The 64,622-nt window shown below is 47.1% G+C and overlaps 1 protein-coding gene across 2 annotated transcripts; it reads right to left on the reverse strand.

The window, feature by feature from the left end:
- Positions 1 to 47,842: 47,842 nt before the first annotated feature.
- On the reverse strand, positions 47,843 to 53,518 carry LOC147185642 (N-myc proto-oncogene protein-like). Of its 2 annotated transcripts, none has more exons than XM_086104449.1 (3): positions 53,359 to 53,518; positions 52,417 to 53,104; positions 47,843 to 51,085 (listed from the first exon to the last, which is right to left on the reverse strand). In XM_086104449.1, the coding sequence occupies exons 2-3, from the start codon at positions 53,081 to 53,083 to the stop codon at positions 50,373 to 50,375; spliced, it is 1,380 nt and encodes a 459-aa protein (XP_085960575.1). In that variant the 5' UTR covers positions 53,084 to 53,104; positions 53,359 to 53,518; the 3' UTR covers positions 47,843 to 50,372. The 2 variants fall into 2 exon arrangements, with proteins under 2 accessions (XP_085960575.1, XP_085960574.1); XM_086104448.1 differs by having other exon boundaries at positions 47,843 to 51,088.
- Between the last annotated feature and the right edge of the window lie 11,104 nt (positions 53,519 to 64,622).

Below are 64,622 nucleotides of genomic sequence, written 5' to 3' on the forward strand. Positions count from 1 at the left end.
ACTCCTTCCCGTCTGCTATTACAGCAGGCGCGCGTTTATCCCCCCCCCCCGAGAGTGTCATTGACGGCCGGTTAGAGCTTTTGTCGATTTTGACCTGAAATCAATACGGGCGGGGCCTGAGCTGATGCTGCAAAACGGCAGCCAGACAACAATCAATGAGTCTGTTGATGGGATCAGAACCACGGCAGTTGCCAGAACCCCTTCAAGGTTACAACTCTCACGTCGGGGTTATGGAAGTCGTATTCGGGACAAAAAAAACCAAACGACGCATGCTTACGATCGTAGTGATTGTCATGGGAGGACCATGCTCGCGAGAAAACACTTCCGTTGGAATCTGTTGTTTGGTTTGATTGTGCAACTTTTTGACTCATCCGTGAATTGTTTTGTTGTCCAATTTATTTTTTTGGTCCTGCTTGATGTGTGAACATTTTGATGTGTATACTGGATAAGCTCTCTGAACAGTTCTGGTCAAGTGTGAGTAATTGTTGTCAGCCAATGAGTTTGTTGCGACAGTTTATTCTAAATATGTTAATCGTTTGCAATTTGGCTGTTATTTTTCTTTGTTGCCGCGTAAAACGGACTGTTGTTGTTAAAAAGGCTTTAAAATTTAATGTGTTGACTGATATAAAATGTTGGAAACGTGAAACGGAAGGTAACGATCACATAAAATTGCGACCTGGGAAAGGGTTTTAAACAGAGAAGTGATTATTCCTGATCATCAAGCTGATGACTTTGATCCCGATGGCACCGCGAACATTCGGGGGTTGACTGCATCCCTTTATTTAGCTCCGATGCCTTCGGTTCTGGCGCAACACTTGATCCGACTCGTGAGAGAGACAAGACTTGAGTGAAGGAATTTGGGGTGAACAAGAGAGGGAAAGCTGCGGAAAAACTGAAGGCATCCGTGTGGGCGTTTTTTATTGGTGTCATGAGAGGAGAAATCAATAAAAGGTGAAAAAAGGCTCCCAGGTTTAAAAGCTGCATCGCGGAGGCAATTAAAGAGGCCTTGAAAGAGTCCGCCTAATCAGCGGTTGAATAAAGATAGGAGCAGGCGGGGCTTTGGATGGCCCCGCTCCTGTAATCTAACACCTACCGCCCTGTACTCAGTGGCCCCTTGAACCCGATGTGCGTCGACATACACACGCGTGTGTGTTTATGTGTGCTTTCTCCTCTTCCACACATGTGGGTGTACAGAGAGCCCGGACGTGTTTCTGACAGCTTGTATGTGGTTAACGGGCCCTTAGAACGCAGATTAACCCGTTAAAGCGTCCACTCCTTCCCTGTCAATCTGGCGTGTCTGACCTCTGTCCAAGTCATGCGGAGACAAAGCAGACACGTAGGCTCACTTTATATATTGCACTCCTACTGGGACAGTCTCTGTATCCGTGACCCTTCCGTTTACCTGCCGTCTTATCTGCGGCTCCATAGACTCATTCGTCATCTGTGTAGGTTCTCACCGTGATAAGGGCGCCTGCCGTTGAGTCAATACTCCCTAACATTTGGTCTTTCTTCGCTTGCCTCTCCCTGCTTAAAGAGGCACCGTGTGGACATAGCAGATTCCAGCCGAAGCAATGAGTTTGCTTTGGGCAACATAAGAGAGCAAGTTAGACAGGTGGCGGGGGTGGGGGTGGAGGTGGGGGGGGGAGGCTCTCTTACACAGTGACATCACATGTCAGTCTGCAGTGTTCAAGTCGACAGGCCTCGATTCTGGCGTTCATATCAGACATCAGCTCAAGTCTCATTTGATTGCCGCAATAGGGAAAGATGTGACGCTGTCGTTTTAAATCATTCTAGAGATGACAGGTAAGCAAACAGAGAAGCCACAATATTCCGCTTCTGTTTGAAGCTCACTTGTCTTTGGCGGCCAATCAAAAGTTGCCCAAATCAGTGGTGAGTCAAAACAAGGTTTGCATTCATCACTCAGTGCGAACCTAATTAATTGGCCGTGTCATCATCGCTGCGTGAAATTGCCTCATAGTTGAAAATGCGTACGTTTGTTGCTGCGGTTGCCAACTGGTGGAATCAAACAGTGAATAGAAGGTCAGGACTCGTGATAATTTAAACAAAGGACAAGTGCATGTTTTTTCCTGTAAATGGTGATTTTGTTTTTTTTTCTTTGCGATCTTTGAATGAGTGAAGACATTCGGGGCCCGAAAGTTTGGCCATAGTAGTCTGTTGTAATTGTGTCAATCTAGACCTCTGTCTTTCACAGATTGATCAGTATCATATTCTGTTTGCGTGCGTTATATTTTTAGATCAGCATTGCCTTGCTGCTTTCTGCTGGCTCCGTTCCACCATATTGTCACAACATAGCATTTGAAAGTGGATGTAATACTCTTGACACGAGCACTCCCGTGCTGACCGTTGAAAAAAGATTACAGGTTGGAAGGCGCTTCCACCTCGGCTTCGCTTTTCGGAGCCAGGGGGCGTCAGCCATGTCTTGCCTGCAATCATGTGGATGGTCGGCCAATTCCTTGGCCCTCCTTCCCATTAACCCCTGTCACCTCGGGCCTCCCGGCACGTCCCTTTGCTTAAGCCGGCATTATCAGTGGGGCTCATTAGGATAGCATTAGTGTCAGAGATGGACATACTGATATGGCTCCGCTGCTCGATCAAGGAAGTCAGTGAAGACACCCCGAGCCTTTTTTTAAAATCTTCTCTAGCTTCAGCTACTCTTCACGCTATTGTTCAGGGAGGCCTCGGTTCTGACACGTAGGGTCAGAGGTCGCCCGTCCACCGGAGCCATCCCGCTTCTTCATCCCCAGCGCACTGTCACTACAATTCGCCGGTCACGCTGGTCCCTGTCGGCGGGTCCCGACACAGCTGTCACTTCCCCTCGCATGCACATGAATGTGCTTACATATGCTTTGCTGGCAGAGCCGTATGACTACTGGCAGCCCCCTCAACGACTTAAAAACCATAGCGCCACGAAGGACAAAGAGACGCTTTTCTTTCATCGTGACCCAGTGTTATTGGAGGCAGCTCGGGAACACGCTGGGACAGGCTCAGAACATTTATTTAATTTGGGCTTCTGATGTCATTACATCCCTCATCTCGACTGAACGCTTTGGGCAGATTTTGACATATCCGGAAAAATAGGCCTGCGAGCTCACAAAATAGGAGTTTGAACCATGTCACGCATCTGTGACGTGACACGCTGTTGCGTTAACTGGAGACTGTTCCGCATGGTTAGCATAGGTAAGTGATAGACTATGGCGCCGTCCGACTTAAGTACAGATTCGGGTTACGTTGCAGCCGCCGGAGAGGAACGACATCGATGATCCCTTTTATATTGTTTGTATGTTTTACAGTTTCCAGGCAGTCTATAGAAGCCCACCATGTCATGTAGGGAAAGTTGAACTACATTCATACAGACTTGCGCGATATCACATTTTGTCCGGGTTGCATTATTCTCCTCAATGTCATTCGAAATCCAAACAGGAGTTGAGATTAAAGCTTCAAACCCAGAACCTTTCAACTGTGAGGCCGACATGCTAAACCGCTCGATCGCCATATAATTAGCAGCTTAACATTCCAAGGGGTTAAAATATCCATTGTTTTGTGCCATTCCGGTTTGTCAAAACGGGATCAAAGTGCTGGGCCCACGGACGAGTTCGCATCTTTTCCACGTGAAGCGGCGCTGAGCGAAGGAGCCAGCTGATAGCAACCCGGTAGCCTTGGCCCCGTGACCCAGATAGCGCCACTTAGGAAACCACTGCCCACATTCCCATCGCTTGCAAATGGCCCCCTTCTTCTAATCATTAACACACAAATGCACCATTTTCCGACGCGTATGTGTGTACGCCGTGCACAAAGTTGGGAAAAACATTGAGGGGCAGGGGGGGCAAAAAGGCACTTGTTGTATTTGTAAATTTAGCAACCTTCACATCTTTACCTCCGTGTTCAGTATGTGATGGAATTCTTACTTCGTGCGTGTTAGAATCGGTGTGATCGTCTCTTAAAAACAAAGTGGTGGATGTTGGGTAACCTTTCAAGCAGTTAAGGTACTTTATGATACCATAAGGTGTGTTTGATGTATGCGGCGTGTCCACGTGTGCATTTCCACGAGGTCACGACAGCCCGGCTCCCTTTCCATGTGTTTATATCTCATGAAAGGACACACACAGGCTGTCCAAAAAAAAAATCTGCCTGTGATTTTTCTGGGGGGCCGCTCGAGGCTACTCATTTAACAACCGAAAAAGAATGCGCGAAATAAAAAGAGCGAAGAGATGAAACGCTAGCAAAGCCATGACTCAATAGTATCGAGTGTTCAGGTGTGCATACGCCGAGATCAGAGGTGAGAGGGGGCGTGCGTGCGTGTGTGTGTGTGTGTCTGTGTATTTGTGTGAGCATCAGAGGGTCTCCTTCCTGCATCAGTGGGGTGGGGGTGGGGGTAGTGATTGGCTTCACGGCTGTCAAGTGACTAGTGTCCTAAGCAAGTAGCCACCTCGGGGAAGCCACCCGATAGGCTGCATCGGCCCCACTAAGACAGATGGAGGTCAAAGAACCCAGCTAGGAGGCAGAGGGGTCCTGTTGGTTGAAGCAAATTTTTTTTTTATATACTCTGCTCTATTACGTTGAACTTTTCCCCACATCTCAAAAAGGGAGAAGCAGGAAGCCGTGCTCGAATATAATGAATGAATACCTTTCACACTGTGTGTGTGTGTGTGTGTGTGTGTGTGTGTGTGTGTGTGTGTTTGTTTTCTCTGTTGTGTTTTATCGGGATCAAACAGCAGCGCGGGTATGAGCAACGGAGGACTCTGCTCCTTTTTGGCGCTTGCACGGAGAAACAATTGTGTTCATGCAGAAAGCCGGCGCGTTCAAAGGAAAACCGCTAAAGCCAAGGAAGATTTGGCGGGATTGGAATTCACCCACGCAAAACTCATACAAATCACTTCAAGGCAAGTCGCTTCGTTGCTGTGAGGGTACCACCACCACCGCCACCCACACTTTTTGTTCCTGTGCTGATCTGTAGGTGAGCAGTTGACCTGCGTCGTCTCGGTAGCTCAGGGCGCCAGTGCTTGGCTCGGGCGCCACTGAGTGGACTCTCGAGAGCCGTGATGGCTAACTGGCGGAATGCGGCCGGCACCCGCACATGGGGTGGCTCTCGGTGAATTTTGACAAATGTGTACAATAGCTGAGCGGTGTGAAGTTGTAATAACAGTGTTCACCACCAGATGGCAGATATCGCTCACCGGCATTTTTGCTCATTTGCTGCCTGGCAGTTTTGGTCCATCTTTAAATGGGGGGGGGGCAAGGGGGGTGTCACATTAAGTGGTTCTATTTTTATCCACTTCAAACCCTTTATTTACTTTGATTGGAGTCAGCCAATCCTCCATTTCGCGTCTCCAGTTGGTCCAGAATGCTGCTGCTCGCCTCTTATGTTCGGTGACGCACTCAACCTGAACCCTTCTGAAGTCATCAAAAAAATAAAATAAAATAAAAACTCCAAACATGATAATTACATGGAGTGCCTCTTCACGTATGAATATCGCAATAAATCATTCTCCCCAAACACACCTTTTATCGATGCTCAACCGACCTTCATGGAACTTTAGCTCGCCAGGAAGACGGCGACAGCGCCGCGGATGTGGTTTCCGGCCCCCGACGCGAGCGTCCCGTGTTACGTTGCGTTCGTCGCCGCAGACGATTCATCGCTTACCGAGCGTAGAGTTCCTGTAGCGTCTGCGATTCACCCGGCCGGCTTTGCGAGATTGGATCAGTCTGGGGGCAGGAAATACCCCCTAACAAGCCGAGTCAAAATGTGATTAGGCTTCATTTTTTCCTGATGTCTGTCGGTTTTATGTGCGCCGGGTCCTGTTCTGGTGACTCACATCGCTCAGGTAATGACACACTATCCCTCAACACACACACAGTAAAGCCCCCGCTACTTTATAGCCATGATCAAAAGCAGTAGTCGTGTTGTTTCATCACTCTTATCCACAAAATGAGGCCAATCATTGCGTTTTATGACAAGTCGCCAACTTGCTTTCATGCTTTTAGCCCTCTGCCATGTTGGGTCCAGGCCTACAAGTTAAACCTTTATTTCCTAATCGTGCCTTTATGACTAATTGTCCCAGTAGGTCTGTTTACGATGAACTCCCAACCTTGGGCCGGCCACGTTGCCTTAACGAGGGTTCCGCCAGTTTGGTTTGACGCTAGAGTCTCTTCCCCCTGTTCGGACACTAACGAGTCGCTGCACGCTGACCTCTCCAGCGGTTCAAATTAGATGTAAATTGTGCCTGATTTTTACGGGAGTCCCTAACGTGATCCAGACCCCCCCCCCCCCCCCCCCTCCTTCTCCACCACCGCCGGCATCCCTGCCAGCGGGTCAACGCCGTGAGAACGTCTCGCTCCCCAACGACATTTGGAGTGGTCGATGAGAGGGGTCGCGGGTAATGGTGACCTCGCTGGCCTACACTTCACTTCCTTCTAATTAGAGCGCCGGGCCAGATCAAAGGAGCCAAGCGTTTCGCAGCAGGAGGGCTACCGAAGAAGGAGGCAGGCTAGTAAAGACCAAGGGGAGGCAGGGAGGAAGACGAAAAGGCGGGAGCAGGCTTTTCTATAAGTGATAGCGTACGGATGGGGGAGATTTTTTTTTTTTTTTGTAAGTTTTTTTTCATTAGTTCTTGAGGTCAAGGGAGCACTCAACCTGTGGGCTGTTTGGATGGAACCTCTTTCTTCTGACATCCGGAGTCCTTTTTAAAGGCCAAGCGGGGGAGAAGGGTCGGAATCAAGCGATCGACGCCTCACACGTGTTAGCAAAAAACTGCGGCCCAACACCGGACGAAGCCAGACGGGCAGGAAGTGAAGCTGGCAGCGCTTCCTCGACCGGCCCAAAACGCGCGTCCGGTAAAAACGTCACACAAAAAGAGTCTCTGAAATTCATTTGGTTCCCCCTGGTCGCTAAAAAAGAGCGCAAGCAGATTATAGGAGAGTGTGAATATGTAATTGAAACCTCTCGACCGTACTTTAAATTGGATGATTAAGGACTCGGGTTGCGTCGATAACTGATGCTAGCGATGCTGCCGGTCATGTGTTCTAACGACAAGCCCGACTTGAAGCGCTCGTCGAGATAAAACCGTGTCATCCCTGTCACTCACCTGGATTTATCAGCAGGAAATCTGGGAATGCCGCGACATTCCAGCATGGGGACAAAGAGGGCCACAGTGGAACAGATGAGATGGGATTTTTTTGGCACGCTTGTCAAAATCCATCATCTGTCAATATCGGTTTGGATTATTTGTTAACTTCACCGTGGAGGGAAAGGGCGATTTTTGGCTCACCTAAACCCCCTCTTAAATCACAGCGATTAAAAACTTGTTTGTAAAAGTCAAGAAGCAGACCCTCTCCAGTCAGCCATGTCAATGCCCCCCCCATCCTCGCCGCCCACCTCCCTGGGGGCGAACCAGTGCACTATACAACCCCCAACTATTGATGTTGACATGTTCACTGACCTAGTCTATCAACACACACACGCACGCACACACAATCGGTCTAGCCCTTCCGTGCGAACAGTCTCTGATATCATTTGTGTCGTCTGATCGACTCTGATCCGACCTCGGCCTGCGTGCATGCGCGCGCACGTGCTCGTGATGTCCTCGCTTGTGAATACACAACAAAGGAATAAATAACAAACACTTCTGAGATGGTCTAGTCTCTTACATTTTACTGACATCTGATCGTTCGCTCAACGAAATGCCAAAATAAATTCTGTAGGGAGGCTACGGAATTTATTTTGTGATTTCCTCGCTTGATTTTCTGTTTTGATGCATTATTTACGTTTTTCGGAGGCGGTCATGAACGGCTCTCGAGTCGAACGGAACGAGCGTAGCTCCATCTAGTGGATGCATTGTAGATTTTTGTTTCGTTTTGTGTCGTTTTATAATCCGGTGCGTCCAATATATGAAAAAAAATTACAAACTAGGCCATTCATTGAAGGTGCGCCTCATAATCCGGTGCGCCTTTTAGTGCGGAAAATACGGTCCGTAAAATTTAACATGTGATGTGCGTTCCGTGTCGGAAAAACAATTTTAGTCCGTGAAAGTACACCATTCAGTTTTGATTCATACGATTGGAAAAGTAATTTTTTAGCAATGTTGATTCTTGTGAATGAAGATTAACGACCCGAAAAGTTGGATTATGAATGCAGATATTGTCTCGTCATGTCTCAGCCAATAAATCCACTTCAGTGTATGGATGAAAGTCGTTCCCGTCCATTCAGCTTTTTAGTCTGTTTAATTAAAGATGGGAGCCCTTCGAACAAGTCTTTTTTATTTTTTTTTCTCTGGCCCCAAAAATAAGTTAGCCTGACTGACTGACAGCTCTCCACACCAACTCGTTATGGTAACAATTACCTTGGAATCAGTCGGTCAAATTTTCGTCCCGGTGACTGAGGCCTTATTGTGCCACGGCGAACTCTTCTCATCTCCCCTCCCGACGCATCATTTTGGGCTTGACCCCCTCAGGCCCCCTTCAACCTCTCCGCTCGCTTCCTCGTTCCTAATACCTTCCTGTCTCCATTATTGCTTCTCCGAGGAGGTCACGCTGTCTAAAGGCCAGCGTTTAGGGGTCACGGCGTCACCCGGCCTGGATGCCAAAAATAGCTAACGTGTTTTTTTTTGTTGTTTTTTTTTCTAAACCCGACAGAAATAGCTGCGGGCTATCTGCTTCAGCCGTGCCTGCTTGTGATTGACGACATTCTGTCATTCATCCGATGTCGGCACACTTTGGAGAAAGTTCTACTGTATGTAGAGCTCAACAAGTGAATACCAGTTGAGTGACCCACATACCGAGGTCGTTCGTAACCGGAAGGCAAGTGGGGCTTTAAAGCAGGAATGCGGTGGTAATAGCTGTAAGGCGTGGTGGCCAGTGGTGAGAAGTAACGCAGTAAAGTCCAAATACATTTTTTTTTCCCCCCTCTCGACTTAGATTTTTTTTTTTTTCCAGGTGTCCTGTGCAGTGCCTGTCATTTGTGACATCACGCACCATTCAGTTTTTAAAAACGGCATTTTGATGCGAATGCATTCAATGAGGATTTCGACTTGGAGCAAAGTGAAGTCATAGGTGACTTATTTATATTTAAGGACCTGCGTGTCTATTTCAGCACCGCGTGTGAGGCCTGCACTCAACCTGCCGTTACAAGCATCGGCCGGGGCGCCGCAATGTAAATCAACACCGACGCACAGCCCGCGGGAGCTGAATGCGCCTGCATCGGCGGCCTGCATTCCCCGTAGCGGCGGCTCACCTGCGCCGCGGCGGCGCGGTGACTGTAAACGACTCATCGGGGCTCTTCCTCCTCACCTTCCCCTTGTTGCTGTTAACGCTCAGCCAAGCAGCTGCAACATGAGAGCACTTCTTAAGGCGCCGGTGAATGGGGCCGGGTCAGCGTACCTGCTTCGCCGACACGCAAAAGTGACAAATGGGTACCGCGCGCTGCGAACCGGCGTACGGGTATCTACAATTACACCGGAGAGCCGAGAGGAAATAGTTGACGTTCAAAGTTAATGCGTACTGAAGATTGACCTGCGTCGGGAGTGTGTTTAGAAGTCGTTATCGGCATCGGGGCAGAGCGCACCTGAGTGCAAAGGGCGTTGGGAGGAAACACGAGATGGGAAAATGTTGGCTCGACCGCAGACGTGTTGGTTTTTTTTTGTTGTCTCGCAGGTTTATGTAAACATGTCTCATCCATCCATATTTGGTATTGCATGGCGATTTATGTTAGCGTCTGTGTTGCCCGTAACGACTTACTAAGCAACGCGTGACTTCATCACGGCTGCCATTTTGAGTGAATCACAGTTCTAAAAAGTACTTTCATTAAAAAACAACAAAAACAAAAAAAAAGTACTTCATGATGTTGTTCTTTCTGGCAAGTAGGCCTACCTCAGTTCCTCTGAATGATACAAGTTATTAAATGAGAAATGAGCGTTTCGGATCTTTCATCAGGAAATTATTCACCGTTTGACTTTCTCCCTCTGGAGAGGAGGAAGTGATAATAAATCCCACCTGTGCAAGCGCATCTTCCTCCACCGGAGGATGTGAAGTTTCCGAGGCGCTCGTCTGCGCCGCTATAAAGACTCCCACCTCCTGACCCAGAGGGGCCCAACCTGTAATAAGAACCCCCCCCCGGAATGGCGTGATTGATCGCGCAGCTGAGAAGGTGACAAGCTGGATGGGCCGCTGCTTGCCAGCGCTGCGCATGGTATGTCAAGCGTGCGCGTGTGTGCGTGCGTGCGTTTTAAAAGGAGCCTTCAACGTACAAGCTTTTGGTCACTCATTGGGAACTTAATTCAAAAGAGAATAATGAACACAATTTCACGTGTTGTCGTCATTGAAATGTGCAAGGGTAATTTAGTTAACTTCAAATTAAGAAAATAACTGCAATTAAAATAAAGATCCGCGCATGTGTGGGAGTCGTCGCTCCTTGAGCTGTGTCGCCGAGACGCGAGGCGACACCCGTTTTTTTTTTTTTTTTTGTGGCTTGCGGGTTTGGAATGAGTGTCGCGCTCAGGTTGGTACGCCACCCGAGAGGTAACATGCTGTGTCATTTTTTACTTCATCTATGACAACTATACATGGATACAGAACGTATAGTACGCTGTACAACCAGGATTAATATTTCTCAAGAGGAATTGAAGCCACAGAGCCACTTTAGTTGTTGGCAACTTGGCTCACAAGGGATGGAAAGTGAGAGCCTCCATGTTGAGACGTTCGGGTTATGACGTATCGAACGTTAGAAGCAGTTTATTGTAATTCAAAGTCTGTGGACTGTTGTGCAGTACCTGTATTAGACGTGGTGATGGTTTTTAAAATGTAATTTTGTTGAATTTTTAACACATAATTTAATGGGATTTTTTTTTTTGCCTTGCCCACAATAAATCGACAAAATATTTTGTTGAATTTTTAACACACATTACTGACCGGGATTTTTTGTTTTCCTTGCCCACAATAAATCGACAAAATATTTTGTTGAATTTTTAACACACATTACTTACCGGGATTTTTTTGTTTTCCTTGCCCAAGCAAGAAAAAATAAAATAAATAAACTAAGAAAATTAAAATAAACTACAAAAAAAAAAGACAGGAAGCATTTTCGAAAACACTATCCCGAGTTCAAAACTAACAAATCCGCTCTGAAAAAAGAATTAAAATTACACACACACAAAAAAAAAAGCTGTGATGAATAATTCCCAAACTATTCTGAGCGGAAGACGTTGGGGAGCGATGGGCGCCAGGGTAAATCACACTGATAGCTGACATTCCCCTGCAAAAGTACTTTGTTTGTTCCTGAAAGCGGCCGATTAGCCAGTTGTTTCTCAACACCTTTGTCTCGCACTGTTTCAAACCTCAGCCAAGTGACATGTGTTTGATAAATGCCCCGCGAGCACAAAGAGGTGCGGAGGCGGGGGAGGGCGGGAGGCAAGGGAAGACTTGAGCAATTGTTTATGTCCCGTTTTTGCATACCTGATGTCATCTTGAAGTGAAGCACCTCTGCGTTCTCACGGCCCTTCCAGGCAAGTTGCGTCTTCGTCGCTGTTACGTCTTTTGCATTCTTGTGACGCTCCCGTACTGACGTCGAAGTACAGATTCTTTCGGAAAAAGACCTTACGAGTTCAGTGGTGTCGAGTCAAGGTGTGAGATGGCTTATTGTGTCGGGACACGCAAGTGAAAATACGCGACCCTTATCCCCCCCGCCCCACAAAAAAAGTAGACGTGATTCACCGGTGTCACTGGGCCCTCTAATCCGATTTAGTCTCATCCCCAAACCCTCTCCTCCTGCGGGCGATGAGGGACGAGGAGGGTGCACGCAACGTTTTCCGGGCCGTGACTCAGTCACACCTGCAGCCGCGAACTTCCGGGCGTCACACTCCACTGATCGGAAGTCTGATTCCTGATAAAGATTGTGCAGATTGCAGATCGGCGCTAGAGAGTGCAAAGATGATTGACAGTGAAACTGAATGAATGTGTTTCTCGGTGGGGTGAAGAGGGGGGGAGGTGCTCGGATGGGACGAGTGACAGAAAAATGATGGAGGGCGGATCACAGCCCGAAGCTGTTTCTTTTGACTTTTTTTTCCTTTTTTTCTTTTTTTTTTTTTTTGAAGATTTGAAGAGTTGATTGATTATTGGTTTCAACCCCCCGGAGGGAAAACATTGCTTGAACTTCCTTTGCCGCTTGTGGGTGTTGTCTCAAACCATCTGATGTTCACACTCTTAAAAAATGCACACTCGGGAAAACGGGGGCAAAAACAATCCCATTTGGAAATTTTTTTTTTAAATTATTTTTCTAATATGCAATTGTGGAAAAAAGATGGATTCATATGCCATGCTGGAGAATAAATTTGAAAGATTTCGGATAACATTGAAGTAGATGGAATCATGTGGAATGTTATTGAATGATGTTGCAGTGTTGAAAATAGAATTTCAGTATTTTGGTTGAAAATGCGCCTTGTTGTTGTTGTCAAATTTGGCAAAACGTCGGAAACGTTGACAGCGACTTGAACATTCTTAGTTGTCTGAGCTGTGTTCATGTTGAAACATACAATTAATATCGTTGTGTACACTTAAAAGATGGTGACGATGCGGTGTAATTGTCTTGTCACTTGTCACCCAGAAAAAAGGAGTCTAATCATAAACTGGGAAAACCGAACAAAACCGTACCTTTTGACTAGCGTGCTTTGGCTACTTCCTTCCGTAAATAGTTCTTCCGATTGTAGTCTTAACACCACCACCACCACCACCACTTTTTTGGGGTGGTGGAGGGGGGGGGGGGGTAATTTAACACATCTCAATTGAGTGGTCACTTGCACCTTTAGTGTCGAGTTGTTTCCTTTCGGACGCTCAGGCGTCAACAAAGGTGCATTGTGCACTTTACTCTCCGAAATTAAAAAAAAACAAAACAAAAAAAAAACAAATGAAAAGGAACAATAGAGCGTTTGTGGATGCCGCGCAAAGCGGCAAGAAGGGAGGAGGCGGAGAGCTTTCCACGAGTTGTGCACGCTTTAGAGGAATCGAATATTTTGGAGAAGACGTTAGGTAGAGAAGCTGGCAGAACATTCTCTTGCAATTTTGGCTGTGAAACGTCGCAGTGAGCGCCAAGCCGTGTTCCTCTGGTGGGGGCCAGTACTGCAACAGAACAGAATATACACCTACACACACACACGCGCGTGAGCACACACACACACACTGCCTCCGGCGCTGTTAACAGGCTGCGTTCCGAGAGATTGCCCGGAGAAAAAAGAGTCAAGTGTGAAATTGCCTTGTGACTGGCAAGATTATACAACAGTTGCACAAGGCTTGTTGACAACTCAGCCTCGCCCTCCTGGATGGCATTGGAGAATTTGGAGATGCATTACTCGCGCTGGGTGTCAATACGGAGCTTTCGGCTTGTGTGCAGCGAGAAATGTATTTAGTGATTGATTGAACCCCCAAAATATGGGTCATGTTATTGACCCACAAAACAACCCAATTTTGGATTTTTTTTGGTGGAGTTGAGGGGGCGGTACCAAAAATCCACGTGAGTGTATAGCACACAATGACTCAGTGAATGGAGGCGATTGAATGTACATCGCATAGTAAAAAAATAAAATCAATAAAATGAAGTGCATTCAGCTCTAATTATTGAACATTGTGCATATTAAAAAACAAGAACATGTTGTGCCAGTATCTGTGAACTTGAGGTGGCCCAATACGGTTACGTGGTTGCCCGGGCCATCGGCCCACCAGGAATGTCGCACCTTTCTTGAACCAAGTGTTCAATGTATAATCGCATATGAGAGTGCAGACCTTCACCAAAGCTGAACTAAACGGTGCACCTTCGTAAGCACTTGAAAATAATGACAAATCAGGTTTCCATCGCGCTTTTCCTCATACCCGATGGCACAAAAAAAAACGGCTCAAACACACGAATCGCACATTGATTTTATTTTCCGCAAAGAAAGAAATGATTCAGCAAAAATATTTCTAACGTTAAAAACTCTCGCAGAGACCACCATGTTGGCAAAAACTCACCAAAGACCATTGGAGCCTCTGCGACACAGAATGTCCCGACGCAGCCCTTTTTTTTTTTATTTTTTTTTCTCTTTTACATTTCGCCTGCGTCACACAGAGTGAGCGCACAGGCTGACTCTCGCATGGTGACATGTAGGCTCGGCAAATCTGCTGACATGCCCGCTTTGAACAGGCGACGCTGAAGCCAGTAGCAATGGTTGACGCCCCCCCTACCCCCCCTAATGACAATATTCATCCAAGGGTGACCGAAAGAGGGAATCCAGGTTACAAGCTGTGCTTTAATTGACACACGAGCAATGGATTTGTTTGCGCTCAAACCACCGCCACTGAAAGTACTTCAACAGGACATGCCTTTAGGAAGGAGAGCGTCACTTACCGATATGGAGCTTAATATCGTCGTCCAAAACTGTGCCGGGGAGTCCAAAAAAAACCCTGAATACATAAACGTTACCCTGAAAGCTTCTAGACTGGAAAACAGACATTAGCCTTTTTTTTTTTATTGCTGTGGAATTGTTTGGGCTGAGGAGGGGGAAAGTGGGTCAGTGTCAAACACCCCAGGGAAGAACTAGCATAGCAAAAAGGGGTACTGGCTCATGTTTGCGTGTCCAGGGCTGGGGGGGCGGGGCGGGGGGGTGAGCAGTGAGTGGATGGTGAGATGGGATGAGAGTCAAGTGCATGGAGAATGCTGTTTTGCTGCTCATGCAGAAATATTAAACCTTTGAACCTTTGCGGTCGTGCCCCAAAAAAACACGGTAATGGTTTGTTTGGCGAGGTAGCATGCGTGCTCTTTTCATCGTGTTTCTTTATAGGGGGGAAATGATAGAAGCCCGAGACAGTTAAACAGATATGAACTTTGAAGAAAATTGTATCAGGAATTCTTTTTTTATGTTAACCAATATCGGCTAACCGGCCGGTGCTGTTGATGCTCCAAAAAAAGGAAACCTGGAAGGCAACAATTGATCTGGTCGACTGGTCAACAACCCTTGCGAACCAGAAAACAGTTTTTTAAAAATATATAATTTTATTGACATGACTTTATCTCACCTCGTTTTGAAAATAGGTCTTTCTTAAGGTCACGTTCATGATTTGAGCAGGGGTGTGTACACTTTTTATACCCACCGTAGTTGGCCACAGAAGTCTTGGTTTGTGCTTGGGGGGGGGAGATGGTGACATTTAGAAAGAGCCTTTGAATTGAGCCAGCCCTCAAGTGCTGTTGTGAGCTCAAAGACGTTCAGAGACATGACGTTTGGATAACAAACATCACGTACATTTTATCGAGTCCCATATCTGCCGTTGGATGTTCAAAAGGGAAACCATGAAATCTGCTGCTACTTCCAATGAAATAAGGCGATACAAATATAACCCAAAAAAGTATTTGGCTTCAACGCACTGAAACCACGATGTAACTTTGACCCCGGTGTCAAACCCGAGGGCAAACCTTGACTTGACCTTGAGCAACGCTGACTAAACAGAAGGTGCGAGAACTCAGCCAGGGCAGCCAAAAACAGGGCAGGGATGAAATAGTCATGAGAGGCGATGGGGCTCGCCATCTCCATCTTCGCTCTCGCCCCCCCCCGGCCGTAATAATGCCCCTTCTCGTTTTCACCCCCCGCCTCGCTTGCACGACTTCCTCCTCGCATCTCCTCGCCCGCGTCCTTCGACAGCAGGGGGGAGAAGCGAAGCAGAAGGGGTGAGAGACGCCGACGTGTGAGGCGAAGGAACACTTTCTTCCACTCGCTCGTATAAAGCCGTCACTACCCCCCCCCCCCCCTTTAAGTCCCTCCGCCGTCTGTCCTCCTCGCCCGCCGCCTGCTTGTCAAAGTGTTTATTCAGCCTGGCATTGTTTCTTCGCTCCTCGTTTTCGCAGAAAAAAAGACTCCGAGGGTGTGATTCACTGCATTCACTTGAGGACAGTAGGGGAAATGAAAAGGCATTTTGGGAGGGGGGGGGCGTAAAGACCCCGCCGCCGCCGCCTCATGCGCGCCAGTCAGTGGGAGGCAGCGGAGGCGTCCGTCCGTGCCAGTGAGCGGCGGCGCTAAGGTGGTTGCAGCGATGGAGAAAAGGGGGCTTCTTTGGTCCGTGCCCCCGCTGATTGAGATGTACCTCACACAGACTAAAACCCACTTTGAGGTGGCACCGTGGCGCAAAAGGCCCCCTTTTAGCCTCCGGGGCGCGCCAATTCCAGTCAAGAGCCTGCTGGGAAGCAGCTTGTGGGGTGGGGGCGGTGGGTGAGGGGGGGGCTGCTGGACGGGGCCTGTGGATGGGGAGGGGGAGCCACAGGAAAGGGGTACTGCTCGGTGCCAGGGTTGCCCGGGTTACGGGCACAATGAAGAGGCATGATTCTCTCTCTCTCTCTCTCGCTCTTCGTGTATTATTTTTGTTTTGGAGCGTGTTGTTTTGTGTGCTATCTGGTTGTGTGCCGCCCCACCGCTGTGGGGATGCGCCGATCCCCGCCGCTCCGGTGTCTTGGATGCTGCCCTTTGATGACACACAGACACACACACACACACAGACTGTCCCGCACCGCTTTGGCGTCTGTGCCGCTTTCCTTTGAAGCTAGACGTAATATAAATTGGACCTCACAGTAGTGTCGGAGAATTGGTCCTGTTCACTGGCTTTTATGACGACCTAATCACAATAGTCGGGGAAATTACCGCTGAGCCCACAGATTGTATGTGCAGTGACGTTTGTGTGTGTGTGTGTGTGTGATTAGAGGAGTCTGGCTCGTGTTATGGCTCTGTGCAGGGATATAAAGCACTTACTGTGCGGACTGTGAGCCACTAGAAGGTGTTCTGGTATCCATTTGGACCAATCGCATTGATGACTCGGTGTGTGTGTGGCGGGGAGGGGGGGGGGGGGGCTGCCCCCAGATAACTACTGCTCTTCCCTGATCAAACAAACCGCAAAGAGAGCCCTCGGTCATGGTCTCGCTCACTCTAATATCCATATTTTCCTTCCTTCCTTCCTTTTACCACTACCGACTTTCTCTCAGCTGACTCGAGTTTTTCGCCCCCCCCCCCCCCTCGCCTCTCACAATCCACATCATCCACAAAAAAGAGCCGCGTGAGGAATGATGACGAGCGGGCGAACGATTTCGCCGTTCATCAGCCGAAGCCGAAGACAGGAAGCATTCTGGCTCAAAACAGCGATTCAAGTGGAAATGTTATACCTGACGTGAATGAGCGATGCGTGGAAGGGTGGCGGGGATGAAAGAAAAGGGAGGTCTGCGCCCAGAAGAGGCCAGACAGTCGTCACCCTTTAAAAAAAAAAAAAAAAAAAAGATAATTGGCCTCTCCCAACTTGGTAATGGAGCCGTCGAATGGCTCTTCTTTCACGGGACAATGGCATTTGTGTGCGGGTGCTCGTGTCTGTGTGGGCGTGAGCACATCCTACATGTAATGCGAAGGCTTTTAACCTGATGACTGGAGGCCTATTTCTTGGCCCTCGGCGGGGTGGGTGGGTGGGACAGCGAGAGTGCCGTGTACTATATCGCCCTACAAGTGCACATTATAAATCAAGACTAGATTGGCTCATTATCAATTGGGATTGTGTTCTTTCGATCTTTACAGTCCGGTCGGTTCAATCGATTGAAAATCGACCTGTTGTTCTTGAACCATGCGAGTCCCGAACTCGACAAAGACTTTCCTCAGTTTCCAGTTGCTTGTGGACTTTGTCCATGTCATCTCTGCGATGAGTTCCTGCCTTCCTCTATGTCTCTTTTCATCTTTCTGGGTTTAGGCTAAAGCGACAACTGTCGCTTTTCGGGCTAGTACCTGACTTGCCCTCATGGGAACGACCAACGCGGATCACACATGCATTTTTTTTTCTGTCACTCTTGATCTCTTTATATGTATAAGTCGATCCACTGATTTGAAGTGAAAGGTGGGCTACACTCGGGAATGGTCGCTAGCCACTAGTCGTAGTTGTTGACATTCACACTTGAGGCAATCTGGACAATTCATGTGAGGAAGTGTGTGGGCAAACTCGATTACCTGGGGAGGGGGGAAAAAAAAACACGCAAGTACAGGAAAAAAAATTAGAGATTCAAAGAGACACTAAATGTAAAAGCTGCGGTAGCGACATGGTAACTGCGATACGACAGTGCTGCCCCAAATGGAGCTTTTCCCATCAGCTGAAAGCGGGCAATTCCAGATCAATCGACGACGACGTATCGAGCTCCACTCCCAACCGAAGCGAACCGTTGCAAAATCCGACGTAAGGCACTGAAAATACCGATGTCAAGAATTGGCTTCAGCATCTATTAATTGACCATGAATTAATTCCACCCCCCCTTTCAAGTATCAAGTATAACTTTATTGTCAAATGTGCAGCACAGATGAAATTTCCTCTGTCTTAAACAGACAACAAGAGGAGCCGCTGCGGGTGCCCGTTTCCTAGCATAAACACCTTTTAAAAACATATGATTAGCATACGGTAAGAAATTTGCTAAAGGTTGATAAAAGATGATAAAGAAGCAAAAAAAAAAAAGAACAAGGAGACAGAGGTAATAGCCTCCCTATTACCTCTGTCTCCTTGTTCTTTTTTTTTTGATGGTCCTAATCCCTCCTTGGTGGCCTGGCTTCCCTTCAACACAACAGGTCCTATAATTACCCCCGCTCTGCTGGCAGCTCACACTCAAAACTCTAGCAGCGGGGAGCGGGCTAATACCCTTCATCCTCATTGCGCACATGCGCTCAACGGCATTGGATCTGTCTAGAAAACTCTGCGAGGAAGCAAAAAATAAATAAAATAAGACGGACACGGGACGGTGCGGCCACTCGCTGTGACCCCCTTGGCCAAAGTCTGCCAGGAAGTCACTTGGCTGGCAGAAGGTGTCGTCGAGTGACTGCCGCTCTCCGCCTGTCTGTCGGCCTCTCGCCGCCTGTTTGCAGCTCACCTAATTAACACGCGCCCGTTGCCAAGAGAGTTTTCTGCGCTAAAGAGCCTCCCAGTGTGTGAAGCAGAACGTGTACCGGAGCGGCGGCGTTTTTGTCCCAATTCTGTCTCATGAATGTGTTACATCATCGACCAAATGTGCTTATTTTGAACAGCTAGTAAGTTGTTCTCTCCCTTAACCAATGTCCATTATTTTTTAAAATAATTTTCTTCCAATGCAGACAACAATCACATCATTCGTGTTTCAGGATAAAAACATTTAAATTGTTCAGAGCGGGATCATTGACTCATTCAGTACGAGCCAATTCTAGACCAGGTCTGAAAAGACGTTTAAAAACGTCTTTGGGAGTGAATGAGTTCACAAAGATCGAGTTCAAATGCATCTGTCTGGCCTCTTCTTGCTCGGTGGAATTTCAAAGACCATCCACTGCCCCACATACCAAAGAAAGGACGGGGAGGGTCGGCTAGAAACGGGAAGTCAGTATTTTGCCGTTCCTGCCGATATCCAACAACTCTGCATCGCCAGTGTTTGCGTCTACAGTATGTGAGAAAATCGATGTACGGATCAAAAAATCTTGAAAATTGTTTCGTACAGTATATGGTCTCTCAATTTTTCGGCCGGGTGTGGAATGAAATTACCACGGTGAACTGGATCACCGAAACGGATTTCAAATTACATCCAAAGTGTTTTTGTCCAAACACGCACCGACTCACGATAGGAAAATACAACGGCATTTGCTATGCGCACGGATGTTGAACCTCACCGAGAGATCTCGTGCTGAATGAAGCAACCGTAATGGACCGCCGAGAACATCAATAATAGATTAGCGAAATAGCTTCCGATGATGACATATTCCGGATCGATAAAAAGGACACTTTACATTTGCCACGGGGTTCCGCCTCAGGAATTGAAACATCTTTCAGTGCTCCGGATTGATTTTGTCAACGGGGAGAACTTTGTGGTAAATTCGAGCAGTTCACCTCTTCAGCGCAATACTCCATTCTAACCGACACGCCTTACATCGATGTCGGCATTTGTTTGTAAATTTAATAACCCTTCCACTCAGTATCGAAGCAGAGATGCAACGATAGATGTTTTTGAACGGTTGTCGTTTTCGCAGTATCCCTGGCTGGTTCGTTCGTTCTGTTCTTTCGTAGTTGGAGTGGCCGCACGGCCATTGACGCCATTGTTATGTAACATCTCATTTGCATATCCAGATAAATAAAGTGACATTTTTGGCTGGTGTGAAGCAAACCAGATCAAATTCATCTCCCTGCTGAAGTCTCGGGTCGAGGTGATTGTGTGTGTGTGTGTGTGTGTGTGTGTGTGTGTGTGTGTGTGTGTGTGTGTGTGTGTGTGTGTGTGTGTAGCCGTGCGTCCCTCACATGCTGCTTCTTTTTAAACACATCTTGTGATATTATCGCAAAATAGGATGTATGGAAACATACAGTCACGGACGGGCTCCTCCAATGATGCTCCTTGTCGCTCTCATTCTGCAACTCTGTAACTTCTGAAAAAGATAACCATCCTGGGTTCATCACCCCCCCTACTCCTTCACCCATCCCACCTCAGCCAACCATGACCCCCACCCCACCCGACCCCCCACCCCCACCTCATGGGGGTCATACAATGACTGTCATGCATATCATTATTGACAGGGGCCCTCCTTCCCCTCTGGGGGTCCGCTCATTGACCTCCCAACAAAAGGATGAAAGTGTCCCGTCCAGGGGAGGGGGCCGGCCGGGCCGAGGTTGGGGTGAAGAGGCCTGCGTCCTCCTCCGGGTCGGGATAAGACTCAGCGGGGTTTTCTTCACGCTAATAGGCACGACCTCTGAACTCCACACAAAGAGCATCACTTCAGGAGCCATGGGCACTCGGTGTGTGAGAGCAAGTGGGAACCAATGGGAGTGAGATGGGGGCACTAGGTGCCTTTGACAGAATCGGACCACTGACTTTACAGAGGTCTGGGGAGGTGCGGCAGGAGGGGGGGGGGGACGGTAGATAAGGGGAAGCTTCGGTTTTTGTTTTTTTGCCGGGTGAGGACTTGTTGTCGAGGTTTCAAAGGGCTTTTCCTTCAGTGGCACTTCTCTAGTGTGTTAATGGCCAAAGTGGGAGGGGACTATTGTGCTTTTTACATTCTGTTTAATTACTTGTTGCCGGTGTGGGTTTTGAATGTTACAACAGTGTCTGACACGCGTGTCCAATCTATTATTTGAGCCGGCTTTTGGGATACAGTCGGTAGGATTGCAGAACGGTAGCCAAGAACATGTTTTGAGGGGGGGGGGGGGTCCACCAAATGCATCCATTTTCTAGACTCGGGACATAGCTGAGTTGGCGCTAATCCCGGTTGACTTCAGGTGAGAGACGGGATACTCTCTGAGCTGGTCGCCAGCCAATCGCAAACCACAAATTGGAATTTGCGTATGAAAGGGTGAATTGGTTTATCAATAAGCTGTGATGAAATTCGTAAGAGCGGAATCGGAGGTCACAGGCCACGCGTGATGATGCGATATTTTGAGAGCGTGTTTGCAGTACAGTCTGCTCTTTTAAGGTTTTGGGAGTTTTCTAATGTGGGAACCAGAGGCCCCTCCTGGCCTTCTCGTTTCAGCTCCGTTGATCAGAGGGGAGGGAGTGAGAGGGGTGGGCTGGTGGCAGCGGCGGTGGGGGGTGGCGGGGTTGGATACTGTACCTGCAGGGAAGCTCTAGTGTGAGGCAACGAGAGGGGTCCACTTTTGGTTCTGCTATAATCCATCCACAATGGCTCTCCTCCCTCCACCCTCCTCCGCTCCCGCTTCACCTTCACCCTGCAGCGCAACATGCCCCCCCCAACCCCCCATATAAAACTCTCAGCGTCTTCCCTCATCCTCGTGCGATGCGCAAGCAGAGGAGAATGTTGGAAAGTGAGAATTCCACTTGAAGCCATTCTATTTTAAAGCCATCAAGAGCTGTCAAATGGTTATTTTGGCGACTATTGGTTTTGTTTCCAGCGGCTTAGGGATGTCATTTTTTTTACGGGGGAGTTGGGGGGGAGGGGGGGGGCTGCTAGCTGCAGCAGAATATGACACTTGTGACAAGGCGTCCTCCCACAAATAATAAACCCTTGTGGGCTTGCAGCCAAACACTTCAAGAAAGAATGTAACCCACACACAACACACACAAGAACCCCCCACCACCACCACCACCAGCATTACAAGTGTAGTATAGGTCATCACAATGTTTTGTTTTTGTTTATTCTTTCCTGCAGTGAAGTGTCTTAACAGCTCCAAATAAAGTGGAATCATTTTGACCTGCATTGTCATTAATGAGACCCCGATGACACCTCTGAAATTTGGGCAGAGGTCATCAGTACTTTCTTGTTCTATTCTCGGTTCTGTGGTTAGCATCACATTTGTACTTCATCACTGATATTCACATTTCTTGAATGACTCCTTTATATCAGAGATGGGCAATTCGCGGCCCAAAGACCACAACTTGAGTGCCCCCCCCCCCAAAAGTCCACCAAGCGATGCTGAAAATCATGGCAACCTTTGTGAATGTGTTTTTTGTTGAATAATTTGGTGAGATTATGAATCGTACGACTGCTACAGGTTCCAGTGTGTAATGTAACGCTCATGTCATTTCAGCTCTAAAACTGAAATGATATTTAAACTTGGTAAGAATGTCAAGTTACACACTATAACAGGCATCATTTGAACATAAAGTGATGTGATACAGAACACACACACACACACACACACACACACACGGCCTGGAAGAGTGTTATGTCAAGTACCTCCCATCAAGCTTTGTTCCTGTGTACTGAAGTGAGTGAAGCGAATGGCAATTCTTCATTCTCACCCTCAGAGCTCACCCCAACTTTTATCCTCCCCCCTCCCTCCTTTTTCCTCCTCACCGCCGCCGTCCCCACCGGGTTTCCCCTAATCCGTATTGAGGAACAGCGCCCCACCTCAACTGTACCCCTACTCTTTTCCTTCCTCTTCACCCTAGCAGCCTCCCCCTTTTTCTATTCCTTTTTTTCTTTTTTCCAAAAATTGTTTGAGTTTACGTCCGTTTTCACTGTCGTCCACTCTCCCAATTCAGCTCCTTATCTCCACGTTTCAAATGCCGACAATACGCTTTTCTCAGCGTGATTGACAGGTCGGCACTCCCGCGCCCCCCCCCCCACCCCTCCTTCCCCGAGTCCATTTTTGACCCCTCATCTCTTAAAGCCACTGTACGATCCGTCAAGCTCCCATTTTTTTACATTCCATCACTCTCGCATCCCATCGCGGTCCTGAGACAAAGCAGACCCTCGATGTACGCCTCCCCACCATCGACAACCCACCCATCCAACTATCCTTCAGTTTCCGACTAGGCTCGGCCCGGTTAATCTTCCCGAGTCGTTCAGTGTCGAAGCGCCCCACCCCACCACCTCCCCACCCCGCACCAATGCCATCAGACAAAGAGAGGGCTCCCTAATTCTCCCTTTCTCTCTTCCCTCCCCACTGCCCACCCACACCCACCTACATTCTCCATCCATTGGGCCTTAGAACCAGCGGAAAGGCTTTGAAGAGACAGAACCCCCCCCCCCCCACCCCCTCTGAGCTTCTGCCTTCCATCCTTCTAGTACCCCCCCCCCCCTTTCCAAAAAGAAAATGCACCGCCGTGGCTGAACTGTCAGGGTGGCCCTTCTTCCTATATGGTAGCCCCCCCACCCCCCCCATCCCCTCACCCATCCCCAGCAAGTCTCCACTCATGACGGATGGACATGCTGGAGAATGCTTTTTTTTTTTTTCCCCCTCATTGAGTGTGTGATTGGTGACGTTGACAGCCCTGGGGGCGAGGCGGCCATTTTTAATTGGACGTTAATTTATTGCCGCGCAACCGCGCGGGTGTGATGTTTTGTCCGCCGGATGAGTAGGGTGTTGTACTTTCTTTTTTTTTTTCCTGATTTGGTCAAGGCGTGTGGCTAACATTGATAGCGTGTAGGGGGCGCTCAGCTCTTGCCCTAGCATTTAAAAAAAAGAAAAGACAACCACGTGATGCAGTGCGAGCTCCAAACTTTTTGACATTGTCAGGAAATTGAGCACAGAAGCATTGATTTGCTGTGAGATTTTGGGACAGACAGACGTAATTTGGTTAGAGAGAAAGCAAACTAAATTAGGAAGGATGTGATTGCTTAGATTAGAGCACAAGACAGACTGATTAACTTTGTGCTCTGCTCTAGATAAAGGCCCATGAGCATCGACTCAAAGCTTACACTGTCGTGATTGACTTTTTGGTTCGTGAGAACGACGCACAGGTCTGCCGTGGTCTTCAATTGTCAAGTCTTCAAAAACATTGAAATCAAGTAATGATTAAAAAACTCAAAGTAGGGATCCAGGTGTCTTTATCGAGCCGATACAGATTTTCTTTTAAGGTATCGTTATTCCTGGTGGCTGTCGATACCAAGCTACTGATACTGATACAAAAAATATCTGACAGTCTTTTGCTTACCGCGAACATATAATCTCAGAATTACCCATTTAATGCCAGCTAGAGTTAAATTTTAAGATTTTGTGCATTTTAGTGTTTTTTTTTGTCAGTTTTTTTAACGTCACATTTCAAATGGTATCATCTCATATGGGGCGATGGATACTTTCTTCTCTCCCATTGCCCTGAAAGGTCAACCAGGAATCTTCCCACTGCAAGGAATTCAGTCAGCCTCACCGCACAATGACGGCTTTAATATTATTTTCACAAAATCCGCCTATATTTATCCACCCTGGTAATCATTTTCAAAAGAAGTGTTTTGAGCGGTGAAATAGAAAGCCGAAAAGTCAAGGGAATAACAAAGTAGTTGTTATAAAAAACTGTGTGGGTGTGCGCGCGTGTGTTTAGTGGCGGGGAGGGGGCTAATAATGGCTCAAATATGGGGATAATAGTGCACACTCGCAACCTTTTGCGGGGTGACATTTATCGTTTTGGACAAAGCTGACTTGTGGAACTGTGAGAGAGCACATTTGCTGCCGCTTTCGTTCTCACCTCTGAGTGTGTGCGTGAGCTCTGATGCGTGTGTGAACGAGCCCGGGCAGAGTGGGGAGTGGAGGGGGGGGGGGGGTAGTATTCGCCTGAGCTCATTGGAAGCTTATTCAAATTTAGGCTACGTCGACATGTAGTCACAATGTGCGTTTTAGCGCTTCTTTGCATTTTCAGAGTCTAACGTCAGACGAGAAAGCACCCAAAGTTGCAAAAACGACTCCGGGGAAAATAAGTAGTTACAATACACGTCGATGGAAGTAATACTGCAAACGGGGGCACTATGCTAGTTTGCGCATTCCAGTTCGCGCAACACTTTTTTTTCCCTCATTTGTTTGATATTTCTGGTGTAGAATTGTTTTTCGTATTAATATTTACTGTAAAAATGAGTTTGTTGTGTCGCTTCAGGTTTACAACTTGTGTTTGGGACATGTCGTCGCATTAAAAACGGAAGTCTCCCTTGTCAACTGAGATGATTTTTCTTTTCGTTTTTTCCCCCCCTGTTTTTAACTGAGGGCCTGCGTGATAAATGTTCCAACTTAAACAAGAAGTGTGATTGTGCTTGTCATAAAAGTGTACGTTGCCCGGGTCGGTAACTTCCGACGCACATATGACATAAGTCTCGGCAGGACAAGCAGTCGGTGCGTCTATCCAATTATTTTATTTTACTTTGTTTTAGATGGAATTCAAATGACATGGAGCAATAACTTTGCAGTGGGAAGTGATCATGGTTCCAGAATTTAGGAGCAGTTGGAACATAATCTAGAGTGGGTTTACGTTTTCATCGGGCTTTTCCTGAGAAAACGATTTGCTTATCTTCTATCCGCTTCACAAACTTGTGAGTCAGGATTATCAAGCCCTTGCGTCGGATAGATGATCTGTATGGATGAATACCAGGCACCTGATACGGGCTCTCATTCTTCTGGATTTACTGTAAACTGGCAAAGTAGAAATCCGAGATGGAAGCGTGACCAAACAATCGGTGCCGGTTTTGGTCAAGACCGAGAGCTTTGTTTTCCCGAAGTCCGTTTCTCTTTTGAAAAGTGACGGTCCTTCCCCGCTTTGTGGTGCGCGTCCTTCTTTCTTCAATGTTTGTGGCGAATCTTTTCAGGTCCACTCTTCTGCAGCATTCCAAAATCGGTTAGCGCTCAAAGTAGAGGCTCGGAGTTCTAGGGTGGGGGTAGTGCTTGTTTCCGTGGGCGGATACCTGCTCGAATGGCATGTGCGCGGCTGGAAAAAATGATCCTACTTCAAACAAGCATCGGAATCAGACGTATCACTAACACCACCCACTTCAAAAGCAATAAAACAAGTGCAGGGTGGGGTTTGCCGCGCGCTCGCTCCAATGCGCGCCTTATGAGAAGTGAAAGGAACGCTGCACGGAACACATTGGTTGGCGGAAAAATTAGCCGAACATGAACGAGACGCCCGGCAGTGGTTTCCTGAAAAAAAAAAAATATATATATATATATATATATAAATGATAAAAATGGTGTCAAATTTCTTAACTAGAAAATTTTGTAAGTAGAGACGTGTTTTCCATGTAAATGCCCTAATCCGTTCCAAGCCCCCTCGCCCCCAAAATAAATTCAGAGATAAATGTTTTCTAAAGCTTACAAAATGCATCAAAATACAAATAAATGTGACAATTAGATGATTGCACAATACATGAGAGTTGTGTCTAATGTAAAAAAAAAACAAAGAATGAAGAATAAAATGATGAAATAAAAACGGTCATTTCACTTTTAACTGCATCCTCCTTTTTTTTGCCCTCTTTAGTTCACGTTTTCTCTCAAACTCGGAGCTGCGAGTATCCGCCCATGTAGTGATTTTAACTTTCGTATCTTCAGATTTCTTTCGTAACAAGATGCAATATTTTCCTGTTGAGGCGTTTTGTAACTTGAAAATTTTGTATAAGAGGTACCAATGTAGAAGGTGCTGCGTCCAGCCGCACCTTATTAGATAAATAATCCGACAACGGTTCAACACGCCGCCGGCTTTTCTTTTGTTCTGCCGTTATCTTATTGCAGGACAGGAAGCACCGTCATAACTTTTTTTTATTGTTTCGGCCCATAAAGAATGGGAATGGGAATAGCGTGGGAGTACATACATGTGGTGTAAGATAATGTTGGATCTTGACCGTTGAAATACAAAGAACTGTTAAGTGATAACCGACTCAGTGTTTGAGTGCATTTCTGGTAAATGCTTAATCGGCGTTCATGTGAAAGTTAAAGTGAAAGTGTCGAGTGCCGGAAACAAGTCGTCCGACTTGACGCAGATTTCATCGGCTGCTATGTATATTTTGCGTTTCAAAGAAAAAAATGTTATGGGCCGTTTTTACACCACGTGCTAATGCTAACGTGAAAGGTGTCCTGGTTCGTCCACTTACCTCATAGATTTGTCAAGTTAACCGATATGAGGGAAACATCTCGGAATCCTTTTAAACTCAATTTACGCTTGCAGCTTTATACGTCCGGCTGCTTTCAATGAAAATAGCCGTTTTGTCCGGCTCGCAACAAAATCTCGCGCGCTCGTTTCAATCGGCCGTGGCACCGCACATAAACCACCGAGCGAGCCGTTAAATTGAGCAGCACATCTTTTTTAACGCAGTGAAAAGCCACATATATTATTTTTACATTGGCCTTGACGGCGGTACTATGCACTCGACAGAGAGTGCCCCTTTTTGTTGTGCGACGTTACGACTCCGCTGGCCTCCCTCCCGCCGCACGCACACAAACATACAAATACTTGGCTCGCTGATGGACGGCAAACTCGTAAAAGTGTCACACGGACCCATTTACCTCAAAAGAAGTCATATGCCATTGTGGCCCGGCTCTGTTGAAATCTGTTCCGCTGAACTTGAATGAGGGTCTCTGCTCTCTCTCCTCCTCGAGCCTTGTAATTACACAGAATCCCTTTTATTTCTTGTTTATTGTCCTTTTAGGTTTTTTTTTTCTACATTTGTCACAGGCCCTTGAAGGCATTTTATTGGTGAAAAGGCCGTCGTGATGGCAAATCTCCGTCAAAAGTTGCGCTCAACTCGAGCTTCCATGTGTGGCCTAGTTGTTTGCAAAGCGAAGATTGTTTTTTTTTTTTTTTTAAAAGAACACGGCTTGAAAGTCAAGCTGAACCGGAGGCATGTTCCCACAGCGGATGGACATAAATTACGTGAAAGGTTATTTGTCCAAAATGCGCATTGAGCAGCTCCCTGCGCTTTTTGTCTAGCCCATAACTGATTGTGTGGATGTACGACCACCTAGGATACAACCCGGAATAGGCTTTGGTTTGGTTGGTTCTCAATAGTGATCATAATAAAAGTACAGATTGCCACGGTAGATAGCTGAGAGATGAGAATCGCTTGATAAAAAAAAAAATAAAAAAAAAGATTTTTAGTGGTTGATTCATTTAAAATTTTCTCAATCTTGTCCAAAGTGCGAAAACATCGAAACTCACTGATGCTAAAACATCGAAGCGCACTGAAATTAAAAGTCTGCGTGAAAGCATGTCATGATGCTAGCCACTTGCTTTTATGACTCATAAATATCTAAAGCACTGTCGATCCCCCCCCCAAATGGCGATTGATTGAATTAATGTGTCATCGCGGAGGTCTGCGTGGCTGGAGCTCAAATTTCAAGAGTTGATGTCATTAACACTGGCGTGTTGTGCTTTCTGTTTATCCTCTATTGCTTGAAGACATAATCAGCAATCAGTTCCACACAAACACTCCATTTTTAACGATGGATTAACCAATTACTACGCCCATCCCGATTAAAGACCACAGAGAATCACATCAGTGTTCATCTATTCCACAGTGCTAAAACACTGAGAAAGTTGTAAATTTCAGACATCAGATGAGGAAAAGCGGAACAAAATGACAAGAACACCGTGACCAATACAATTGGAATGTTGGTTGAGTGTACAGTACTTAACGATGAGCTTTGTATCTTAACAGAATAATGCAGCGTCAAACAGCATACAACGTGACTACTTCTTATCAGCCGAGCTATTACTTTTGGCAATTCGACTCGAATTGAACTTTACGTCGCTGAAGTGCTACTCTTTGGAAGCGGGGTGTATTCACATCGTATTTGCGAGTGGCTACGAGCACTCACGGTGAGTTTCTCTCTAAGATAGCTAGCGAGCTAGCTAGCTAGCTAGTTCTCAAATATTAGCATCCACACAGCAATGAGTTAAGTACTAAATTATATATATATATGTATATATATGTGTGTGTATGGAATCTTAAATAAGAAAATATAAGAGTAGTTATCAATTCCATCAGTCCACAAAAGCATTTCCATGTAAAGGCCACTCTTCAAAGCACCATCCTCGACCCAAATATAATAATCAGGCTTGTCAGAGCACATTTTCCATTGCCTTGAAAAGAGCAAATTATCATTTCTATTGTCAATTTTTTGTGTGGGGGGGGGGGCATACCGTCAATCTCTAATTTCATCATTTCTCTTTTCAATGCTCCTCCGCTATTCGTTGTGCACATTCATCCCCCCTCCTGAGGCATATTGGATGCTCATCAAACACGATTAAGACTCATATAAGCCTTTTATGTACACAAAATCATTTTACATACATTTAATGGCTGCCCACATCTGCACTCTTGGCTTTGCCTTTGAAAAGTGGAATAATTTCAAGGCTTTGAGGATGATCAAGAGTGATGGAGGGCACTGTATGGAGAGGCAAAGCATGCTTTTCCCATATCAATCAAGGCCTATGGATGGCGAGGCTAGTTAGCGGCTCGGGATTGTATTGAGGCCCACGGCTGGGCTTCCAGCGTGTTCCCGAGGTCGGTCCCTTTTGCTTGGCCCAGTGGGGGGGACGAGGTGGCGCCTCTCCGGCCCCAAATCCAGCCCACGTTCATGCGTCCGTTCGGATCCATCATTGCGGGGCAAGGGCCGGCCTTTGTCCGGCGCCGCATTCTTTGGCCCATTGTAGGCCGACCGCAACCATTTAGGGATTTTAAAGGCTCGTTTGCACAATTCCTTTTGTCGGCGACCCTCGGCACAGAAAAGCGGCTGAGGTGGAGGGGGGGGGGGGCAGCGGTTTTTCAAGTGAAAGGTGGAAAAGATTTCAAACTAAATGGGAAGTGAGGAATTCAGTTTGTTGGAGATGTTAATTTTTAATTAGTGGAACCTCTAAGGATGAACACAATCGGTTCCGGTGTGTCATTAGATCTCTGCTTTGTTTGGATTTGACCAATTTTCCCCATCGGAAATAATGGAAATTAATAGTCTCTTCAGGGGTCAAAATGAAAGTTAAAAAAAAATCGTTAGTGACCAAGTGAGTTATTTTCTTATTGCTGTGGTGAGTTTAGTACCTGGGCTTTCAGTGGCGACCTCCTAAATTTTGTTCTGATTAACCAATCAGAGAACAGGAAAATGTTGACGTTATCGTGAGCCAGCTCGTTGGCCCTGTGAGGCAAATCTAATTAAAGAAACAGTCCGATTGCAAACTTCAAATTGCAGTCAGCAAGCACGAGTGATTTTGAAGGCCCTGGGCAGATTAAATTGACACGGCAACACATGGAGGCTGAACTCTGATTGGACAAACAAATCCACTGAAACAAAACAATCAAGCACTCTACTGTAACTTTACAAGCAAGTGCCGTCGTGAAGGATGACCTTTACTGGGCTCTGCTTTTGGAACGAGTGTGCAAGAAAAGCCAAGGAATAAGCAAAACGCACACGCGGCTAATCCTTGAACTGAGCCGACTAGCCGCGCGTTACACAAAAGCGCTTCTGTTCATCCTTGGCCGAAAGGCAGCCATGTTTTTCTCATGCCAAGCAAGGCCCATGTCGTAATGGGATGTACCGATAACGACTCAGACGTGTTGCATTTTCTCAAGAGTCAAACAAATGCCGAGCGCAACAAAAGCTATCGCCAGCCCCTCCCGGCAGCCTGTATGAAAACAACTCGTTATCAGTGGGGGGGGGGGGGGGGTATTTTTGCTGTTTTCTGCATTCCTGGCCTGCGCTGTGAGGGACCTTGGTGCGAGTTATTTTGACTGTGATAAATGTTGTGTGTGTGCATGTGTGTGTGTGTGTGAGTTGCATCACCCATCACCCATCACCCTCATCCTGCATACTTAATGACATCATCATCATCCCGAAGCAGGATGCCGTATAGATGTCAGATGATTTAAAGGATGTCGTTAAAGGTACTTATTGATATTCAACTGCTGGAGCGGACCACCCTTGCGCCGCCTTAGTGCGAAGATCCACGCTAGTATTGTCATGCGTTGTTTCCCATTGTAAGAAATTGGCATTCCTATGAATCTCAGTCTAATATGGCGTCTCTGTCTTGTTCATTTCGAAATATCGGGATAATGTGGTGCCTGGTATACAAGGTTGGCTGCTTGCAGAGTTGAGTAAATGTATCCCCCTTCCCCCCCCTCCTGGGCAAGTAGAGAGGGGAGAGGTGAGCAGTTACGCACCGAGGAGGGAGGCAGCAAGTTGAACAAGACATTGCGCAATCACAGATGCCATTGTGCATCGGCTTAAAAAGAAAATCGATAAAAATCGTTCCAGCGAATACTCATTAGCCCCAAGGAGAACCTGAAGAGCCCACAGGTCTGTTCTAAAAATAGCTCACCCGTGATGGGACACTGTGACTTAAGAAGGATGAAAACCGAATAAGCCACGTCACGTTTTATTTATTTCACCTTCACACGGTACACGGTTCTTCCGTACCAAACGTTATGTTTTCTGTTGAAAACGAAAATAGATTGTGTTGATGTCAAAATGGTCAATTTAGAGCGTTGAGGAGTGTTTTAATACATTCATGCAAATGTGATTGTTTCACTGATTGGTACTCAGATCGCTGATAAAGCGGCTGCATATGCGTACGAGCAGGCGAGTGATGTGACGGGGGGGGGGGGGGGGGGGGTATTCTTGTGTTGGCCGAACACTGAGCGTGAATGGTCCGCCACCTGGAAGGGGGGTGGGGGGCGGGGCGCTTGGTGGTAGCAGGCTAATCTGATGCTATGTAGGATACTTAAAGAGTCTTACGGCCCTATAATCCTGATTGGGTTTTGCACTCAAGCAGAAACCAATGCATTCCTTCCTATTGTGTTTCATTCAGCGGAAAAGCTTGAGGGAAACAAAAGAGACCGCGCATCTCAATCTGGGCCTATTGTTCCTTATACAGTGGCAAGCAGAGTCTGTGGGGAACTTTTACTGACTTAACACTTGACTGTGAGGAGGAATCTCTTGAATCGTTTGCGTTTTATTTTTATTTAACGGGGGCTTCTTTCGGCTGCAGTCTGAGCCTCTTCGGGAGGGGAAAGGGGTTGGGATCGGGGGGGGGGGTGTTAATGAATGAATGAATGAATGAATGAGGGAGGGTCAGGGCTTGTGGCTGAAGAGGTCACAAATGTAATGACATGCAAGGTGGTGATCAACCCAAAGCCAAAAAAACAAAAGGTTGCTATGGAAAAGCAGACGGCATTTGAGCAGTAGACGGCTTTTGAGAAACGCTTTATTAGGTAGATTGTGGTGCATCCTTGGTGATTTGTTGATGACAAGTCCTGGCGAATATAAACGTGTGTGTTCTGTTCCTTTGCCGAGGATGGTATGCCATTGATCGGTGCGGAAGAAGCCGTTTTGATGAGTGGACGGATGGTTGGATCGTTCATCTTGCTTAATGCGGCGCAATCATGAATTATTTCCAACTCATTGTTGGAACTGTGTTGTGATTTTCTGTTTTCAACGCACGTTGCCGACATCGACGGGGGACTGGAATGGAAACGTATAGACTGCAATCCATTGTGCCGTCCGTGGCCACGTTCAGAAATGAACAAAAGCAGAGCGCGTACGAAAATGACGAAGCGTCCGTTCAATAATCACGTTCGTTTTTTTCTTTTTAGTTCAAAATGACTTACCCTAACCAGAAACCTGTGCTGCATTGTAGCTAACGGCCCCATCCTGGTGGGTAAATATTTATCTGGGTAGAAAATGAAAGCAAGTTCTATTCTTCTTTTTTTTTGGGCATATCACGCATCTCGTCAACTCTGCCTAGCGCAGCAGGTTTGCGTCAAAGCTTGCGAAAGAGAGAGCGCGCGTTGACGGATTTCATCTTTGAATCATCAGGATTCAGACGTGCAGACGAGCGGTGGGTCAACTGCGTCTACTTGCTGACTCATGTTTGAGGAACACCAAAGATTTTAAAGTTCTCGTCCTTCTTTTAAGCTTCTCATTTTTTTTTTTTTTTTGCACAGAGCTGCACCTTGCAACAGCAACTCACAGGAAGTCATTCACTTCCTAATTATCTGCACATCAAACGGAGGCCGCCGCAGAGACGCAGACCATAAATTTCAGCCACCCCCCCCCGCCCCGCCCTTTGTCCTCTTCAATGCTGCGGTCCGATAGGAAGGCAACAGCTGCCTCTAATTGGGGCTGTATGGTTCAAACTGCAAACATATGACTTTCCTCCCAATCCACTAATGCCAGGGCCGCCACTCGCGGATCAGGTCGCCCCGCACCGTGAAGGGATGAGGTTACAGATAAAGAGACGCGGAGAGAAATAAACCCCCCCATCGATGGCACACGGGGGGGGAAGCGCGGTGCGGTTTGGCGTCTCTGAAGTGGTCTGGTGCGGCCCACTCCTGCTGCACGAAGGCCCCGCCGGGGTCAACGGGAGCTTGCCCAGATTGACAATGAGTAAGAGCGGGATGGAAAGAAAGAGAGAGAGAGAGAGTGTGACAGGCTGTGATAACAAAGGCAACCACAGTGCGGTTTGGTGATGGCTCAACGGGTGAACGCTGACGAGTTGTTAGATCCGGCCCGGCCCAGATGTTGCAACCCCTGGAGATGTCTGCTACACTTGCACTCATTTGCCCTGATTGAAACCTCATGCCGCAGCGCTATCATCTACCTTGCTGTGCACGAGTCCAGCCACCGGCTTTATTTTATTATTGTTTTTAATTGATCTTTTTCACAGCAGTCATTTCTTCTTGTCCAAATGCGAGCACAACGACAAAAATCACTTTCAACTTTTACGTCCTGACATTTCTTTCAGAAGTGTTGTTGTAAATGGAACCAAACTATGGTCATTTGCAGTCACAAAACATTCGGACTCGGCATGAACCTCTCTCGCGCCGAAGTGAGCGAGATGACATCGCAAACGTAGGAGACTTTTAGTAGCTAGCGCTAGCGTGTGAAATGGACACTCGGAAAGCAAACGAACCCGTCCGTCTGTTATCTCTAACGGCCTCTTTTCCCCTGAAAAACGCCTACGATGGAAATTTGACTTGCATACGCACCTCTTTGCTTTCTTGACTGCGTTCAGCAGGAAGCACAATTAGCCCAATCAAAGTGAAAGGAGTGGGGAGTGCATGCCAGGGTGGGGGGTTGGGGAGGTGTTGGGTCGACACGTTTTTTTATGGACACGAGTGGTGGAACGTCGGGATAGCGGAGGGTAAAAGGTGTTGATCTGCAGCTTTTTTTTTTTTTTTTTTAATCATGAGTGGGCATCTGACTCTTGCTAACCCTTTCATGCACCCTGTAACCCGATAACACGGATCAGCTGTCCACTGTAGTGACCGCTGTCCCATCAAAGGGTTAAACAGTGGATGCGATGTACAATTAAAAGATATATGAGCCGGCGTAGCCTTGTTGTGGGGGGTACATTAGCAGATTGGATTTTAAAAGGGACATGTTTCAAAGATGGCCGGTAAATACTGTTCAGCGCTAATTGCGCGCGAGGCGTCGAGGAGAGTTTAAAATGAAAGCGCCGTTTTAAAAGCCCGCTAATGGAAGTCTATTAAAAGTGGTGTGGGAAAGATTCATTAGCGCTCAGCAAACTGCTGGGCGAGCTGATTTTGATTGAAAGTATTCATGGTTGGAGACGCATCCATCTCTTTGGCGCACCATTTCGTTTATTGAAAGGCTCTCACCTTCGATTGAAAACACTGTTCAAGGCATCATGTCTCCTCCACGGACGATTACTCAATCGCTTGTTTTCCCACGAGTCATATTGGACACACTTGCATAATCCGGCTCCGTGTTTGTTGCGTTTAGCTTTGAAGGGCGTTGAAGTTGAGGAATTGTGTGTTTAAACTTGACGGTAAATGACATCGATTTACTCGTTTCTGCATGCAGTGAGCCAGTTTCTCATTTCTTTTATAGCTGTTCCTCTAAGAACAGTATTTAGTCTCGGGTGTCAGGCTGTATGTGACCTCAGTTCTAATGCCACTTTTTCCACTGACTCCATTCGGGCAGTCTGTTTTCCACAAAATACTATACGGGAAACTGCAAAAACCACGCTACGCTGAAGTCATCCATCAGAAGGAGACGCGCTAACAACCGCAAGCGGGAAGGAGATGCATTTTATTTGAGAGGAGATTGAAGGAAGCGAGTAAAAAAAATTAAAAATAAATACCGTTGCAGTAAAGTGGAAACTGTGGAGTATATAATATCGCAGTATCCAGAGCTAAGGCACAGTAACAGGGTAAGCTAATGTTAGCATGCTAGCATGTTTTTGTCCTCGCCATGCATCCTCAAACTTTGCAATGTTGGAGTGAGCCAGCAGCAATTTTGTACGCACATCAATATGTGCCATAGTTTAACCTTACTAAATACAACTAACCAATGTGAACATCGAAGAAAAGTTATAAAGAAATTATATTTGTAAATATTTTAAAAAAACAACAAAGAACAGCAGAGCAGGTCTTGTTGTGTGCGTGACAACGCGTCACGCCAATTTTCATGACCTCAAAATTTCCGTCAGTATGTTGGTCCACTTGTGAAACCAAAGTCTCCTTGTCGTACATTCCTGAATCCGCTCAGTTATCCGATGGCGACACCCTCAAAAAAGTTATTCTGTGAAGGCCGTTCTTTGTTGTCATTTTTGAAACGTTTTGAAAAGTTACGAGGCGAGTCGCTACCATGTACGAGAAAATGGAACATAAATGTCTTCACGCCATGGACTGAGCCATTAAAAAAAATTCCAGAATCAGGAAATTCTTCAACATTCGTGTGTGTGTGTGTGTGTGTTTTGAAGGGGGGGGGGGTGTATGGCGTGGCTTAGCTCACCCTCTGTTTCCAGCCCTCTCAAAAAGTAGGCTCACTGAATGTCCGTAGTCAGCAAATGCAAGGGGGTGCGGACAAAAGGTCCATTCTGGCAACAATAGGGGGCATTTAGACCGTCTCATACCCTGGTTATTCTGCGGGTGGGGATGTTGGGGTGGGGGCGGGGTGGCAAGAGGGGATGAGGGAGTGAGAGGAGATAGCCGTTTGGGGGGTGTGGGGAGTGGGGATGGGGGGGGGGGAAATGCCATCTAGAGAAAAGGGTTAGTGGTCTCTAAAAGCTAAGCTTACCTATGGGCCAGGTCAAAGGTCAGGTCCTAGACACACAGAGCAATGCCTGTGGTAGACCGGATGGACAACATAGCTGTCTGAACACAACACCTGAACACTCTGTGAGACTGAGCAGAAGTTCACATGTATGCGTGAGATGCATAGATAAGAGGGCCCGTAAGAAGGAAGTAAGTCTTTGTTTACCGCCGCATGACTAACTAACGGTTCAGGGCCATTTCGGGCCCCAACTATAACGAGTTTTATGCAAAGGAGACGTTTGCAAAACAGGACCTAGTTCAACTGCGGCACTGCTTGACGGATTTGAAGATCAGGCTAATTTTGTCGAAGTGGATGGCAACAAAGGTCCCGCTTTGAGAACAGCATTCTGGATCAGCACGATTTGATGACACGTGGCAGACGGTTCGGGTTAGGCACCTTGATGTGAACCGGACAGCGGACTTTCAAGTGGGCAAACGGCTCTTCCAGTCTAAGTTGTTTTTCCAGCTCGCATACCATTTAAAAAATATATTTTTTTGTCTTTTACCTTTTCAATGTGAAAGCATTTACCTTTGAAACAGGTCTATTATGATGAAGAAGCTTGACATGGCCGAAACCCTCACCCTGTTGTGGTTAAAAAGTCACTAAATTGCCCCCTGAGCAATTTACGCAGCCTCATAATAATTTGAACTCAACAAAACTGTTTCATAAATCAGGTTTAACGGGTGTCAGAAAGTTTCTCAAAGATTCGTCATCCTCATTTTATCATTCGAGGACACGCGCCGACAATGAACAAAAATAAATAAATAAGCGCACACACGCTAACTTCGCTTTTTCTTCAGTCCCTCGGTCTCCTCGGGACTAAAATGTCTCCTTCCCAGTTACTCGTCGAGTAGGAAACGCACAAGAAATAAGAACACAGAGAAGGTCCACTTTTTTTTTTTTTTTTTGGTGAGTTAGGGCAAGAGGCAGGGAAAATGATCTGCAGCGGCGCACAAAGCGAGGGGTGCGAGCACTGGGAGCAACTCCCCCCTTTTTACAATTGGCCTTGAGGATCGTTAAGTGATTGTGTTACACCGAACAGGTGAACGGCGTCCTTCTCTCCGCCTCGTCTTTTATATTTCTCTCCCTATTCTGATTTGCCGGGCTATTCTTCTGGGGCCCGCCGTAACCTGTGCTGTTCTTTTTGAAGGCGGTCTGCTTGCTGCCATTGTTACCGCGTTGGCTTTGAAGTTGCCCAGGTCTTAAATGAGGATGAGACAAGGAGAGTGAATTTCTACAGACGCCCCCTCCGACAAGGGGCGGGGGTGCTCTTGTTTCTGACAGGTGTCTTTTATAGAAGGGAGTGTGCGGGGGCCGCTGTTTTGTTGGAGATTGGGTTCCAGGCAACCCCATCACCTGCTAATTGAATAACCTAAGCTTGCCATCTGTGGCGATTTACTGGAACTGACCTCAATGTACGGTCGAGATGACTGAGTGGCCCCAACAATACGAGTCGTACGAATAATGGATTGTCCTTAGAAGTTCAATCCATTGAGAAGCCTCCTTCTCCTGAAGTTTCAATTTGATGTCGGGATGCTCATCAATCAGTTCATTGGTCATTGTGGTTATGAAGCAAATCAGACAAAATGGATGGCCCCGGCGACCTGCCGCTAGCCAACAAGCGTGCTGTTGATTCAATCCCACTTAACTTTGCTGTCTAAAGTCCAGATGGGAAGTTAAGATAAATCTACGGCAGAGAGTAGTAACTGCTCATAGAAAATTAGGGATATTCAGCTTTTGAGTGACATTTCAGGATGAGCATAAAACACACTTGACGACACCTGAGATAAAATAGATGAATGTAATATTTACATTTTGCGACAGATCGACGGTTTCTCTTTCCGGCACTTCCTATGAGAGAAATAGTTTCCAAATTCGAGGAAACCAGACCCCAGGCCAGCTCCTCGAAATCGCTTTTGTTGAACTTTGCACCAGTCCTCAACTTTCATCGTGTCATGGAAGTCAAGAATAATGGTTGATTCAACGGTTGTTTACGTTACTGTAGATGAGGGGTTTGGTAAAAAGAAAATGCTTAAAATATCGCTCTTAGTTAGTACATATGAGAAGTTGACATTTTCGTCCAGGTTTTAGCAATCATGGTAGAAGTCCACATGCTTCATTTGCTTTTGCGGGCCACATAAAATGATGTGGCGGGCCAGATCTGGCCCCCGGGCCTTGAGTTTGACACCCATGATGTAGACTCTTCCTCCCGTGTCCTGTCATTGGGCCCTTTGTTTTTACTAGGGGCTTACATTGTGTCACATGACAGAGATGCAGGTACCTGATTTTTAGAACTAAAACTTCTTTCAGGCTTGATTTTTTTTTTTTGCCTGCCAGCTGGTTGTTAGCGAGCGCTTGATTCTGACACTGACTCCCTCCCTACCAGGCCCAAATTCCAAAGCACGTCATTCCCCCAGCACCGGAGATGTATCGACTCCCGAAACCCGGGCCGTTAAAGCTGCGATCTGTACTCCGGCGATGACATTTCAATTTGCCGACCTCGTTAAATGAGGTAGTTTCAAGGGCGGCGTTGTCGGCTGTAGCCCACTTCCACTCGTGTACACAGACTGAGTGCCATCATGCGGAAGCTAATCGCATCAGCTGTTATCTCTTCATTAACTCCAGTCTAAACAGTGCACCCTACCTTTAAGCGCGTCTGCTTGACTGTGTGAAAATGTGAGCACGCGCCGAGAATCATGCGTATCATCGACGCGAGGATGTTTGCTTGTTGTTTTTATTTTTTTTTAGTGTGTGCATATCACCGCTCGCTATTTAGAAGTTCGCTAAAGACTAGCAACAGAGCTACCACCAACATGCCATCTGGGTTTGGCCCCAGGCGGGTGTTTTCAGCGCGGGGGGGGGGGGGTTTGTTGGTAGAGGGTTGCCGGACAGTACTGCAGATTCGGAGGTAGGGGTAGACCAAATACACCCCCTCCTCCCGTCTATTGGTTTGCCTGGAGCTTGCGGTGTGATGGCGAGAGACTGAACACACAGCTGTCCTTGGCCATTATCAGTGATGGATGAAGCCGCATCAGAGCATCAATGGCATGCCCCGCCGCTCGCTCGCTCGCTCGCTCACTCGCTCACTCGCTCCCTCCCTTCCTTCCCTCCGTGTATCCGCAAGCGTGTGTGTGTGTGTGTGTTATTTGTGCGACAAAGACAGAAGGGAATATCCCAGTGACATAAATTAATCACTGCCGGCGATCGAAACGACAAGCGGCAAGGAACAAAAGAGGGAAATGTGTGCGCAAGATGCCCCGCGCGGTAAATCATCCCCGTTGTGCCCTCGCGTTTGGAGTGGGCGTTGTCTTTTTGATGCAGCTGTCCCTAACCGCCAACTTGTTTTAGCTGCCGGTGATAGCGTCACCTGTGATGTGCTTCGACAGGGTAGGATGTCTCGCTCAGTGGTAGTTAAATGCGCCAGATTTGATTTGAATGGTTTTACATCACAAAGAACTCGTTTGATGCGATCGGCGGAGGCGGCAAAAGTGCTCACGTTCTGTCCTCAGAGACCCTGCAAAGTGAATTGCGGATATTTGTGTCTTCGCACATGCAACAAAATCAAATTCGTTATGATCGTCACAAGTGTGCAGCATCAAAAATCACGTAACCTGTCCTGAAGACATTTAAAAAAAACAACAACAACAACAGAGGGAGACAGAATAGGAAACCTGAGGGGTCACACAAACAGTGCACCGATTTGTCAGGGGAAAACAAAAGGGGTTTAAAACAGTGCCTAGTGGCACGCTCTCTTCGTTCTACGTTCTTGCATACTTTGCCGATAAAGATCATTCTGATTTGTGACGAGTCCAGCATGAGTCTCGCTCCCCCACTACCCTTTGAAAGCTTGAGTGCATTCGTTCGCACGAGCGTTTATGTGGCGCATTTACGACGTGCAGCTCGACGGCTCGCTTACGCCTCCACCCCGAAAAAAAACATTTTCTCTCCGAATGCCCCGTGATTTTGACGTCTTACAAATGTGCAGCCTTTGGGTCAACCAAAATGCTATCCGTTATCCTTAGAAACGCGCTAAAATGTAAACGTCAAATCCGAAAAGGGAGTTTCGTGTTTGATGGTATCCAAAGTGCATGGGACGCATGAGTTTTTCCATAGGATTCAATGATGTCCTCCACTCGCGCCAATTAAAGTAATCAGTGTCACGCCTGAGTTGATCTCAGCCACCATTGAGCCCTTCTTGAGTCCTTCAGCCTCCTTGCCTGTGAACACTATTACCCAAGCCATCGAGCCATTGTCCCCGCTAAATCGAATTCATCTGTAATTAACCTTGTGTGTAATCCCGGGAGTTGGTTGATGGATGTCCGAAAAACTGACTTAATCCTTGACCGAGGTTTTTTTTTTTTTTTTGGCTGATTAGATTAGTGCGCACTGACTCATATTTTCAACAATGGCGTCGTCTGACTCAACAGCTGTCAAACACGGAAGATGGGCATAAGCTTGCCATGAAACATGCTAATATATAGATTTTTTTTTAATCCGCTTGGATAGGGCGAATTATCAATGTGAAGAGGCCGCACGTCAGTCCGGTCACTCGTCCTCTTTCCTAATCGGCCTAATCTCATTTTATCAGCAACCGAAGGTTGCTAAGATGGTTCTTAGCAATTTATTAAGATGCATCCATTTGCATCAGTGTCGAGTCTGTGAAACAGAAAAAAAAAGCGGTAATGTTATTAAAATGAAGACTGGTGGTCGTGTCTGGAACGTCCCGATCCATCACAGGCAAGTGACAGCGGGCAGACAGGCTTGTAATGGAGTGGTCATGGACCACAGATTCATAAATGAAAGGATGACATTGAACGGAATAAACATATCAAACAAGTGAGCAGATATAGTGGTCGGTTACTTTCTTATTTTTTCTTCTTATCGTCACAGGCCAACAGTTAAAATATGAGCGAGTTTTAGGTACGCTAGCGCCCAAGTGAAGTGGAAAAAAAATTCCATTTAAGGTTGCATGTGCATCACTTATTGGTAGGATTTTTTGATGCCAGATTTTTTTTTTTTTGCCTTAAATATCGGTAACTGGTATCGGCAGACTCAACAAGTACCCAATACTGTAAAATAAGGCCCAATGCAAATACCTGGTATCGGTACTCCCCCCACATCTCGACTGCCCACCATGCACACCACCACCCCCATTCGCTATGTTCATCTTTTAAGTCCGCACTACTTTTGGTTGATTGTCTTTCCATTGTACCCCCTCCGCCGCCCACCCCCTCCCACAAACTGGAACACTCCATCGCAAATAATAAACTGTGTCTGATTGACTTTTATGAGACACAAAAGTAGCCAAGTAATAACCTTTCCAAAATGGACACATCAGAAGCATCCATTGTTTTCCTGGTGCTTTTTTGGGGTGGGGGGCGGCCGCACTTGCTACTGACCCGCCTGTCCCGGCTGCGTGCAGATGAGCGCCGATCCAACTGATAGTGACGGGAGGGGGTTATTGAAAGGAGAGCAACCCCGCCGCTCGCCTGGCTCTCCGATTCATTAACCCGATTTTCATCTGGGTTCTGTCCCACATGTGTCAGCCAGGCGCCCGCTGAGGATTCTGCCACCCTGGCCCGTCCTCGGCCCGCCATCAAACTGACAGATAACTGTCGGCAAGTGAGGTCGTGGACCTTTTTTCATACGCTCTTTTACCCCCGAATTTTCGCGTATTCCTCTTTGCCCCCCCCCCCCTTCCAATTTTCCGTCTCTCTGCCATATAACGATGAGCCCGTATCCGCGCACTTCACGGACCATTAAGACCATTAGTGGTACTTGTTTATAATGTAATTTGCACACCGTTTCTGATGATTCTTTTGAAAGTGTATTATGCAATAGTTCTATCCTCTCTTATAGAGGACAATTAGTTTCCAAATTCGAACATGTAAAAAAAAAAGTTGTCAGGGTGTGCACACTCTGGATTTATGAACTGAACTGATTAACTCTAGTCAAACAAGCTCTTATAATCACTTTTAATCCCCCCCCCCCCACACCTCCATTTTTGCTGCTGGTGATTGCAAATTTCCCCATTGTGAGACCAATAAAGGTTTTCTTATGTCTTAATTATGTTTCTGATCATTTTTATTAGGATGGAAATGGAATAAGAAAATTAGCCACTGTCTTTGAGACTCACACGTTGAGCGTCTGAGATGAGCTCTCATTTATGAATGACCACACGGGTCAGTTGAGTTTCCACAGTTTTCAATTCCCGATTGACACCACTTAACTTTAAAAAAATAATAATAATAATTCAACCTCATTAAGGCTGTTGAAAAAACGTTCAAACCTTCCAACATTTATGATGGCCACTATTTGACCCCTGGGGTAGATTATTTCAAAAGGTCAGCTACCATCCCAAATAGGATTGCGTTGAGCTCCGGCGCTTATACGCCGTTGATTCATCCTAGCGTCTTGGATATGTCAAATATCACTTAAAAGATGTGTTTTAGCGGGTTTAGTTTTAATCCGATCCTATCTCTCGGAGGGTCAGGTCAACGGTCAGGCCTGTCCGCGTGATCAAGCTCGCAAGCGGAACTAAACGAGTGTTAAAGCGGTGGTGCGTCGCATGGGGGGAGTGGGGGCATGAAGATTGTCAGGAGCAATCAAATCACAAACAATACACACGCCCCGCCACATTTTTACGCTTTCTAATCCTGAAGGCCGACTGACAATTGGAACTAACACTGAGCCAATTTGTGAGAATACTAAAAACAATCAAATGTTTGACCTAAACAAATTCTCAGATGTCGGTAAAAGATTAGAAAGATGGCCGCCCCGACAATCGTGAACTTTAATCGTATTTTTTATTCTTGGGAGGCCATGTTTGTGACCCGACAGAACGATGTGTGATCTCGCTCGCATTCTAACAAATGGTTAAAATTGTAAAAATCGGAATGTGCGCCGTTTAGCTTACAGTCGGAGCCGTTTTTAGCATCACCAACCCGTACAAAAAAAAAGGTCCAAACTTGGTGCATATTCCTTGAAATTTTACATTGAATTCCGATTTGTTCGGCTACCCAACCATTAAGTTGTGCGGGTCATGTTTTGTTTTTTGTTTTTTTTAAACAACCATGCTAAATCTGTGTGCAAACCGTTCTGCACAATGCGCTTAAAAATAATAGCGACTACTGATGCACACGCACCCTACAATCATGGCATATACGTTGTGCTTAAAATGCTCTGCTTTGCCACAAAAAATGCAAACATTTGCCATAAAATGGTTCATTTTTGGCATCGAATCGACATTTTGTCGCACACAAGTCTGTTTTTATCGCATGTCATGCGCGGCGTTCCAAATGGGGTTTTCATTGCATATGGCCAGATATTGTGTTTTCGTCATTGCCGTCTAACATCCCGAGAGAACACAAAAAAAAACTTTCCAAAGATGCACCGACGATTCACAATGAGGTCCGTGGATCCATCCGGTCTCAGCAAGCTTCGGTCTGCAGGTCTATATTTAAACGCTATTCTCGTTGCTTCCCCCCTGTATTTTGATAAACCTCGACTTTGCGGTTCGGCCAGGAGTAAAATATTTCCATCCTCCCTTTGACGTTTCGTGGCGGGAATGGCTACTTTGTTGTGGGGTATCATCGTGACTGTCTTCTCACTTATCTCCCGACCACTTTAGCAACGACTGGTTTTTTTTGCTTCTTAAATGAAACGATGATGCAGCAGTTTAGTTTTTGAAACGTGAAGCCGTGCGAGGCGGCGTTATTTATATTTCATGCACAGGGTCAGAGTTAAAAAAAAACAACATGTCAAGACAAAAGAATTTAAGACATTTAAAACAGAAGAATTCCAAAGCAAGTAGAGAACTAAAATGTTGTTTACTAAAATTGATTCTAGAAATGCTTTAAAAGGTCTTCAATCATAGTTATGAGGAACAAAAACTTGAGGCTAACTAAGTTTTGTTGGCAGCTCATTCCGTTTGCAGCATAACAGCTAAATGCTGACGCACCGTGTTTGCTTTGACCTCCGGTGTCCATTAATTGACCCCAGAGCCCTACCGGGTTTCAATTTCATTTCTTTTCATGCATTTTGAGGTCACTTTTAGCACTTGAAACGAAGGCAATAATTGGTGAATAATTCTTTGAATGCTTTTAGCGGCATCCCGCTGACGACGGCTGGTTCAGGCTCGGCCGTTGTTGGATGCCGTCAGGACATTTGGCTCAGAAAGCTCAGTTGCGTGAGAACAATCGCTTCAAAGAGACATATAGCTTACTTGAGAGGGGCTTAAAGATGGACGCGGCAATGTCATTCACAATCAATACAGGCTGAGTCAGGGCGGCCGGTGAATGGACCGGCATTAGCATAGATATGCGAAGGTAAACCGCGCTGGCTGAATTTGTTTTAATAATTAGCACTTCACAGTGGCTTTTTCCGCCCCTTTCTTCCCATTGTCGCTCCTCTCTCCCTTCACTAATCCTGTCCTAATCATCACACTTTTTTTTTATCTCTCTCCGTCTTTTTCCCCTTCCTGCCCCGCGATCCCTCCGGCCGGGGTTTTCTTTTTTTTTTTCCGAGGCCCTGTGTTGTGCGTCCAAGGCCGTTTTCTTCCTCGGCGCACACTCTTGAAAGGCTATTCATGGATTCTTCAATGCGGCCCTATTACATTTGCTTGTAAGGGAGAGAGAGAGAGAGAGAGACGGAGAAAGACAAATAAGGCAAGGGAAAGGTATGCTGGGGTTGGGGTGGGCCGCGCTACAGTACCATCTGTATGCAAATGTCCTCAGACTTGGTAAACTTTGATCAAACACTCAGGCCTCCTTCTCTCTCTCTCTCGCCCCCCCCCCCCCTCCCTCTTTGTCTCTCTTCCCTGTCCACTATATGTGCCCTGCAATTACTGTAAGCTCGCATCTCTTTGTCAACAACTCCCGCGTTATACTCCTTTGGCACGAGACTCCCTTGACAAAAACTGACCTGACCCTCATGCCCTGCCCACACACGTCCATGTCTTTCGACCCTCCCTAAAATGTCCCTCACACACGCAGAGTCTCGGAGCACCTGCGGCCACACTGGTCCCCTCAACAGATGGTGGACCCCCCCGCCCCCTCTCTCTCTCCCTTCCTCCTCTCACACACATCGCATGGCTCTTGGCAATGGGTGACGGGCATGCCTTTGTGCAGAGGTTGGGCACACCACACACACACACACACACAGTTGTGTACCCACATACAGCAGCCATTGTTTGCACCATATGGGGAGGTTAACATGTTGAATACAGATCGGGTGTCCGGCAGCACAATAGAAGTCTTGTCCCAAGTGTCGTCATTGGAAGTGAGGAAACGAAACAAAACAAAAAAAACACGCCGCCTTATCTCCTGTACAGCTTTAATGTATGCCAGTCAAGAGATTTGTAAACCCATTAAGAAATGTGCATGTGCATGTGTGTGTGTGTGTGTGTGTGTGTGTGTGTGTGTGTGTGTGTGTGTGTGTGTGTGTGTGCGTGCGTGCGTGTGTGTGTGTGTGTGTGTGTGTGTGTGTGTGTGTGTGTGTGTGTGTGTGTGTGTGTGTGTGTGTGTGTGTGTGTGTGTGTGTCTTTGTCTGGACTGTCTAACCAGCGACCCAGTCCAGGCAGGATAATGGGTATTAATCAAGGAAAAGCCATTGCCATATGTTTGTTTAATTCTGTGAAATGAGCCTTGTTTCAGACAAGCACGAAGTGTGCCTTTTTGGGAGGGGGGTGGGGGGGGGGGGCAAAGGTAGACTTATGATGTCCGCCACTGAAAATCAACCGTTGATTTTTTCTGGGCTGGACGCACACATATCGGTAGTGTGAGGTCAAAGCTAGTTTGGTGTTTACTTAAGTCGCGACAGGTAGCTCGCAAAGAGCTTTTCGACTGCATCAATTGCGGCTAAACGCGTTGCGGTTTCACAGAGCTGTCAGTAATTAGCGCTTCTGTTGGTGGCAAATGCACTGCAGATGAATATCGTTCTCATGAAGGGGTGACAAGGAAAGTTGGAGAAGCCATGCTAATCGCTAAGCTAACTTCAGGTTGACACTATGTGATCGGCAAACACCGGAATTAAGAAGCGGGTGTGTGATCAAGAACACTTGTCACGGAAGTCTACTTGTCGCCGCATGAATGTGGAGTGTGTACAGCTTATTCACGACGCAGCTATTCGAATAGAAACGAGATATGAATCGCGCCGCATGACAGCGTACGTCGAATGAGATGAGTGGCCTGGAACTAAATTTTTATTTCTGCTTGAAATTGCCTCACTGAAAATGTTTCGAGACAAGAAAATACATTTGCTGCGATACACAATGTGAATTAAAAAACGTTGAAAACCGATTTGTTAGATTGTCATGTTTTCGGGTCTCTGGGATTAACCTACGGGGAAAAAAAAAATTGCCCCTTCGACGAAGTCATTGATGAGCGAAACTGCTACGCATAGAAAGAAAAGTTATTATTTTATAAATGTTTCTCGACAATTAACTCTCACAGTTAATCTGCATGTGCGCCATTTTTCTTCGCCCTTTCCGTTACTGTCCGCGAATTTGTTTTCATCTGGTAATCTAGTCGGGATAAGCCATCAGGCAGATGGTGGAGGGGATGGGAGGAGGCCGCTTGGGAGCGCACACTAGGCAAAGACGGCAGACTCCTGTCGCATCCGCACACATGCAGACACCAGACCCCTGTTACGTAATCCACCAGTTGCACTCCCCCGCCGAGAGACCTCGGTCTCGAGCTGTCTCAAGTCCAAAACAAAGTCATCCGTCTTCATGTAGCGTCTTTACGTCGTGAGCGTATCTCCGGGTGCCTCGGCGACTGCGGCCGACGGTGAGCTGGAGGATAGTCGGCTAAAATCGTTTGAGCGGGAAAGAGAAAGTCCCTTTCTTTCTTGGCTAAAAGGGATTACTCAAAAGTCATCGGCCAAGTGTGTTTAATTCCCTCCTGGCCTTTTTCTCGTCCCCCTTCTGCGCGCGCCCCGTCCCGCTGAATGGCGACTCGGACCGTGGCAACAGATTTCTCTTTCAGCCATCTCCATAGAACGCCTGGCCCGGCCCCTGAGTGGCACATAGTTGGGCTCAAGCCCGGCGATGGCGGAGGGAGGGAAAGGTGGGGGGGGGGGGGGGGCTGGAGCCATGTGGCCGATGTTGGTAAACAGTATCCAGGCTTGGCCTGGCATTGTGGCTGCCGGGCGAGCAAGGTCGAGGGTATCAGACACCCGAGGGCCACACGCAGAACAGGAGGTGGCGACACGGTAGTGGTTGGGGCCGTGGGGCGGGGTGGGAGGGGGGGTGTACAATAGGTACACACACGCATTTGCATTCATGCGCACAGGCAGAAATACACGGACAAATGAAAAGACTCGCTCTCTGTGTCTGCCACTCAGCAGCTGCTCTAGTTTCCATGGCGACGGGCGGAACAATGTAGTCGCGAGTGGGTGTTGCGCGCGGGTGTGTGTTTCCACGCACTTGAAGTGCGTGTAGGTGGGTGCGTGGGTGGCTGGGGGGGGGGGGGGGGGGAAGAGGATCCAAAAGTCTTTATTTCTCCGTCAGCAAGAAAACAAATAAGGAAATTGTAAAATAAATAAAGGAGGGGTGTGGCGGGGGGGGGGCAAAAGAGTCACAACAACCAAGATGCCGGTTTAATGATGTCTATTTATTTGTCAAAATGAGGTATTTCAAAGTGCTATGAGTTGCAGCACTAATAAATGTACATTTTTAAAAATCGGGAGGGAGGGGGGAGAAAAAAAAACATCTCATATCCAGATTCCCAGTTCTATGCACCCGATAGTTACAAATATAAGCAAAAGGGGGAAGAGGGGAAAGGATTAAAAAAAAAAAGTACATTAGGATAGAACACATTTGCTGTACAAAAGTTTGAGATCGAAGATGAAAGAAGATAAGTGATATCTACCGAGAACTCATTTTCATACGAAAATATAAGTATCAAATTTAGTATGTATCAGGTTCACACTAAAAAGCGTAAAGGTGTGTAGAATTAGTAAAACGATACGATACAAAGGTGAAAAAAAAGAGAGGAGGGCGGGGGGCGAAAGCAAAATATCGTTATATTACAAAGTTCGTGACTCTCAAAAATTGAAACCTTACAGTACTTTTTAAAAATTGTATATAAACTTCCAGTCCAGTTATTATTGGCAGCTTCCTGACGTGTATAGATTTATTAAAAAATGTAATAAAAAAAAAAAGAGGACAAAATGTTTTCCAAAACAAGGCAGATCTGAGTGTATTTTGTCTGTAGACTGTTGTGACGGCAAATAAAAAAAAAAAGTCTGCACCCCTGTTCAAAGGCAACATTTTTGCGACATAAAGAAATGTGACAATAAGTCATTTCAAAACGTTTTCCATTATTAACGTAGTCTATAACATGGACATCTCCATCGGGAAAAGAAAAATTGTTCAAAAAGCTAGTTGCATAAATGTGCACACCCTCAAACTCAGATCCCATTGCCGGTTGTTCTCTTTGCGTTGGAGCCTCGCAGTGCGGCAACAATTGCGCCAATATGTCCGACTTTAAAGGGATCAACGGTGCACAGAACTCTTCAGATCACCCCGACAGTTCCACCTGATTCACATTCGGACTCTGCATTGGCCATTTTAAAACCGGACTCAGCCACACTTGTGTGGATTCGGATTTCTGCTTTTGGCCACTGGAGATGACGTCTTCATATCCATCTTATTTTAAATCGCCGACTTTCATTTAGAACTGTTCATAATTCCCTCCACTTTCACTTAGGCTCCAAAAAATACCTTAGCGTCATCCAACGACAACACATTTCCCGACAGGCTTAGATTTCAAATGTGATTTTGCAAAGTGTTGCCAAGCTTTGGATGATTTTGAAGACAGGAGATTGTTGTCACGTATACCAAACAGCCAGTACATGCCAGAGTTTCCTGCAAATTTTTAAATATTATTGTTGGTTTTTTAGCAGCCTCCATGCTCAGTTTTCTTGTCATCTTATTAACTATTTTGGACAGATATTCTGCTCTTGGTAGCATCAGAGGATCTATAGTGTATTTTAATGCCTTGGAAATTCTTTTGTACTCTTCTCCTAACTGATGCCTTTGAACAGTGAGATCCCTCTAATGCTGTGGAAGCTCTCTGTGAACCCTTTGCTCTCGAATGTGACTTCCAAAATGTCCGGAAGAGCCAACTAGAATAGCTCCGCTTGATTTAGGGATCATCAGAAGCACTTTAAACTCCCATTTCCCCGAGTTAAAATCTGATGAGTTCTGAACACAGCCACTTTCTCACTTCCAAGAGGGTGTGCACACTTATGCAAACCTCTCACATTTGACTTAACCGCTCATTTTTTTAAAAATGAAGTTGTACAGATTATACAGTAGAGCACATTAATAGTGTAAAAAAAGTTGAAAGATTTATTCTTGCCCTCTTTCGTTTTTTTTTGTTGTTTTTTTTTTTAACATTACAAAAACCTGGCAGTTGAACAGGGGTGTGTAGACTTTCTATGCACTGTATATACAAAAGTGTCGGCGAGAAAGGTGCACAGGTATACATCCATTTTTACTTGGTTGGAGCACCAGTGTGATGGAGGAGTGAGAGAAAACCTGTAGTGGCATCATCGCTTGTGTCCATAGAGTCTTTGTTTTTCTATTTTGTATAAAGTTGTCCGCTTTTGCAGTTGTGAAGGCAAAGTTAGAGTTGTGCATGACTCCTTAGTTGAGTCGAGCACTCCGAGCAAAGTGCCCTCCAACACCGCTCCCGGTAGGAATCCACTTGATTCCAGGCTGGTGTCACAGTGAGTACAAAAAAACAAACAAACAATGCATACAATACAAATAATACCAAAACTTGATATAAAAAAAGCCTCTATTTCCTCATTCTTTATCGTTCCTCAATGTGACTGGATTGAAAAAGTAAACCCTAAACATTCTTAACGTCAACAAATGTGCAAAAAAAGTGGCGGCAGTGAAAGTCCCGACGTCCCTCCAAATAAGCATCCGCCCCCTTCCGAGACGTTTGTGTACATGTGGGGGGGTTGGTTGGGGGGGGCCTGCGTGTCTGTGCTTAAGTGTCAAGGCCAACTCCAAAGGTTACCCATCTAGACTGGGTGGATTGAGGCTGTTTTCGGCGCATCCCGGGGAAGGTATGTGAGTGTTCTGGGTGTCGACGGGCGCTGGCGGCGCGTCAGCGAGTCCTCGCCAGTTCCAGCCTGCGCATCAGCTGCTGCCGGCGGGCCTGCAGCCTGTCCTTTTCCAGCTGGAGCCGCCGTTCCTCCCTGTCCAGGGAGCTGACGTACTCGGTGGCCTTCTTGAGGATCAACACCTTGGCCGCCTTCTCGTTGTATGCTAGCTCGGGTACGTGGTCGCGTAGCGTCAGGAAGCTAGAGCGCAGGTCGTTGCGGCGCTGGCGCTCCAGGATGTTGTGGTTGCGCCGGCGCTCGCTGTCCTCCGAGTCGGAGCCCCCCCTGGGGCTGCTGTCGCCGCTGGAGCTGCGCTTGCCGCGCGGGCCCGACGCGCAGGACGAAGAGGCGGTTCGCGTCGGGGCTTTCGCCACGTCCGACGTCCTCTGTTTCTTGGGAGGCGGCGCCGGGTCGTCGTCCGACGTGTACGGCGAGGGCGCGGCGTAGTTGTGTTGCTGCTGGTGCACCGAGCTTCTCTTCAGGATGAGCTCCTGGGGGGCTCGGCTGACGAAGCGACCCGCCGAGCCCGATCCCGCGCCGCCGGCGGACCCCCTCTGGTCTTGACTTCTGGACGCCACGGCGGCTTTGCTGATTGTGGAACGCCTCTTTTCTACGGTGACCACGTCAATCTCCTCCTCTTCCTCCTCCTCCTCCTCCTCGTCTTCATCATCATCTTCCTCCTCCTCCTCTTCGTCATCATCCTCTTCCTCATCCTCTTCTTCTGGGAAAGTAAAACAGAATGAGTTAATCTGTCAGGTCTTCTCCCACTGTGATATGTGTACCGGCTGGTGACAGGTATGCACGAGCCGGCGCGTCTTATACAAGACCGATAAAGCGAGTGTTGCTCAACGCTGTTTGCATAAGCAGAATCGCCTTAATGCTTAGCGTCAGTCACCGCTCGGCTAATCTGCCGCGCAGGCGTTGACACGTCGAGTCTCAGTGCTGAGCGGGCAAGTTGGCTCTCTGCCTTCGCAACTTCTAATCGGCTTGGTCTAGGGTGGGACGAGTCGGAAGTCGCCCATCGTCTTTGTCTCAGGCGCCGACTTTGACCTTTGACAAAGACAGCGGACCTTCTTTAAGACAAGGCCTGACACTGTCAGCGAAGAACCCTTGAGAAACGGATGCGCGTCCTGATATCGGTCCCGAATGCAAAGGCCGCTTTTCGGCTTCTTGATGTCGCGGTCCACTTGCAGCCAGGCGGTGCAGTGACCAAGCCCATCCAGCAGACGGCACTACACCTAAAAGCTTGTTTTTTGGGGGGGGGGGTTATGTTTTTGTGTCTTATTGGCTCTGCGAGTCTTCGACACGGCGTGCGTGCGACAGCAATCGGATCACCGCGCTTTTAACCCCACCCCACCCCCGGCTTGGAGGGGCGCCAGGCAGACAGCTGTCGGGATGGAGCGCTTGTTCAAAGCTGCCGGCCCCTTAGAAACACACGCACACACACAAAGAGAGAGGACCCTCCCCTGCTTTGTGTGTAGCGGAGGAGGCGTTTTTGGCGAGGCTGCCTTGAGCGTACACTCCGTGCCAAGTTGGGTGCTCTTTGTGCTCCTCTTTGGTGTTTGCTTAGATGATTCCTCAATTGATAAACGCCCCCCCTCCCCCTCCACTTCCCATCTCGTGTCATCCCCCTCATAACAGTGCAGCGTCAACATTTTTTTTGTGGTAGTCCAATGATGACATCATTGCATGTTTGGGTCACGTGACGTCCCGCCAATGAGTGACGTGATCCACAGTCTTACACTAAATCATCTCTTCCGTTCTGCCTTTATGAAGTCTAAATCTTTTGGTGGGGGTCGCCGGGGGGAGGAGTGGGGGGGGGGGGTTAACCACATGGCAATTGGGCACACACAGTTCCATATTTTGCCGCCATCTGTTTTAAGGAGAGGCGTCTGATTACATCAACTCAGTTGACCGCGCGTGCGCGCGCGCGTGTAATCCGATTGCCTTCCAGTCATATGAACGTCATACCAGTGCGCTTTTCGTCGCGTTTGGCGGTCAACTCGCCGCAGACAAAGACATTTGTTGACACGCTCGCCATATTCTTACCCGAGTCGCTGTGGGCGCTCCCGTGCGTCGCGGGCGCGCTGACGCTCGAGTCCCCCCCGCCGCAGCCGCCGCCGCTCTTGTTCACGGGGAAGGGGAACACCACCGCCGGGTCCACGCATTCCGACGCCGCGCTGCGGCTCGCCACCTCGGGCGCTTTTACGCACACGTCCCGCCTCCCGGTGGAGGGAACCGAAGCCGCCGGAGCCACCGCCGCGACCACCGCGGCACTCGTAATAGCCTTCCCGAGTTTCTCCGTGACCGCCCTCTCCAGCTTCTCTCTGGCCGAGAATCCACTCCACATACAGTCCTGGAGGATGATGCTGTTTGGGTTTGTATCCAAAGCGGAACCGAACAGATCCATATCGTCAGATGCCCCCCAGATGTCGTCTTCGGGCAGGAGGAGCAGCTCCGAAGCCCAGTCCAGTGGGTCCCCCAAGCCGAAGCCCAGGAGGTCCGCCTCCGGGGAGGCTGCCGCCGGCTCCCCGGGTAGAGCGGCGCGGCTCGGGGAAAGGGGCGGAGTGGGCAGCAACTCGAATTTCTTCCAGATGTCCTCCCCCGGTGGCGCCGAGTCGGGACCACAGAAGTAGAAGTCGTCCTCATCCGGGTAGAAGCACGGTTGTAAAGAGTCGAACTCCATGTCTGAGTTTTTGCTTACAATCGCCGGCATCCTTTCCCACGCTTGAGAAACCTGCGTGGAGGAGAAAAAGAAAAAAACCTCATGAAGACCCTTGCTGTACCTGGACACGCGCGTGGCTCAAAGCCCGCACACAGACACGCAGTCTGCATTCCATTCACACTCCGGTCCCGTGTGACTTTTTTTTTTTCCTCCCACTCTGCGCGTAAAATGTGCCACCCGTGCGTAAAAAGGTGCGCGTTTGCAAATGACAACACACGCGTTGGACACCCAAGGCTTTCTTGGAGGGGGGGGGGGGGGGCTCTTACCTTATCTGTGACTTGTGCTTGTTCTCGCGTGGACCGGTTGTGGTCTCTGCAGTGGCAGTGAGTAGCGACACAGACACCAGATGTGAAGCAGTCATCGACGTGGGGAGCACAGACAGCCCTCTGACACGCACCGTGGCTGGCTGCACTGTTTTACACTCCGAAGGCTGGCAGGCAAAGGCGGGATGGCTCCTCCCCCTCCACCCCCCCCCTACTACCCCCCGTGCCTGGAGGAGGCCGAGTGGGAGGGTTGATCGAGGGTGCAGAATGGAGGGAGGGGGGGCTCGGGAGCTGTTATGCTTGTAGTCGGTCGCTCTTTCTCACAAGGTGAATGCAGATAAACATTCAAAACTAGACATAATGACGGCGCTGTGTCGTAAAGCTATCATTTTGATGTGGACGTTTCTTGTATTTTTCAAATCGACATTATTATTATTTTTTTTTTTCCAGCAAGATTTTATTTCAAAACCTCTTGACCTCAAAACAGAAAGGCTGCGATTTGTTGTTTACTGCAAATATATACGTCACCATACTGGTTTTAAAAAAATATGCACAATCCTCATGATATAAATCATATTTGCTCCAAGTGGATGACGGGAATGTTTCCCTCTAGTTTCTGTGCTTCGTAATAAGCAGAGTGGTCTCTTTTGTCTGAAGACAAGCAACTTCCCCGGTTGCAGTTATTTGGGGCTTACTGCGCCCTCTTACGGCTACTTTTGGAAACGCAGCCCATTTCCCACTGAAGCGAAATGGGCAATCCAGATGTAATTTAGATCATTATATATTTTTTTTTTAAATAAAAGGAGAAAGGCAATCGTTGATGAAGTGGCAAACCTTTCTTCTTGAAGGCAGTGTTTTTCACTGTCCTGCGACACATCACAGATATCTTACCATCTCAATATATCAAAAACCGAAGTCGCTTGATTGAGTCAAAATGCACACTTCAGAAGTTTTAGTTTCGGCTGATCACTTTTCACCAAAGATAAATGAGATATATTCCATGGCTAGATGATTCAACAATTAATATTTGCATCGAAGAGCTCACAAAAAGATTCAATTAAAAAACAAATAAAATACAAGCCAACACATACCAGTGCCAGATGCATCTCTGAGTTTCCTTAGTTTGGCTGTAATGATTCCAGTAGTCCTTGCCTGTCTCTTTTGGAACTGATTTCTTAGAAAGCTGCAGTCAGCATATATCTATCTACACGACGTGCGTTGTGTTTTTCTTTCATCCTTTCATCCATCAAAGCCTTTTGACATCGCTTGTTTTCAATCAGGGAGATACTTTTGAACACTTTCTGCATGGGCGGGAGTTGTAGCCTGGAGTTATTCCCATTCATCTCCATTCACCTTCATTTTTTAAACTTGAAAACCATCTTAGAAAAAAAATAAATAGGGCACATCTGTAATTATGGGCACACACACGCGCGGATATTGACACAGGGCAGCGTTGACACAATGGCTTCGATATAAGGCCAGCTGGAAGGAGGAGAAATGACTTCCTCTTGTTTTCCCAGTCAAACAATACAAGACAACTTGAACAGAACGCAGAATTATAGCGCACCCTCGTATCAGCAATATCCCCCATAATTATGTCTGCTGTACTCGCGTTAATGTAAGAGGTGATCCTATTTTGTGTGTGTGTGTGTAATTGTTTGTTTTGGGGTCGAGTTCAAACAGCGAGTGAAAAGTGAGAATGTGCAGCTGTTGTCTCCTGCGAGGAGAGCTAGCAGGGAGTTTCCTGGGACCGGGGGCGGGGGGGAGACGGTTGAAGGAGTGGAAAAAAAAATAAAAACTCCCCACGGGCTCCACTTGTCTTTAGCTTTCTTAAACTACTGTTCGGCTAATTCCGGGAGCTACAGGAGCTTCCTGTGTGAAACTAAAACACACGTGTCTTGTGTTTTGTCTTGTTTTTGTGTGTGTGTGTGTGTGTGTGTCATTGACTGTGAAGTGAGCAACGGAAGTTGGACAGCGCTGCTTAATTGGCTTTGACCTTTGATCAGTTCAGATTTCATAACCACGCTTCCGATTAAGGTTATTCAAAGAGGAGATTTATGCAACCCGCGATTAAAACATTCCTGTCGCGCAAGCGTAAAAAGAAGCTACACGCCGCTGCATCTGAGGAAGAACAACCTGTGTATGTGTCACCGACCTGTCTCTAAGTCGTGCTACTAGCGTAGCAGCTACGACAAGCTAACGTTGGCTTGATTGCAGTGCACGGGTTGGACGGAGACTCGAGGAGTCATGATGTTGCTTTTGAGAACTGTGACGTACCCCCCCCCCCCCCCCCCACTCCCACCCTGTCCTCCCCCATTCACCGATTAGCCAGCATATGGATGGTTAAGCAATTAGGCCAGTTATGATAAAAAATTCATAAGTCACCCGAAGACAATCTGCTGCAGTGACTGTTGGTTGTTATCTTGAAATCGCGTTATGACTGATTCCATAATTTGTTTCTAATGTTGCCTTTTTTATTAAAAAAAAAGTCGATTAAGAATTTAACGGGCAGTGACCTGCCTCGACTGTTTGGGTTGAGACGGCGGGGTGAATGTGAGAACAGAGACATTGTGATTGTCGAGCAGAAGTAGTCGTTGTAATACAATCGGGAATTTGCATTCGGGGCAGGAGGCTGCTCGCCCCACCCAATCCGGCAGCCGGTGCTCGTTTTCATTTTGTTTTTGTTTGTTTTTTTAAGGTTTAAGATGCAGTGGTGATTCATTTCTCAAAGATTAGCCTTTTGAGTTCTGCCTAGCAACAAGTGCCAGGTTACAAGCAAGAACAAGAATCAGAGCTAATCTGCTAATCGACTCAACCGCTAAACCCGTGTGATGAATCAATACTGGATAATGATAATTATCAAGGGGGTGGGCACTGTTATTTTTTTGGGGGGGTGGGGGGGCATATCTGCGACATAGGCTTGGACATTTTGAGCATCCACGATATCTAAGGATGGGAATCTAGGGAGTTGCTTAGAAAACGTTAAATCTCCCTTGCCGTGAACCGAATCGATTTTCACCTCGATGAGCATTATTTCTCCTCCTTTGACCGTTGATGATTTCTTTTCTGACACGGCTCCGGGACCAACTTTGTCAGAAAAGTTTGCAAGGGCCCGAAAGAGGAGAGATGAGGGGATTGCTAAAGCGAGTTCCAACAAAACACTGAGGAATTTATCAAGAAGGTTGTTCCCCCTTCGAGCGATGCCAGCTAAACGCTTTTCCCGTTATGTAAACCGACAAATAGAGAGCATGTTTGCCTGCGTTACAGCCCGCCCCCGCCACTCTGTGTGCTTTTGTCAAGGAAACGTTCTGTCCTTTTAGAACACGCACGATTGATTTGATATCTTTTTTTTTTCTTCTTTTTATGATGTGAAAGAAAACTGGAATCTGTCTTGTTCGATCATGCCCGCAAACCCTGTTCTTCTCCAGGTCTACCGGTTCAATGAAACCGGCGCATCAGATGAGTCACGCAGCATCGCATCAGAGCGCCGTTAGGCACATTTGGAGGATTGCCCGGAGATATTTCTTCTTTTGCGACCTCCATGAAAGAAAAATGTATTGAAAACGACCTCCAGCTAAATCGATTCCAACTTCAAACCGTACCTCATCACACGTCTTGTCGGTCGTCATGCAACGACTTGCGGGCTGCCGGCGCACGTGTCGAACGCGTCGAGCTATTTTCTCGTGATCGGCATTTCAGTCGATGTGGGAACTTTCTTCAAGATGAGCGGCGATACATTTTGACATCTCCCATCCTTTTTTGCGGAAGTGAAAGTAAAGATAAGACGTCTAATGTTTCAGCAGCAAGTGAGGTGTGATAGATTTGTAGATCGCGGAACCTTTCCAGTCGAATGCCGCATAGATTGGACAGTGAGCAAGCGACTAATTCTGGCAATCTTCCTCCTTTTGTGGTTGACTTCAAGTCTCCCGAAAGGATGGCCACTTGATTAGGGATGGCAAGGAGGACCCCAACTCGCCTTGTCATGCATGTGAAATTTAAATGTGGCTTTGTTAGTTGGGAGATGCAAACAATCATATTGTTGAGTTACAGGAAATAAATTGAAGAAAGTGACATTAAGATCAAGAAATCGACCCGGTAAATGTTTTACGATATAATATGTTGGATTTTGTGTGGTACATTTTTCAAATAGCGCTCAACCAAACTCTCAAGGGTAACGTTAGCATTGATGCTAACATAACAAGAGAGTCTCTCCGGCTGGGTGACCAACCCTGAATGTGTGTTTTTTTTCCCCCTTCTTTTAGTACTCACATTATCGCTTTAAAACCTACAATCCATTTTTATATGCCGTTATTGGTCTTTATTGTTGGTTTATTCCAGATCTCAGTGGGCTCCATTGGAGCGTAAAATGGTCTGTAATCATGCGTCGCTCTTTCATGGATCACATTACAAGTTATGGATCGAGTCGCGACCGTGAATCAATCCGATTGCCCCCTCGAAGGTGAACATCATTAGAAAGCACGACGATCAACTGGAAATCAATACCGCTGGATGGATTAAGAACAAGGGCGCGTCCATTCGATTTTGTTGTCGTGCGCCATTGTTTGCACGCAAGTGCTAACAAAAGTCAGCCGGTGAGAAAAAAATGCTTATTGTCGTTGCTGTGTTTAAAGTGGTATGGCGTAAATCCACGTTTACTTTGACAGCTTTACTGGCTTGTTGTTGCTGTTTGTGGAAAGCGAGACTTTGGGGGGGGGGGCTCGTGAATCACGCAACGGAAACCCGGTTTGACTGATGTTGATGTGGGGAGGGGGGGGGGCGTCAAACATCACAGTCAGTCACAGGCTATTAAATGCGCTGTAAGAGGCAAAGACATGAAATCATGTGTTTATCGGTCCTCCGTCTGTGCATTTATTCAAGAGGAAAATATGGCCCACGGGCCACACACGGCCCCCTGCGTTCTTCAATTCGGTCCAAACGCTTTGACATGGAGAGAGAAATTTGGTGGGGCATATATTTAGGTAGTTCATTTATTTATACAGTGCAACACAGAATAACTCGATGTGCTTCACTTAGTTAGAAGTATAAAAAAACCCGAAAGAAATAAAAAGTATTTGAATAAAAGAACGTCCATGGCAAGTACAAGATTTTAGAGCACATGAGTTTAAAATGGTTTTAAAGCCTAGCTTTAAACCTGGATTTCAAACCACTATTTAACCAATTTTTACCCCAAAATAATCAGTTAAGTGATTCATGTTTTACTTATTTTGCATTCATTTAGCCCATTGAACATTTAAGTCAATTCTGAGTTTTGTTTCTAAATACATTATTCCTGTTCAAATATGATTGCTGAAAACAGACTTTGAAGTATGTCGTGTTTAATTATGGAGGCGTAACAAACTGGTTTTTGGAGAATATTTTAATTGCTCCGATTTGAAGACGCTGCCACGTGCCGCTCTTTGAAGTCCGTCAAGAGTCGTCTGTATCGGAACAACAATCCTCGCAGTTGTTTCCATCAGCAGTTATTGTCCCTTCGCTTTTGAGTGCCTGGTTGTGCAGAGTCTTTGTTTTGGTTTTCATTATTATCGTTATTTCAATGAAATGTAAATAATTAAAATGAAAATAATGTTTTTTTTTCCTGCCATTAAAATAAACAATTTGCGATATTTTACTTGCACATTCAAACCTGGCCCGTTTGTCCGTTTAAAAAAAAAAAGTAATAGAAAAGCATAATTTACGTTCCCATTTGGCTTACGCTGCCATGTTTGAGCAGCTGCTTTGATTACCCCCCCACCAAACCCCCCCGCAGATAACGCATCATGCCGATAGTGACTGTGTGAAAAGACAGTTTAAGGGAGAGACTGATGCGGGTCTGAGGGGACTGTGGTGGAGAGAGACGTTATTACGCAAAATAGCTTTTGTTTGTTGTCATGTACGGTAAAGCGAAATCCAAACAAACATTTTGGCTTTATCGCCCGATCGTGAAAAAGCAGGCACGAATGTGTGAACGAGCAGCAAAACCAACCAGCCGCCCCCCGTTTACTTGGAAGGTGCATATTGAGGTTTGAATTTTTGCAGGTTATTTTTTTTATTTCATTTTTTAACAATTATTCAAATTGAAAAATTATTTTTTTAAGAGCTCCCCTGACATTCTGGAAATGTTCTCCTTTCTAGTCGCCATCTTCTCTGGTAACTACAAATAAATAAATAATTGGGGGAAAAAAATCAAAATTCTCCGAATCCAAAGGACCAAGTAAGTCATTGTTCCCAGTGAACCCTGAAACCTCCTCTTGGTCAATGGGGGAGGGGGGGGGGGGTGTTTGTTTTTTTTTGTTTTTTTTATTGCACCCCCTCTCCTTTCTCGACCGATCTTTATCTCCCTGGCTTTGTTTTGATCCTTCGGGGTCATTAACCAGACTAAATGTTTGTCTGCTCACAAAGGGAGATGGTTAATATGTTTCAACGCTTCCATTCGTCAGCTCTCTTGTCTCTGGTTGCTCACGGCCCGCGTGTCCGTGTGTGTGTATGTGTGAGTGTGAAAGCGGAGCTCAACGTCTCAACCGGCATTTCAAGACTTACAAGCATTTCAACACCTATGGCAGGGGTGGCCTTCCGAGCGTGCGTTTGTATGTGCGTGTATGCATGCGGCTAAATGCATTCCACCTCCAGGGTTGGGTTCCCAGACGGCCGGGTCGATATATCACACCTGACATCATCGGTGTGCGGTTTTGGAGGCGAAGGCAAATAGAACGTTAGGTTTCCTGTGAACATGCGCCGTCTTGTCCGTTCGTTCCAGTCAGATTAGCTTGACTTACGAGTACCGGCTTCGGGGTGAGGGAAGAGAAGGGAGCGAGAGAGGCTTATTTACTTGAGAGGTGAGAAGGAGGAAACCAGAGCCATAACTTTGGAGTCAAATCTTTGTGTTGACAGGAAGCGGTGTTGTTGGCGCTCTTGCGATGCTATCGCCGGTGATTTGCTGAAGCCCGACCAGGACAGGAAGCTGGCGGTCAGGTAAAATGGCTGCCCTAACAGCGTTTAGCTAACAGCGGGCAAAAGAGGCCATTTGTCTCTGTGACGAGTGATTCTTTCCTCCTGTGGCTGTGGCCATTTGCGGTATTCAAAGCGCCAGTTTGATTTACCGTCTCTGACGTGACCAAAATGTCCTGACTTGTGGCCTTTTGCTCGCTTCTGAAATGTCAGTACAAGTCATGAAAACAAATCAATCAATCCGAGCAAATTAAAAACAACTACTTTTTATGTGACGCTTGTGTCACTGAAAAGGAGGGTCCGTCCGCTGTAGCGCTTCATGCTAGCTAGCGCCGCGTTTCATGACCGTACTTTAGCGCTAGCGGTTTTAGGTCTTCATTTCTGTTATCTAGCCCAAGAATCCTTCAAAGTGGGAACGTCTCTCGCAGAGTAGTATGTAACGCACAGCGGCAACCCCCGCCGCTGTGCGCTGCTACGCTAGGCGATGTCGAGACTTTGATGGCCGCCGCGAAGGACACGTCGAGTGACCACCGGCAAGGTCGGCCGAGCGCCAGACGTCGCACGCTGCTCCATCTGTTCACGCCGACGTGTGCACCCATGCGTGCCGCACACGTTGCCTGTCAGCAATTGCGGTTCAGATCTTCTTTGCTGCAAGAAGACGCGGGGGTAAAGAGGAGAAATGAACTGGGAGGCGGATTTGGGGTGGGGGGGTGGCGGACGACTGTCATGCGTACTCGTCTGCTGGCCAGACGGCTCATTAGGGCCACGCTAGGTGGCGAAGATGTCAGGACATTGTGCTACGTGGACGATCGATGATACCTCCGACCTTCTCCTTTTGTTCAGAGATGGCTTTCTCTCGATTGACATGGACAGCTTCTTTCACACCTCTTTCAAATCACCGCTGCTCCCTATTCAAGAATTTGGACATCGTTATTCTCCACCTAATTGTCCTTTCTTCTTGACATGCAAATGCCGCACAGGCTCTGGATGCCTTTTCTCAGATCGCTCGGTTTCTCCAATATAAGTGTTAGTTGTGTTGGGAAGAGGTTCACTGTAGTTTGAACTGGGACAAAATGTTCCTCCCCGGTGCTAGCAGACCACTCCGTCTTGTCATCATTGATCATGCTTAGCTGTCAATTGACGCCGTGCCCTTTTGTGAATAAGATTCCAGTAGCCTACGGCCATTTGACCTTTCTGGCTTCCACAAGGTCACCCCACCCACCCCGGAAAAAAAAAAGTCTTCTTCCTCCTGCCTCTCCTCTTAAAAACTCCATCATGTGGCCGTCTAATCAATTAAGCCCCATCTGACATTCCACTGGTGTGAGGTCATGCCAATGTTTCCTTGAGGGGGTTTCTCCCTTGACCCCTCTTTCTCCCCCCACCCCCATCCCCTCACGCCGGAGTGTCTGTGCAAGCATGTGGCGTTTGATGAAGGCGCTTTTATCTGTGCTTTTGGACATGGCTGGAAAGAAGTGAAGGGATTTTCACACTGGTTTGGAGATAGGTAGCAAGAAGACGACACCCTTGGCCAAATGGTCTTGAACGGGCGTCGGCAACTTTTTACGCAACGTTTTTCTATTTATTTTTTACAAAATATCAAGGCCAAAGTGGAGCCAAAAGCTCTATTTTGTTATCAGGCTATCAGCACAACGCTAGTTTGTACAACTCACTATCGTTGCCGTCCTTTTTCATCTCAATAGTATTTTTACAGCAACACTGCCACCTAGCGTACAGTCAGGGAACATAACAGAAGTGTGACACGTTTGTGAGACAAATAACATACACTTCGATCGGACGTTTATCATTTATTTTCCCACGCTATGCAGAGCCGCAACATCAGGATGTAAGGGCCGGCATTTGGCCCCGGTGCCGCAGGTTGCCGACCACTGCTCTCGAATCATATGAGACCGGCGCCGGCGTTCTTGGCTTCACTCTGACAAGCCAAGTGACAACCTTGGATAATAACATCAGATCTTGAGTTTCTGATTGATCATAATGTCTCCTGCGATTGATTGACTGGCAACGAGTCCCGATTGTGGTTCCGCCGCTTGCTTGAATTCAACTGGGGGGAGGCTCAGCACTGCCTCGATTGAGGATGAGTGCTGTCGAAAAATTTATGGCTGCATGGGAAGACACTGTGTAAATTGTGTGTGTGTGTCAAAAGAATATAAAAAACATGCATCATCGCGCACATGACACTCAGACGCTAATTCGAGGCATCCAGTCCAATCTATCAATGAAAAGTTCAGATCGTCCTTCACATTCTTGTTTACTGCCTCACATCCGCAGTGTGTGTGTGTCCCGTGATTTGCATGAGACCCACAATCACACTCAGTAATCACAGTGCTAAATTTAACAGTGGAGAGATCATAGGCAGAATCAAAGGCCTCGTTATCTGCCCCCCCCCCCCTCGAGCTCATAATGTCGATTCTTAAACTACGCTGTGATCTGATAAAGATGTGGGTGACTCGAGGTCAGGCCCGAAACATCTGTACGCCTGCTGGCCACACGGTAGCGCGGGATGGGGGGGGGGGGGGGGCTTCATTATGCTGCCAGCCTTTTAATGAAAAGGAGGAAGCAGGGCGGGGGGGTATAAAGATAGAAGGGTTTCGAGTAAACCTCTTTGTGACGACTCACCGGGAATACGGAAGTCGAGCCTCGCAGGACCAATTGTGGGAAGAGAAGGAGGGAGGGAGGTGGCGGGGGGGGGGGGGGGGGGGGGAGCGTTCTGGGTTGACGATGGATCTGAAACAGGAAGAGCGATTGCCGATGGCAAACGAGACTTCCTGTCAGATCCAGGTCACTCGGTTGCAGCGTGACACTGCAGGGGGAGTCGTGGGAGGGGGGGGTGGAAATGATCTGTAATCGCAATAATCAACGTGATTAGCTGGAAACGAGCTGCAACCTCAGACCTGCAACGAGGAATCGGAGCCACCCAGGCTGCTGCTGGCCGTTAGAGCACCCTCAGCATCCCCGCATGGGAACACAATCCATTTCGGGTTGACCTCCGATTTGTTTGGACTTTGGGTTTTGCTCATAGAAAGTCTGCGAAATCATCATCTGTTCTGCTGTCAAAATTGTCAGCGTCATCAAACATTTTATTCACCGGCGAGATGATGTTGCGACGTCGCATTTTCAGATTCTCAAGGGTCAATCGAAGTACCCAAACAGATTGTCGACTTCAATTGGACATTCAGACTTACCTGTACCAAGTATAAAAAAAATAAAATAACCACTTTGCAATATTTCTCCTGTGTGCGTGCTGGAGTCGCTGATCAATTAAAAAAAAATTACAGTGTCAAAATTTTGCCATCATGACCTTTAACTTGACAATAGTTTCCGGGAAATGTTAACAATTGTCAAATACAGACGAGAAAAATGAGCTTAATATCTGTCTACTAAAACTTCCAAACAATCCTCTCCCCCCAAACCATGACGACAAACGACGGGCGCGTCGTGTTTACGACCTCATATGTTGCGCTTTTGCCATATGAACATTGAACTGTCATACAAATGAGATCGTTGTAACAAGATCCAGTGTATGTGTGTGTGTGTGTGTGTGTGGGTGGGTGGGTGGGGGGGATTTATGGTCATGAGCGCATGTCGAGCATTGGATTGTGAACGGTGGGAACGCGAGAGCCACTTCCTCCTCAGCTGGCCCCCCCCGAAAAAGAAGCCCAACGCCGTGTGACAAACAAATAGCGCCTCCTGGGGAAACAACTGCCTGAAAAACACCAAGCGCTCTTCACAGTCGAACATCAGTCATGACGTGTCGAAACAACAAAAGCTCTCGGTCATATTTTCTATGCCAGTCTACTCCCCAGCGGCGTTTCTTTTTTTTTTTTTTTTTGCGCTCGAAGCCAATTTGGGACTCGTTTGGCCGGCCACCTCATCCCTCGCGGCCCTTCGCCGACCATCCGTCTCTTTGCGTCTAAACAGCTTGTCAGTCAAAGCGCCGGCACTTCCTGTTTACCTGTCCCATTGACCCTCTCTGCCTTTTCGGAGAGCCACCGGGCGCCGAGCGCCTGAGGACAAGCACTCACGCGGCCCGCTTCAAAGCGAAGGCAAAGTTTACCCAAGAGTTGAGCCTCCGCAGGTTGCCCCGTCCTGTCCTGCTGTTTGGCGGCGCACAGATAAGACGACCGCTTCCCGGGCCGAGCGGACCAAGAGAAAAGTCCGAAAAGAGGGGAGACGGGAGAAAACAAACAGTTGAAGAAGCGTTATCGTTTGTTTGAAAACGTGACTCGGTGTGCGCGTCGGTTGGTGTCGGGGATTTGCTTTGTGGCCTTTGTTGCCTCTCTGCGCTACCGAAAATTGGATTT

The sequence above is a fragment of the Hippocampus guttulatus genome, chromosome 23 (assembly GCF_054856545.1).
Source record: "Hippocampus guttulatus isolate MCC_2025c chromosome 23, RoL_Hgut_1.0, whole genome shotgun sequence".
Lineage (NCBI taxonomy): Eukaryota > Metazoa > Chordata > Actinopteri > Syngnathiformes > Syngnathidae > Hippocampus > Hippocampus guttulatus.

Bases quoted from the DNA above. Each gene is read 5' to 3' on its own strand.
- LOC147185642 (XM_086104448.1), bottom strand. From the start codon at position 53,083: ATGCCGGCGATTGTAAGCAAAAACTCAGACATGGAGTTCGACTCTTTA. The intron at 51,089-52,416 runs GTAAGAATATGG...TTACTTTCCCAG, and splicing joins GAGCGCCCACAGCGACTCGG to AAGAAGAGGATGAGGAAGAG.